The sequence below is a fragment of the Humulus lupulus genome, chromosome 3 (genome assembly GCF_963169125.1).
Source record: "Humulus lupulus chromosome 3, drHumLupu1.1, whole genome shotgun sequence".
Classification (NCBI taxonomy): Eukaryota; Viridiplantae; Streptophyta; class Magnoliopsida; order Rosales; family Cannabaceae; genus Humulus; species Humulus lupulus.
Window position 1 is genome coordinate 282,299,942 of NC_084795.1, and position 72,089 is coordinate 282,372,030.

Sequence of the window (72,089 nt, forward strand, 5' to 3'; positions counted from 1 at the left end):
ATGGAACCCAGGAATGTGCGGGTTGGATTGGCTGCAGATGGATTCAATCCCTTTGGTAATATGAGTCTTTCTTATAGTATGTGGCCGGTTGTGTTGACAACATATAACTTGCCACCATGGTTGTGCATGAGAGAAATTAATTTCATGTTGAGCTTATTAATTCCGGGACCTCATTCGCTAGGTAAAGATTTTGATGTTTTCTTAAGACCATTGATTGATGAGTTAAAAGAATTATGGGTGACCGGTGTACAGACTCGAGATGCAGTCGATGGTAGTTTCTTCACTCTTCGGGCAGCTTTGATGTGGACTATAAACGATTACCCAGCAAGGAGTAGCCTTTTTGGATGGACTGGCCAAGGTTATCATGCTTGCTCTACTTTCAATGTGGCAACACCATCTATTCATTTACAAAAGAAGGTTTCTTTTTATGGTCATAGACATTTTTTACCAGTCAAACATGCCATTAGAAGGGACAAGAAGACATATGGTATCGTTGAAAAAAGATTACCACCAAAGCCATTAACCATGCAAGAAATGTTCACACAAATGAGTTTTATACCCGATTCTCTTCCTGGTAAGCATGTCAGTTATGGCGGCCAAAAAAGAAAGCGTACAAAAGAGCAAGTAGGTTGGCAGAAAAAAAGTATATTTTTTGAGCTCCCATATTGGGCCAACATAATGTTGCGACACAATCTAGATGTTATGCATGTTGAGAAAAATGTGTGCGACAGTTTAGTAGGCACAATAGTTGGGCTGGAGAATAAGACCAAAGACACAGTTAGTGCTAGAGTAGACTTGGAGAAGATGAAGATGAGACCAAAGTTACAGCTGAGGAAGTTGAATGGTCAGATACAAAAGCCTGCGGCTAAATTCACTTTCACTGTTGAAGATCGCCAAAAGTTTTGTCGATTTCTTAAATCAGTGAAGTTTCCAGATGGTTTTGGATCTAACCTAAGGAAAAATGTGATTGATAATGACAATAAGATCACTGGTTTGAAATCGCATGATTGTCTTATCATTATGCAACGCCTTTTGCCAGTTGGTGTGCATGCATTCCTATAGAAATCGATGAGTACAACTATTATTGAGTTATGCACTTTCTTCAAGCTCATTTGTGCGAGAATTTTCAAAGTCTCAAATTTAGAAAAAGTCAAAACTTCAATTGTTGAGATTGTTTGCAAGTTAGAAAATATTTTCCCACCTGCTTTTTTCGATATCATGGTCCATCTACTAATACATTTACCGGAAGAAGCAATACTTGGAGGACCGGTTCACATGAGGTGGATGTATCCTTAACATAAGGGACCAAACTCCATTTGATTTTCATCCTTCACAAACTAGAGATGAAGAGATGTCTGAGATGAGAGAGCGTCTTCGACAGTTAGAGGAGCATGTCCGGACTCATTGTATCACCCCGGGATGTCAATGTGCCCCACCACCACCCGATGATCCCGATGTTGGAGCACCGACTCAGTAGGACTTATGTATGAATTTTATTACAATGGACTATTACATTATCATGTTTAAGACAACTCTTTATTTTGATTCAGCAAACATACTCTTATGTTTTTGTAATGACCTAACTACTCTAGACTTTTGGACCATTAACGAAAACTATACATAAACACTAATCCTTAATAAAACTTACAAGTGAAAAGACCATAACTTTATTTAAGAAACTTGTAAAAATAAAAGTTAAACTTACATAAAATTCAAGTTAGGATATGGGATCCCATTGTTTTAAAATCAAAACATGACATAATTAAAAAGAGATTTACATAACAAAATGCGGAAAGATACATGTAAAAACCATAAGAAACAAAACTACATCCTCGAATCGAAACGCTCGGCTCTTGAATCAATTCCTCCTCAATACACATTCTCTAAGCTTCCAAGAACCTTCCCCGCCACTAAGACCTATTTTCATGCACATATAAACAAAGAGGAATGAGCCTAATGCCCAGCAAGGAAAATCTAACATATAGCCATATACATAAAAATTCACAGTGCAATATAAAAAAAAAACATACCATAACACATATATCACATACAAATTATAATGGCCATTATTACTTGAGGTCCCATAGACTAAACAAGTCATATGCCCATTAGATTAGTGGGGTTCTGCTAGCTAAGCAGGTCATATGCCCATAATCTATTTGGGGTCCTACTAGCTAAGCAGGTCATATGCCCATAATCTATTCGGGGCTTGTTAGTCATATGGGTCATATGCCCAAGTTTACAAACATACATATCATAACATATTTCATAACATAAAAACCATAAGATAACATACAAAACATATAGCACATAAATCCTATCCTATTTTCCTTACCAAAATAACCGGGATATGAGAACTGATTTGGGACCTTGGAACACTCCTAAAAACCATTTATAATAAGGTGAGTATATTGAAGAAAAGGGAAATAAAAGGAATGGGAGGACTATACCATTGAGAAAAATACTTACCAAAAACTTATGTGCAAGTTCTTAGATTTCCTAACCAAAATAAAGAATAGGTTAGAAGGCTGAGTAGAAGACTATGAGAACTTTAAAGAAAATAATACCGAAATGGACTAGAGCTTGGGATACCTTGAGTACTTCTATGATCAATCTAAACCTTGAACCGAATGTGAATAGAACCTTACTTCCCAAGTGTTTGGTAAGCTTATAGTGATCAAGTTTATAATTCACAACCCAAGTGTTTACACTCTCACAATAACCTAGCAACTTGCAGCCTCTGAACTTAACTTGATGAATGAATGAAAAATGCTTGGTGCTAGGTCCTATTTATAGAGTTCTAGGAATAAAAATCTTATTTTTGGCTTTGAATAAAAATAATAAATTTAATTGAAAATATTTGAATATCCTTTAGCCAAAGTCTTAGGAATTGTTCAAATTTTCAGAGAGATTTAATGATTCAAAGCTTGACTTTTAAAATAATAAAAACAAATAGAATCCTAACTTCACTACAAAAATCAGGGCCTATACTGAGAACAAATGTCCTCGGTATAAGCCCGAATGTCCTTGGTATATCTTCTACCGAGACAATGTCGTCGGTATAAAGTTATCGGTACAGCCGCGTCGGTAAAACAAAACTTATACCGACGACATTAAAAATGTTCTCGGTATAAGTTTTACCGAGGATAATGTCCTCGGTAGAAAGTGACAAATGTCCTCGGTACAACAAACCCCAATTTCTCATCGTACTGGTATATACCGACATCTTGGTGATATATACCGAGGACAATGTCCTCGGTATAGACTTGTCCCCAATTTTTTTTTTATATTTGTTATTCCCTTATTTATTTATTTTGAATTAAATATAAAAAAAATAGAATAAAATTAAAACACTTATATTAAAGATATAAATAAAAACATAAGAGTATATTCGCTAAATCAAAATAAAGACTTGTCTTAAACATGATAATGTAATAGTCAATTGTAATAAAATTCATACATAAGTCCTACTGAGTCGGTGCTCCAACATCGGGATCATCGGGTGGTGGTGGGGCAGATTGAGATCCCGGGGTGATACAATGAGTCCGGACATGCTCCTCTAATTGTCGAAGACGCTCTCTCATCTCAGACAACTCTTCATCTCTAGTTTGTGAAGGACGAAAATCAAATGGAGTTCGGTCCCTTATGTTAAGGATACGTCCATATCCTTTCTGGTGGCCCCGTCGTTTTCCGAAGACATTTTGTACCAAAGATATGTCTTCATCTTCAGGCGCACTCGAAACTGGTGTGGAACTCTCAGTATCAGTTGCCTGTGTCTGCTGTGTGTCGCGGTATGCACGCAATTCCTCCTGTGATACAATGTATAATGTAATTAAAATTTTGAAACAATTAAAAATTTGAAAAATGTTTAAAAAAACTTAACGTACCCAAGTATTTTTGGCTGTCTCTATCACCCACCCTGTGCCTGATTTATGGTGAGTATCCATCCAGCTATCCGGGATGGACTCAAGTTGTCCAGTCTCTAAATTGCGCTGTCACGTACATATATTTTTATAAAATTAATAATTAAATGTAAATAAGAAAAATAAACTAAAAAATAATTAATTAACTAAACTTTTTATAGCGTAAGGCTGGGATTGACTGAGAACCTCCATAGCTAAGCTCTTTCAGTTTCCTTCTATTTTCCTTGTTGACCACAGAACGTTTCTGCAAAAAGTTATCGTTAGTAATATATTTAATTAAGATAGTTAAGTTTAGCAAGAAATTAATACCGTAATTTCTGGGCGTCGGAAAAAATCTATTGCTTTTTGCTACTGCGTATCCGTGCAACCACCATAACGATTTTGTGGCCCATTAATCATTAAATGCTCTTTAATATCGTACTTCCAGTCAGAATACTTTTTAGCACACGAAGTATCAATGCCTCTCAAGATCCCAGGCATATGCCCTTCTCCATATCTAGTACGCCCAATATCAAACAAATCATCCTAATTTACAAACATTTATTAGTAAATATCATATATAACATAAAATGAGAATTAACATAAAAATACATAAACTACTTACTTCCAAATGTGCAAGTATTCTTTCTTTCGAGGCATTTGGTACTTTTGACCATTGAGGACAGTCCGGATCTGTGTATTGTCGAACAAGTAATCCGAGCTCTCTTGAGAAATTTGAGCTGTACTCTCCGATCTCTTTATATGTTCTCCCCCGCACATCCCACTCGAGAGGGAGAGGACGCCCCAACTGTTCCCTCTTTTCCCGCGTGTTCAATCCCTTATGGTGTCCACGTTTACTTGGAGGCGCTATTGTATGCAAATTCAATATTTTAAAATTAATATGGATTAATTGTTAAATTTTAAGGAGTATATCAATGTGTAAAGTATTACCTCGTTCACAATCAGCTGGGATATCTGACGGTCCACGTGGAGGATCGCATCCTTCACCATCACCCCCGTGAGATTGAGCAATAACATCAGCCATATCTGTCAAATTAATCGATATTAAAATTACATTTATCAGTTAAAAATGACAATATAAAATTATTTATTGTTAAAAATAATTACTTCAACATATTATAAAATTACCACTTAATTATCACTATAATAATCTTCACTATCATCATCGGTTTCTATGTGTTCATCTTCCTCTTCATCATCTTCATATTCAACCTCCTCCTCCTCCTCCTCCTCCTCCACTTCCTCTTCCTCCTCCTCCTCTTCTTCTTCCATTTCCTCCTCCCTCTCCTCCTCAATTGCAACATTATCTATCTCAACAAATTGTAATGGAGCCCCCGTATGTTCAAAGCTGATTTGTGGCAACGGTCCAAGATCAACGAATAATTGGAAATTAGAGGAACTAGTGTCGTGCATAACATCTACTTCTACATCCTCCGCTTGTTCTTCAACTACTTCTACACACCCAGGGTACGACGCAACACGAGTTGAAGAACCGTTTGCTAAAGAGATTAATTCTTCATCTACTTCCAAGGATCCTGTTTGTCGAAGATGATAAATCTTATTATAAAACCAATTAGGAAATTCCTCTCTATGTAATTGGTCTAGGTTTTCAACACCTCTAGTCTGTAGAATTTCCCTATGCTCTCTGCAAAAAACAAAAACAACTAATTTAAGAGCTACTAATAAGTGTTATAATAAACATGCAATGAAATGATGAACTACTTTAATTACTTACCGAAGATATGGCAAGATCAAATTGCAGTTATTTAGAATATACCAATCTGCTATTTTCTTCACTTCATCTTCCAAAATTGTCAATGATTTCTTACCAATTGGACGACCCTGAGATCGAAAGACCGACATCTTTTTAAGTGATGGACCAACATCTACATTTCGGTCTGGACGATTGAACTTTGTCTCAACACCTTTCAAGTACATGGAGCAAAATGTTAATGCCTCATGAACCACATATCCTTCTGCTATTGACCCCTCTGGACATGCTTTGTTACAGACATAATTCTTCAATTTTTTCATATACCTTTCAAAAGGATACATCCACCTCATGTGAACCGGTCCTCCAAGTATTGCTTCTTCCGGTAAATGTATTAGTAGATGGACCATGATATCGAAAAAAGCAGGTGGGAAAATATTCTCTAACTTGCAAACAATCTCAACAATTGAAGTTTGGAATTTTTCTAAATCTGAGACTTTTAGAGTTCTCGCACAAATGAGCTTGAAGAAAGTGCATAACTCAATAATAGTTGTACTCATTGATTTCTCTAGGAATGCATGCACACCAACTGGCAAAAGGCGTTGCATAATGATGTGACAATCATGCGATTTCAAACCAGTTATCTTATTGTCATTATCAATCACATTTTTCCTTAGGTTAGATCCAAAACCATCTGGAAACTTCACTGATTTAAGAAATCGACAAAACTTTTGGCGATCTTCAACAGTGAAAGTGAATTTGGCCGCAGGCTTTTGTATCCGACCATTCAACTTCCTCAGCTGTAACTCTGGTCTCATTTTCATCTTCTCCAAGTCTACTCTGGCACTAACTGTGTCTTTGGTCTTATTCTCCAGCCCAACTATTGTGCCTACTAAACTGTCGCACACATTTTTCTCAACATGCATAACATCTAGATTGTGTCGCAACATTATGTTGGCCCAATATGGGAGCTCAAAAAATATACTTTTTTTCCGCCAACCAACTTGCTCTTTTGTACGCTTTCTTTTTTGGCCGCCATAACTGACATGCTTACCAGGAAGAGAATCAGGTATAAAACTCATTTGTGTGAACATTTCTTGCATGGTTAATGGCTTTGGTGGTAATCTTTTTTCAACGACACCATATGTCTTCTTGTCCCTTCTAATGGCATTTTTGATTGGTAAAAAATGTCTATGACCATAAAAAGCAACCTTCTTTTGTAAACGAATAGATGGTGTTGCCACATTGCAAGTAGAGCAAGCATGATAACCTTGAGCAGTCCATCCAGAAAGGCTACTCCTTGCTGGGTAATCGTTTATAGTCCACATCAAAGCTGCCCGAAGAGTGAAGAAACTGCCATCGACTGCATCTCGAGTCTGTACACCAGTCACCCATAATTCTTTTAACTCATCAATCAATGGTCTTAAGAAAACATCAAAATCTTTTCCTGGCGAATGAGGTCCCGGAATTAATAAACTCAACATGAAATTAGTTTCTCTCATGCACAACCATGGTGGCAAGTTATATGTCGTCAACACTACTGGCCACATACTATAAGACAGACTCATATTACCAAAGGGATTGAATCCATCTGCAGCCAATCCAAGCCGCACATTCCTGGGTTCCATTGCAAATGTTGGATTATTTCGGTCAAAGTCCTTCCAAGCTTTCCCATCAGCAGGATGACGCAATACACCATCTTCTTTTATACGTTGCTCGTGATGCCATCTCATATGTTGAGCAATGTGCCTCGATGCATATTTTCGCATTAACCTAGGGGTTAAAGGAAAATAACGCATCACTTTATGAGGCACTTTCTTTCCCTTGGTGTTCTTGTCCACCCATCGATCCTCTCCACAAACAGGACATTTGCTTTTTCCAGCATGTTCTTTCCAAAACAGTGTGCAATCATGCTTGCAGACATGGATTGACTCGTAGCCCAATCCAAGTTTCCGCAACAACCTTTTCGCTGCATAGTGCGATTTTGGAAGCTTATTTGGGGCTGGAAATGCATCATGTAACAACTCCAGCATTCCATCAAATATTTTGTTGGGAATTTTTCCCAACACTTTGAAATGCATTAACTTCACTAGGAAATTCAATGAAGTGTAATTTTGACACCCGGGGAATAATGGAGCCTCGATCTCAGCAAACAAATCGTTATAATGTTGCCCACTCCTGTAGTCAGCTGTAGGTATCTCTTGACCGCGCTCATTCTCCGCTTGTTCGTCATTGTCATTTTGCATAAGATCAGTGAGAACATCCATCATTTCATCTTCATCATTTTGATCTATCCGAGCTCTCATTGGTATTATTTCATCCTCTCCATGCCAATGCCAATTGGTATATTTCCGTAGAAAACCATTTACAAAAAGATGATTTTCTAATACATCAATCGTCTGAAATTCAACGTTGACACACCTCCTACACGGACATTTCACCAATCCCCTTGAGTCAACGCACTGCCGGGCTCTCTGGAGAAAATCCATCACACCAGCCTCATACTCATCGGATAATCGATCTGTCAAATTAATCCAACTCTTGTCGATCGACATTGTATGAATGTAGCACTGCACGGAACACTAATCATCAAACTTACAATCAATTTATGTGTGTCCTAATTCAGAGAGAGGCAAATGTAAGAGTCTTCAATGACTCACCCTCTCTAAACGGGTCTAAGGCTTCTTGTGATGAACACTAAAAAAATATAATATTATCACTAGGTGATAATAACACTATTATATCTTTGGTAATAATTTCTTATTACCAAAGAAAGCAAATATAATTAAATATGTTTTTTTAATGTCTTATGCTTTTTGAAGTTAATTATGTTGTTTTATGATATCTAACTATAATATATTTCAGTGTAAATATTATTAAAATTATTTAAATTTGACATATTAATTTAGTATTTATTAAATTACATATTTTACTTATGCTTTATTGAATAGTTTGATTAATTTAAACAAAATTTCTAAAATTTGTTTAAAATTTATTTTACTACTTTAGGATTAATTTTTATTTTTATTAAAATTTAGTTGCATAATGTTAATGTTAATTTTTTTTAATCTTAATTTTAAAATATATTATTTATATACAAAAATAAATTATTCAAAAATTGAAATAAAAATTAAAAAAAATACAGAAAAATTAAAAACAACTAACAAATATTATTAAAAACATATTTTTTTAATTTTAATTTTAATAATGATTAAAACTAACAAATATTAAATTTAATTTTTTTAATTTTAATTTTAATTTTAATAATGGTTTTCTAATAATATATTTGTTAATTTTATTTAATCAGAACTAACACATATTATTTTTTTACATATTAATTTAGTATTTATTAAATTACATATTTTACTTATGCTTTATTGAATAGTTTGATTAATTTAAACAAAATTTCTAAGATTTGTTTAAAATTTATTTATTTACTTTAGGATTTAATTATTACTTAAATTATTTAATTAATGTTTATTTTTATTAAAATTTAGTTGCATAATGTTAATGTTAATTTTTTTAATCTTAATTTTAAAATATATTATTTTACTTATCAATTCACTATTTATTAAATTAGAAATTTTATTGAGTACTTCTACTAATATTCACAATATCTCTAAATTTTACAATTCTAAAAAATATTAAATATGTTTACTAATATGTTTAATACACATAAAATTCACCAAAACAACATAGAATTTATTTAAAAAAAAATACTAATCAATCATATAACAATTTTCCAATTCCTAATATCATTTTTACTAATACATATTTTGAAAACCTAAAAATAAATACATTCTATCTAATATAATAATTTCATATTTTTATTAAAATTAATATTATATTATTTATATAAAAAAACATAAATTATTCAAAAATTGAAAAAAAATTAAAAAAATACAGAAAAATTAAAAAAAACTTACCAATGCCTTCAATATCTTGCTAGCAATCTCTTTAGTCCAACAAAAACCGAATACCCAACCTTCAAACAAAAATTACAAAATATCATTATACAATTTCATAAATATATATATATAAAATGAATAAATCGTTAGAATTACTTTAAGATTTATTACTTATTTAAATAAAATTTCAGGATTAATGTTTATTTTTATTAAAATTTGGTTGCATAATATTATTGTTAATTTGATTTAATCATGATTAAAAATATATTATACAACTTATCAATTCACTATTTCTTAAATTATAACTATTATTGAGTATTTTTAATTCTAAAAAAAATTGGGCAGCATAACGGCTGTATTTTCATATATCCCAAAATTTAAAAACCTGCAAATAATACATAAAAAAATATCCAGTCGCAGAACATACACAAAGCAATACAAATACATTGTAAATAAATGACTATATAATTTATAATTATTACTCTAAATTTTATTAATTATTCAATTTTCTATTTAAAATATCATAATTCTACTAAAAATTAACAACAAAAACAAAGCATCAATATTCATCAACACTAAGAATAAAAAAATTAACAACAACAACAAAATTCAAATTAAATAAACAAAACTCACTCTAATAATCAAAATTTATTAACCAAATCTAATAATCTAAAACTAAAATTATTTAACCCAATCTAAAAAACAAATAATCAAATATTAAATTTTCATAGAAACATATATTTATAACTAAAAGTCAAATTATATACCTAAAAAATAAATTATTAAATTAATAAATTTTCATACTAATAAATTAATTATTTATCATATGATTAAACTAACTAAATCTTAAAACTATATATGTATTTTACAAAAATACTACACAATATATTATTTCCTCTAAATTAGATATCACTAAATTTTTAACTAATTTTCATCACAAATTATTATTTTTACCTATTTTAATTACATAATCAGAAATTATATATATAATATAACAAATAACAATATATTAACAATATTAAACAAATTATAAATAAAACCCTAAATATATTTATGCAAAAAATATAAATAAAACCAAAAAATTACAAAGAAAATGTGAAATACCTCTAAAACCACTGGTATACAATGCAAAACCTGAAAAAAATACCACAAAAATCTCATTATAAAAATCCAAAACTGAAATTTTTTTTATAAATTTATACAAAAAAAGAAACTGAAATATTTGTAAATAACTACCTCAATAGACCTTATATCCACTTAAATCGTCTTTGGAAGGTAAACTTTGACAAAAACCAAAGTTTGTGGGGGCCGAAATCCAGGAAAATAGAAATGGGGGGCGGAGAAAACGGTTTTGGGTTTTTTTCCGTTTCAGAGAAATGAGCTCTCTGTTTGGGGAAGATGAAGATTATAAAGACCCTATACCGAGAACATGTTCTCGGTATAGGGTCCTCGGTACACAAACTAAAATGAAATAACTGCGTAAAAAATGCGGGAGTCTGAATTATCTATACCGAGTACACGTTCTTGGTAAAGACCTCGGTAAAGACCCTATACCGAGAATATGTTCTCGGTATAAGGTCCTCGGTACACAAACTAAAATGAAAAAAACCGCGTAAAGGAGGCGGGTGTCTAAAAGATCTATACCGAGAACTTGTACTCGGTAAGATGTTCTCGGTATAGAACGTTTTTTTTGTAGTGCTTATAACTCCCTAAATCTCGTAATTCTAAACCCCCATTCAGTAAAATCAACATATCTGGATCTGTAGAACTCCGATTTGGACTCTCTTTATACCGTTAGAAAGATAATTAAATTATCTACAACTTTTAAGAAATAATATTTTTCGAAATTCCTAATATAACTGGGTCAAAAATAGGTCGGAAGTTACAGTACCCTAAAGTTACGAAAAATCTATTTAATTATCTAAATATCAACCTAATCCACAAATAAATAAAATTGTGATAAATGTCATGCTCCTATCAGATTTTGATGAAGACTAAGTCTTATATTTCTCTTATTTTATCATTAAAATAATAATTTCTTAATAATCATACATATGATAAGTGTTACTATCTTATTGGGTCTATCTAAACCTTATAATATAATAAATATCACCATCAATATCAGTCATATTAATCAAACCTTATGTTAAAATTAATATTCTTAAACTATAGGTTAAACTTAGAAAATCTACAAGTGTTACTATGAGTGTCCAATTAAATCCCGATCTGAACCAAAATCCACAGTTATAAACATACTACAACTAATACTAGCTATTACTACTACTACTACTACTACTACTACTACTACTACTACTACTACTACTACTGCTGCTGCTACTACTACTACTACTACTATCTAACTAGCTAAGTAAATTATGGGACTTTACAGTTTTTATTTATATGTTTAATATAAGTGTTTTAATTTTATTCTATTGTTTTATATTTAATTCAAATTAAATAAATAAATAAATAAGTGAATAAAAATTACAAATATAAAAAAAAAAAAAATTGGTTTAGTCTATACCGAGGACATTGTCCTCGGTATATCCCATTAAGATGACAAATTTGGGTTGGTTGTGCCGAGGACATTTTTCACTCTATACCGATGACATTGTCCTCGGTACAACCTATTCCGAGAACATGTTGATTGTCGTCGGTAGAAGTTTACCTCTACCGACGCGGCTGTACCGAGGACTTACTGCCGACGACATGTTCTCGGTAGAAGCTCTCCCGAGAACATTTAGGTTTATACCGATGACATTTGTTCTCGGTATAGGCCTTGTTTTTTGTAGTGTGAATAAGTCACAAAATCATAGTCTAAAATAATTCTAAGATTTTATGTGGATTCTAAACACATAAAATCATATACTTAAACTCTTTGAACAAGATGTTCTTCTTAGATTTATTTCACATCTAAGTCCCCACACTATGGTCTAAAGCGATCAACTCACACTTCATTAATTAAAATAATATTCACCAAATATTATTTTAATTATTATTCCTACTCTTAATAAAAAAATTTTTCACAGAACAATGTTTACATAAAACACAATAAATAAAATAAAAAAAAATCCGGGTTATTACATTTTATGAGGGAGAAATTCTCTATTATCATGTTTATGTATAGGTGGGAATGTGATTCCCTATGTAATGCCAGCAGCAGCATCCTCTAGGGCCCAAAAGAAGGAAAGTGAAAGAAAGAAAATACATAACATATTGCACGTTTATTTTAATGCATATGAGGTAGTTATTCTGCTTACTGAGCCTTAGCTCATCAGATAATGTTTTGTATTGTAGGTAAGATACCCCAAATATAAATTGTTGATGAGTATACGTGGAGCCAACATGACTGTACATATGGGGCTGACCTGAAGGGAGTGGAGTTCTGCTATGCTATTGTATAAATAAACGAGAAACTTGATTTTATATTTATATTTCATAAAAAGTATTTTGTGAACTTTATAATTTACATAAAGCTTTTCAATTTATCGGTTGGATACATATCTAATTCTACGTTAAGGTATAGTAACGACACAAAAATTACTTATAAAAGTATTAAGATTTGTATGTAAAATAAAGTTTTTTTTTAGTTGTGGGTATTGTATGGTTTGAAGTTATGAACATTAATTTATGAATTAATAAAGTTTTTTGTAAATTCAGAATTTCAGTATTGTCGTATTTAGGTTAAACTTTGTTTTTACACTATATAAATGTATGTTAAGAAAGGAGGTCGTTACATATTGTGATTGGTTTGAAGAGTTTTGGTTGGGTTTAGATTGAGAAAAATGCAGGGGAGCTGGGTTCGCGAGGTCAAGTCGCAACCGAGTACATGTAAGTCGCGACTTGAGTGAACCCCAGGGCCTTCGTTGGGCTCTGCTTGGCAGGGGCGCCGCGGCCCTTTAGGGCAAATCGTGCCTCGCCACTCGGACAGGGGGCTCTCTGTCTTGGGGACGCGCCGCGACCCTCGGGGGTAGGTCGCGACCCGCCTGTCCTTTTTGAGCAAGTCTAGGTTTTAACTAGTTTTAAGCTTGAGTTTTCAAACTTTAAGGCTCGGGAACAAATTTACTAACCATTTTAGTAGGATTCGAGGTCCCAAGAGCTGAGTTTTAGTCCATAAACCTTTTATTACTCATTTTATTGATGGGATTTCATATTTGGTTATGATTAGGTGACCACTAAGGGCCTAAGGATAGGAACGTTCTCAAGGGTCATTCTTTATATATTTTACGCTCGAACCTGAGGTAAGAAAACTGCACCCAGTATGTGACATACATGATTATTGACGAGGCATGTTGAATGCTCTATATATGGACATTGGTTGCATTGTAAATGCCTAAAAGCATTGTTTACTTGTGAATGACACTGACTTATTAGTCAGAAATGGCAATGGTGTTTAGTACTAGTCGTGAAGCTCTGACTGATTAGTCATCATCGGCAATGGTACTGAGCGCTAGTCGTATGAAATTGACTTATGAGTCAAAAGCGACATTAGCGTATTAAGCACAAGCCGAAATGATTATATCTAATCAACACTAGCATTAAATGCTTGACTGACCTATTGGTCGAAGAAAACTAAAACGCTTGGCTAGTCTATGACTAGTTACTCAGAGTCAGGGCTAAAATGCTCAGGTTACTTGATGGTCACATGGCTTAGGGCGCAGGACCCCAGAGAGACTTATTAGTCATCTATTCAGAGTGCAGGACCCCAGAATGACTTACTAGTCATCTATTTATGGCGCAAGTCCCCATAATGACTTAATAGTCAACAATTCAGGACGCACGAGCCCAGAACGATTACATGATCATTTATTATTATTCGTATACATGCAGTAATAAATTTTCTTGTTGAGCCTTGGCTCACGAGTGCTATATGGTGCAGGTAAAGGGAAAAAAAAGCTTACCCAGCTTTGAGTGGAGAGCTTAGGTGACGATGTGTACATATGCGATTGCTTGACCACCACGACCAAGGTGTTTCTCAGGGGAAACTAGGGTTTAACCCTATTTTTCCCCCTTAGGTTGGCGGATTGTAACTTTTGAACTGTAATGACCTTTTTGGATTGTAAACAACTTTGTAAACACTTTTATGGGATCCCATGTACACTTTAATGTTTTAAATAAAATATGTCCATTCCTTTTGACCGAGATTTTTCATCCTGGCCCATTAATAACACTTAGATGCACGTTTATGGCCTAATGACGCGTTCAGTGAGTTAAGCACTATTTAAAGTACACAGTGTGATGGACTTGGCTAACCAGGGCTACTACAAGAAAAAATGCTTTTAATAACACCGAAAATGTGTTATCAAAACATACCATAACACTTTTTGATGTGTTAAGACTGACTATGTTATCGTAGGTCAGGGTACTTTACATAACACTTTATCATTGTTATACAGATGTGTTATTATACTGCCAACTATAATACAATTTCTGTGTTATTTTAATAAATAGATAAGTGTTTAATTATGTTATTTATAGTCGATTATATAACACATTTCAATACTTATAAATTTGTGTTATACTACACTTTAGTATAACACATTTTTTGTGTTATATAATGAAGTTTGCATAACATAATTCTTTGCATAAAAAGTGTTATTGTAATAGATATTATAACACAATTTTCGTATTATAACACTAATTTATTCCATTATATTTTAATTTTTTTTATATAATTAAAATTAACTTTATAATATATACTAGCATCATCAAATGAACTTGATTTTCAAATAACAAAAAGTAAAAACATTCAACATTGTATTAACAATCCACAAATTAGTTTAAAACATTCAACACTGTCATCAACAACAAAATGTTCTTTAAGTATTCAAGGAGTCTTAAATATTCAACATAGTGAAAAGTTACTACTTTCAACACCAATAGTTTCTTTCTGCATCATCGCCACGAACTCATTATAATCTATGCGCCCATCCTGCACGGAGAAAAAAAACGTGGGAGAAACAGTAAGGTCTTGGAGATAAAACAAATAGAAGTGATAGCCATATCGAATTCAACCATGAATCGCAGAAAACAAATGCAAGTCTTGAAAGAATGCAGGTTTCATTTTAGTAGACAATAAGATGTTTAAGCCAAATTCACACTAGCAGTAGCAATTCAAGAAAAAGTAAATTCAACCACAGAAACAAGATCTTCAATTCTAATGAGTCCATCTTGATATTTGCAAAACAAAACAACTAATGGCTCAAAATAAAATTTGAATGATTATATGCCCTATGCAAGGAAAACAACTCTTTAAATCTCTGAATTTTAATTTACAGCCATTCAATTGGTGCAATAACAGAATAATCATCAAAGAAATACTCACATTATCCTGATCAACTTCTTGCATCATTTCTTCTAGCCGGACATCCTCTACACCAAACTCCTCGCAAGCATGTTGAAGCTCGTCTTGAGTAATGTAGCCACTTCCATCTTTATCGAAGTAGGAAAATGCCGCGAACAAATGATCTTCTCTCTCAATTTTGTTTAAATGCAAAGTGGCTGCTACAAACTCTCCATAATCAATTGTTCCACTGTTATCTACATCTGCCTGCAAATCAGTAAATAAGTTAAACTAAGAATATCTAATGTATTATTCTCCAAACAATTTATGAATTAGTTCTCTATCATATCCTTGAGTGATCACCATAATTGAAGAAGAGAATAACATATTAAAAGGTGAGTAATCTCATTGCTTATGATGAAAGAATAATATTTCAATTTCAATTTCAATGATTTCATGCTAAGATTTGTCACCAAATGTGAAATATCTTTTGAAGTAATTTAGAAATAGAACAAGAGTAAAGCAAATTGTCACATATAAGGATTTTTTATATATAAAAAAAACATATATAATCAAGATTGAACAAATTTTCAACCTCTTAGTGCTTGGTTTAAAGTTGAAACCATACAAAGCCCAGAGACCATTATAAGGAAAAAGGAACTAAAAAGGTACCCCATAGTCCATACAAGTGTATATCTGATCTTAAAAATCTATGCCATGATATACAAGCATATCGATCCAAACTACAGGGAAAATCTTTTTTAGTCCTAGATTTAAATCTTTTCATTTTGATCCTAATTTTTTTAAAAGTGTTCCCAATTGTCCTTATTAACATTAATTCTAAAATATAAAATGACGCTTTTAAAAGGCTTAGAGATCAATACTAAATATTAAGTTCTGTATGAAATTACAGCTGTGCCCTTAAATTAAATCTAACAACATGTGTGTTCAGGGGCTAAAGTGGAAAAGTTTTAAAGACAAAAACAATATATTCACATTTAGGGTACCAAAAGGAGAGCTTCTCAATAGTTTAGGTATTTAGAATCATCTTTTAATATATACTTAGCTCTGGGAGAAGCACAGTTTTTTCAGCCTCTTCATTTGGAATCTTAAGAAAAAGAACAAGGATATCCCAGACATTATGATTCTATGTACAATTTTGGTTTACTCATAAATTCAGTTCCACGATATGATCAATACACATTTAATCAATCTAGTAAAATTTTGCCTGAATTATTAGTTATTACCATAGTTATAAAATTCTATATTCCAAAAAAAAAGTACATCATACACTTATTTTAAAAAAATGTCTCTTACTATCTTCTGAATCTTATAGTCAGTTTTTTAAATGCACAGTTTGAAATTCAATATGTATTGCGATCTTGTTTGAATTAGATTACTTTCTCTGATCAAACTTTTGTTGCCTTTTTTTTACTCATAGATCTAACCAAAACAATTAATTGATCAAATTGATTCATTTAATAAACATTTGATTACTACATTGATTGATCTATTTAAGTTTTAATTTTTGAATAATTTAAAATATATTAAAATAATTTATAGCCTATCCTTTGTGTTTGATAGTTTGTCTTTGTTGGTTGTCTTAGGTTTTCTTATTCTAAACTAGAGATTTTACACTAATGTTTCTCTAGCAATTTGAGGATAAACAGAAAAAATAAAGAAAGAAAAAAGAAAGCAGAAGAAATATGAGAGGATAAACGTTGCTAATTAATATTTATTTGTTTTTGGTGTTCTTTTGGCCTTGTTCTCTTGTCGCTTGCTACATGATTTGTTGCATGAAAATTTTGTTTGTTCATTTTTTTTTATAAGAAAAACAAGAGCCTTAGGTATGTTCCTGTATGATTTGTTGCACGGAAATTCTGTTTGTCCGGTATCTACCTGTTTATTAATAGACTATTGAATTGTGTTTGAACATAGCTTACTTTATTATGAGGAATGATTCTTTGAGAAGGCATAAATTTATATAAAAAAAACATGAGCTTTAAGTTTGTTCTTGTCCCCTCATGAAAGCGTGTAAATTCACTATTAACGCATTTAACACAGTTTTTACTAGCTTTTGGGCCAGTCAAATGTCTTACTCTTTCTTCTATAAAGTCTTAAAAAAGTAAGAAAACTATAAAAGGAAGAAATTATAATATCTGTGTGCTTTCAATAGTCACTAGCCTTTTTTATGTCTAAGTCATACATCAATACATGTGGTATTCATTTAGACCTTTTTACCATTGTCTTACTACTATTTTAGTCTCCCTAGTATGAATTAAAGGAGATTTTGAAAACTTTGTTTCTGATTCAAACTATCTGTTTTTCTTTCTCTCTCTTACAGGAGTATGAATTAAATACCCTCTTTACCCTTGAAGTGTTCATCTCATGTGTTGAGTGAGAAAATTTATTATGGTTTTCACATATATATTATTGTATTGTTTTATATACATATTATAGTCTAAATAATTATTTTGTTACAGTTCTTTTCTGTTTTATTTTCATAGTCTATTATGTGTTTTGCTTATTTATAGCTTAATTTATAATATATTACGTTTATCATACCTTTTACTTTTTATTTATAACTCAATGTATTTTATACAAGTATTATTCAAAACTTATTAATAATTTAGATATTGAGCTTTTGTCTAGCTTAAAAGTAATATAGTTCTTATTGATAAATTTGTTTAGCTTTTTCTAGCTTAGAAGTAATAAAACGCTTATAAATTTATTAAAGTAATCATTCTTATGGGAATAGTCTACTAGTACTTTTAGCTTTATATGTCAACAATTGATTATTAACAAAAATAAAATTAATATGCCAACCACTAAGTAAAATTAAAAGCTTACCTAACCATCTATCAATACCAAGTAAAAAAATTCAAACAACACACAATAAGTTTTCATCCTTATATCGCCGCAACACACAAACACATTTTCCAGAACCTACTTCTCTAAGACACACAAATTTTCAACCTTCCGTTATCACTGCAGCACACAATTTTAATCTCAGAACCTACTTCTCTATGGATGAATATTTAAGATATTCAAACTCCTCTAATATTTATATGATATTAATAAAAGAGTTAAAAGAACAAACTTCCGTACCTCTTGCTATTAATAATCAAGTTAATTAAATTTGCTCCTTGCAATTCGATCCACAACCAAAGGAATATAATCAATACCTAAAAGATTAATACAAATTAAAATTAAATGATAAAATAAAACCATAAAATTCATGAAATCATAAACTATATTCATTAATGGTACAAACTTAACATAAAGAAACATATTCCAACTCAAATGTCCAAAAAAATCATCATTTTCATAATAATCATCATTTCCGCTCATTCAATCTTAAATTCAGCTACTAAAAAATTAAAATAAATAATATTTCAGCAACTTAAAAACAATATGTAACAAAAAATATATATATACCTCAACCATAACATATGAATACCTCAACATAGTGCCGAATGTTGCTAGAAGCATGTATGTGCCCTGTGTTGAAATATGATTGAGCATATTCTTCAATGCTCTCTACCCTGCAAAGCATTGTTCGGGATATTTTAGGAAAACTCCTGATAATAGATTTTTTAAGTAAAGTTCATACTTTGAAAACAAATATCGGCAAGATCAAAAAAATTAGTCTAGCCCCAATCCAATGTGAGTTAATATACAACATATAGTTAGCAAGTGACAAGGCAGCAGACCTTCCACGAAAGCAATAATAACTAATGAGTTGGGTCCCATTCAATTTCATAAGATACTTTTGGAACATAAACTTTCTCAGAGAAACTGAAATTTTGGACGTGTCCAGTTTGAAAAAAAAAAGTTGGTTGTGATTAGAAAAATTACCTGTAAACATAGTTCACCATGATTCCCTCACTTTGACGTAGGCCTTTTTCTGAACGATCAGCCATCCAATTTATTCTTTCAATCATCCAATTAGAAAAAAGTTGGTCTATATGCTTTTGTGGACATATATATATATATAGCTCAAATATTAACTACTTAATAGCAAGTTGCCTCCCCTGAATCTGCATCAATTGTCATTGTTACCATATATTCTGATGCATTCAAAATCAAGAAAATGACCAGAAAGAAATAAGAGAAAATTAAAGATGTTGAAAACAATGTTTAAAAATACTCATGTAAACATATCGAAAAAAAAGACATACAAAACTTAACGACCTGGTCATTAGAAAAAAGGACAAATATGAATAAATAACATATACAAGCAATTTTTCTTCAGGAAACACATATACCACTTATGCAGACACATGACCATGACCAGTTAGAAAAAAAAATGGATACGTAAGCAATAACACAAAGAAAAGGAATATAATTACTCCTAGAGAAAAAATAGACAAACTGTAAATCTTTCTAAAGCAATCACTAATGGATACTCAATTTCATTATGACTCATTTTCGACGTATCTACCAGTTCCTATATTACCTACATGTTTCTTAGCTGGATGGACCTTCACAAATCAACATTCTTTTTAAGAGAATCATAAGCAGCAAGCACAGACTACTAACTTGTTTAGAGTTCCCCATTTGTTCAGATCCACAAATGCATGCAAATATATAGAGATTCACCCCCTAAAAAAGAAAAGAGTAAACAGTTGCATGAAAAAACAAAATAAAAGATACATAGTACAATTAATCATTTACACACACATAAGCATCACAGAAGAACAATAATATATATAGAACAATGAAAATTATATAAAATGAACCTCCATCTTTTGGAGCATGTCCTTTAACGTTTCACGCCTTCGCCTCCTTGCATTATCATCTCCATCTCCTCCTTCTTAAGCAACAAGCTTATCACTCTCACCCACAAGTTCCCCATCACACATTTCACAGTGAAAATATTCGTCCATCATAGAAATTAACCGCCAGGCATCCAATGCAGTATACTTACAAATTTGACACCAAAAAATTATTGGATAAATTTAAATTCTACTCATGTAAATGATTATATCAGACATTTGAACCAACTATTTTAAAACAAAAACAAAGTTCAAATCCTTCTATTGCAATTGGGGCATATATATTCCTAAACTGTGTTCTTGTCTTCCAATTCATCTTTCAGTTTTTTCTTCATACGATGCAGTCTGTACCTAACCACATCATATATCTGAAACAATTTTTGCTTTAGGCCTTTTCCAAAATATGAAAGGCGATATTTGAACAACTATTAGTAAGCTGGAAAAACAAGTTGACAAGCAAAAATGTGTTAAACAAAAAACAGTCACTATTCCCACACCAATCATAACAAAACACTCAACATGCTATCAAAATTTAATGATCCAACTGTATCTTCAAAACCATTGATGTTTATTCAGACACGAATGCATAAAGAAAAAACACCTATGCATAGTCTAGACCACAAACATTATACCATACCAACCTTTGAAAAAGAACCATAGAGCTCGATAAGCACCAAATTTCTTAACAATGATTCAAAGTAGGTCAGGGAGGGTTCACGGAAAGAAAAAAAAAAAGCCCAGGAAAAAAAAATCAACAAAAGCCAATTGAGATCAACAAGAACCCAGAAAAGCAAAAATGAAGTTATAAAACAAAAACGATAATAGAACAAGTAACAGTAATGAATGGACAACAAAAAACAAAGTAGAAAACTTAAGAATCAAAAAACCAAAAGGGGTTTGGGAAATTTTAAGAGATGAGCAGGTAAAGTAAAACATATATATATTTAGAGAGAGAGAGAGAGAGGGAGGGAGGGAGCGGAGATGGGGGTTGAATCGGGTGATGGTCTAGGTCTGGTGGTGAGGACGTGTTTGGGAGGGCAGGTATTGCGAAAGAGAGAAAAAAGTTTAACCAGAAAGAAAATTGTATTACGAATCTGAAAATTGATTTTTACATACATTTACAGTAGTGTATCAAGCACTTATTTATACAGAAAAATCAGAAGGAGAGCTAAACCGACTAAGGCTAAAAGATAGTTATCCTAACTAATCGGATAACAAAACAGAATAATAAAATAGATAACAATTATGTTATTCTGTTGTATAAAATCTGTTACCCCCCCCCCCCCCCCCTTCAAGGTGGACTGTATATGTCATATACAGATATCTTGGCTATGTGAGAAGTAAGAGTAGTGGAAGGTAATGGCTTGGTGAAAGCATCAGCAAGCTGTAAGGTACTATTAACAAGTATTAGGTGGATAGTTGATTGTTTAATCTTGTCTCGGATAAAATGACAGTCTAGCTCAATATGTTTTGTTCGTTCGTGGAAGGTAGGATTGTTGGCGATATGAATGGCGAACTGGTTGTCGCAGTAAATGAAAGCTGGAGTGTCTTGTGGAATGTGGAAATCAGCTAGTAAATATTGGAGCCAGGTGATTTCACTACTAGTAGCAGCCAAGGCCCGGTACTCTGCTTCAGCAGAGCTCTTGGAAATGGTGGGTTGTTTTTTTGTGCGCCATGAAATGAGGCAGTCGCCCAAGAAGATGCAAAATCCAGTGGTCGAGCGCCGAGTAATGGGGCATGAAGCCCAGTCCGAATATGAAAAACCCCGAAGGTGCAAAGAAGATTTGGCTGAGTATAGAAGCCCTTGCCCGGGGCTACCCTTGAGATATCGAAGCAGATGATGTACAACCTGCAGATGAGGAGTGCGGGGATGAGACATGAACTGGCTGAGATTGTTTACTGCATATGTGATGTCTGGCCGTGATAATGTGAGGTAGAGTAAGCGGCCAATTAGTTGTTGGTATGAGGAAGGGTCTTCAAGAAGGGTTCCTTGTTCATCATCCAACTTGATTCGAGGGTCCATAGGGGTCTTCGCAGGCTTGCTTCCTGTGTACCCTGTATCATCGAGAAGTTGTAGAATGTATTTGCGTTGGGACAGAAAAAGTCCTTCTTGTGCTTGAGCGATTTCAAATCCCAAAATATATTTCAGTGGCCCGAGTGCTTTAAGTTTGAAATGAGTGTGCAAAGAGTCTTGTAGTTGGTGTAGAAGAGGCAGGTTGGGGCCGGTGATGATGATGTCGTCGACATACACGAGGAGAGCAATGAAAGTATTGTTTGATCCTTTGGTAAACAAAGTATAATTTGCTTGAGATTGAGTGAAGCCTTCGTGAATGAGAGCATCTGATAATTTCTGATACCATTTTCTAGAGGATTTCTTTAATCCGTAGATGGATTTGTGTAGCCTGCACACCATAGTTGTATCTGCACAAATAGAAGGAGGTAGAGTTAGACCCTGAGGAATTGTCATGTAAACCTCCTCGTGGAGATCTCCATTGAGGAAGGTTTTGTTAATGTCAAGTTGAAGAGTATGTCATTGTTTAATGGAAAAAATATCAAGAAGGAGTTTGAATGTGACCATCTTGGACATAGGAGAAAAGGTATCAAAAAAATATAAGCCTTCTTGTTGTGTGTAGCCTTGAGCAACAAGGCGTGCTTTATATCATTCGATGGAGCCGTCACTATTATGTTTGATCTTGTATACCCATCGGCAGCCAATGGCTCTCTTATTTGGAGGGAGTTTCACTATGGTCCATGTGCGGTTGGCAAGGAGAGCTTGGAGTTCAATTTGCATATCTTGATTCCATGCTTGGTGCAGTATGGCTTGATTGAAATTTCGAGGTTTAGAATGAGCTGTTACTGCACAAATAAAAGCTTTGTGAGCAGCTGAGAGATTAGTATAAGACATAAATTTGTGAAGAGGATAAGGTGTAGAATATTGGTCTTGAATGGCAGAATTGCATTCATAGTCTCGTAGATAACTCGGTGGTTTGATAGTTCTGGTGGTCCTTCGCAGAGCAGCTAGTGCTACAATGGGACTTGCTGGTGTTGTGACTACTTGTTCTGGTGTAGTATCTGATCCAGCAGCATCAGCATAGGGATGTGAATCCTGCAAATTTATATTGCTACTAGTAGAACTTGGAACATTTAAAGGATAGTCAGTAACATGAGTATGAGTAACATTAGATGAGGGAAGCACCATACTAGAGAAAGGATTGACAGTAGTGTTATCAATATTTAATTTGTGAAAAGGATATATTTGCTCATGAAAGACAACATTCCTTTAAACAAAAAATTGTTTGGTATTAAGATCATAGAGCATATACCCTTTAATGCCTTGAGGATACCCCATAAAAACACAAGTGCGAGCTCTTGATTCAAATTTGATTCTGTGAGCTGTAAGAGTTGAAGCAAAAACAAGACATCCAAAATTTCTCAAATGTTCATAATTAGTTGGAGTACCAAATAAAAGTTTATAGGGTGTTTTGTTGCCTAAAATTGGGGTAGGAGTTCTGTTAATGAGAAAGGCAGCTGTCATTATGCATTCGATCTAGAATATAATGGGTAATTTGGCTTGAAAAATAGAGCTCTTGCAACATTTAAGAGATGCTGATGTTTCCTTTCAGCAACGACATTTTGTTCAGGAGTTTCTACACAAGTAAATTCATGCATAATGCCAAGTTTAGAGAACAAATCTTTGAAACTCAATTTAGGTGCATTGTCAGATCTAAAACATGTGAAAATGCAATTGAATTGTGTTTGAACATAGGAAATAAATTGGGGCATAATAGTTAGAACATCAGATTTTTGCTTTAATAAGAAAATCCAAGTAAATCGAGAGTGATCATCTACTAAGGTGAGGAAATACTTGTAATTAGAATGTGAAGGAATGTGGTAAGGCCCCCAAATATCACAATGAATCAAATCAAATTTATGAGTAGCAAAATTATTGTTATTAGAAAAAGGCAACTTCCTTTGTTTTGCCATAGGACAGATATAGCAAGGAGTTTTTTTATGTAGAGAATCATTATTACAGTGAAGTTTATCACTAAGTATAGCTAATCTTTTCTGAGATAAGTGTCCGAGTTTGGAGTGCCATAAGTCTGCAGAAACAGCAAAAACACGAGCAGGTGGTGAGAGGTCCAGCATGTACAGACCATTGTTGGTCTTACCTTTGCCAATCACCTTCTTGCTGAGTTTGTCTTGTATAAAAAAATGATTAGTTTAGAAATCAACAGAGATGGAATAATTATTGGTTAGACAACTTACTGAGATGATATTGTATTTAAAGTTTGGTACATACAGTACATCAGTGAGTAATAATTGATCCGAGACAGCTATAGACCCACTTTGGTGAACAAGCAAAGTGTCATTATTAGGTAGAATAAGCCTAGTTTCTAGCAAAGAACATATGAATTGAAATAACTTGATATTATTGCATATGTGTCTAGTTGCGCCTGAATCTATAATCCAAGATTCATTGGAAGGAGGCAGAGAATTGTGAGACAAAATTATACCTGTGGTGCCTCCAAAGGTGCTAGGATCCGAGATAGTCATACCAGGTTGTTGAGTAGCCAAAAAATTCAAGAGTTGTTGATATTGGACAGTAGTAAGTTGAGGAAGGAGAGTGTGAGACTCATCAGAGTTGGTGCTTGTATCGTTGCTGGTGTGGAATTGATTTGCAGTAGCTTCTTTGGGTTTATTTGTCTTGAAACTAGGTGGATAGCCATGGATTTTGTAACATCGTTCCACTGTATGGCCATGTATGTTACAATGTGTACAAAAGGGTCTGTTCCGTTTGGGAGGATTGGTTCTAGGACCTTGGGAATCTTGCTGTTTGTTTGAAGCTTTGTCTCCCCGAAAAGCGAATGCCATATTCTGATTGGGATCGGCTCCAGTAGAGGTATTTCCCTTTTGGTTTTCTTCTTGAGTGACCAGGTGGAATACCCTATTCGCTTCAGGCAAAGGATCCATTAGAAGAATGCTGCCACGAACTTGAGAAAAATGATCCGAGAGTCCCATAAGAAAGGACATTATGTACTCCATGTGATGGTGTTCTTGAAGTTTCTTGACACCACCACAAGTACACCCATTGCAGGTGCAATTGGGTCTATAGTTGGACAATTCTTCCCAAATAGTTTTGAGCCTAGTAAAATACATGTTCACCGTTTGATTATCTTTCCTTAGATTCATCAATCCCTTTTTGAGATTGTAAATGTGTGGGCCATTCCTCTGATGAAAACGGACCCTGTGATCAATCCATTTTGCTGCAACTGTTTCATCATAAAGAATGCTAGAGGAAATTTCTTTAGACACAGAGTTTAAAATCCAAGAAATCACAATATTATTGTTCCTAATCCAAGCATTATACATATTATCAGTAGGCAAGGGTTTAGGGATAGAACCGTCTAAGAAACCAAGTTTGTTCTTTACCGAAATCGCTAGTTGCATAGCACGACTCCAAGAAACGTAATTGTCCTGATCTTTGAGAAGCTGAGAAACCAGGATGTTCCCTGGATTGTCTCCATGGGGAAGATAGTAAGGATCAGTCGGATCTTCAGGAGGATTTCTTGAAGTAGTCATCTGTAGAGTTTGATTGTTTTGAATAACAAGAATCTGTGGGGTAGCAGCGATGGCAGGGTTCGCAGCTCCGACATCCGTCTGAGTAGATTGATTATCATTCGACATTCTCGATCAAGAACAGGATTAACTACTTTGATTGAGAGGAATACAAAGCATCAACAGCTTGAAGAAAAAAAAACAGAGAAGAGAAATACAGGCACCACCTTCGCTGGAGAAGAAGCACGGCAAGCAAGGAAGGAGAGGATCATGATCGATTAAGGGAAAGCAAACCTTCCCGCTCTGATACCATATTGTGGAAGAGAGAAAAAAGTTTAACCAGAAAGAAAATTGTATTACGAATCTAAAAATTGATTTTTACATACATTTACAGTAGTGTATCAAGCACTTATTTATACAGAAAAATCAGAAGGAGAGCTAAACCGACTAAGGCTAAAAGATAGCTATCCTAACTAATCGGATAACAAAACAGAATAATAAAACAAATAACAATTCTGTTATTCTGTTGTATAAAATCTGTTAGCAGGATCTCTTAAACGTTGGCTGTAGAGAGGACCTCGTCGACCTCCCTGCCACACGCCCAAAGCCGCGAGCCCCCATCATCCCGCCGCACACCTGCAACAAACAGAGAAAGTGCGAACGAGAGAGTGTATACGTGAAAGAAAGAGTGAGCGACAGAGAAAGAGAAAGAGAGCCACCTCGAGCTGTCGAAGGGTTACGACTTCCCGTGAAGATGGTGGTGGCATTGCCTTCCCGTGGCTGAGCGTGATGGTGGCGCTACCTTCCTGCCACGCATTGGAGGGAAGAGAAGTGGAAATTGGCTAACCCTAAAGCGTTAAAATGGCCTTTCTTTTTCTTTTTTTTTTTGATGAGAGCTGATGAGAATATTTTGTGTTTGTTTTTGTTTTGTTTTTCTTTTCCCTCCATTTTAACTTTACCCAGCCATTACTTTTTGTTTCCCTCCATTTTAACTTTATAGTTTTCTAACTTTTTAGTTTACCTATTATAACTTTTCCAATTAGCTTATAATAATGTGTTATAGAAATAGGTATTTGGTGTAGTGGGCATTACAACTTGGCATTAGAGCGTGCCAAGGTTTAGGGTTCCTGTAAACTGGCTGGGCATGTACACTCACCACTGAAGACAAGCTTGACTCATGGTTTGGTAACTATTTATGTGGTTATGTGTTTAACTACTTAAATAGAATATAAATGCTTTATCTGCCTGCATAAGATACACTATTAGGGCTGGCCCTTGACTACTACATGACGAGCAAGAATGTGCTTATTAGCACTGATGATATTTCCAGAACATGCTTATTACCATCGTTAACTATTAACTGTTAAGTGCTAAATGTTAAGTGTTATGATCATGAATCGACATGCATGTTAGCATGATTGTGGAACAAGGATGGATTCTCTTTGATCTTGGACCGTGAGGCGGCAAGAGATTTAGTTATCACTACCTAACTGTCCGCATTGATTATTGCAGCAAGGTATAGGTTGAAAGTATGTTTCCAAGGCAGATAAAATCATCAGCTAGCCAGGAAGATCAGGGCCAGAATGACAGAGTCAGGAAAATGACTAAAGTCAGATCCCTCAACCAGCTCCTTAAAATTGGCAGCAAGAAGTTATTAATTTGAGCCAAAGAAGTTCGAAAGGAAAAGGCAAAACAGTAGTCATTAATCTGAGCCAAAGAAGTTACTTTAAGGTCGTGATAATTTCAAACTAAATTTTTACAATTTTTAATCCATGAAACAAGAAATCTTAAATTTTTCTTTGAGACTTTTCCTTCTCTTTCATTATTTTTACCCTTTTTTTAAGGCGATAATTAATGTAATATACTAATATCATAGAACAGCAAATTTAGGTAGAAATTCCCGAAAGCTAATTAATTTATGTGTGGAAAACCAGATTTAAGATGGTTTTACCAAACGTATATAGTCTTAGGCTTGCTAATATTCAATATGATGTATAAATATATATATATATATATAAATGTAGTACAAACAAGAAATGAGATAAACTAATGTGTATTTTGGATGAAGCAAAACAAAAAATTTGGAATGGTAAATGGCGATAGCATATACTTTTTCTTGTATTGAGTTATTTGTTCTTCTTAATTGGACGTTACAACTAATAATAAGCCACATATAAATTAATATACCACTATATATAAAATAAAGCAAATAATAAACTGGGTTTCTCACATTAAGAAAAATAAGTTATATATCAGTTACCATGTCATGCCTCTCTTATTAACTTCGTGCCTTTGATCATCACAGAACAGCTAGCGGTGGTGGTTTGTCAATATTCCAATTATACAAAAAAGTTGACCAGATATTAAATTATGAGTTATATGCATGAGAATCAATTTATGTATATATAAAATACACCTAAATGAATAACTAGTTGTATAAGGTATCATCATCGAAAAATATCTTATAGCATCAAAAAATTGTCTTTTATATATAAGTGGTTCAGATGAAAAACTAAAAATTACACACAACTCAAATTATCACACATTGAAATTTTTTAAATATACCTATCAAAATCAACCGATTATAATTTGAGTTTTTTTTTTCAATAATAAAAAAACAAGGGTTGACTGTTGCAAAATTATAAATAAATTGTTATGAACTTCTGTTTAAGTTATTCAATTCAATTTTATTAAATACAAATACAGGCAATCGTGTCCCAGATCATCCTTGAATGAATAAATAAATATGAAATTAACTACATACAACGTACGATAATATGTTGAGAATATTAGTTAAACAATCCATTCAAAACTGTTGTCCATATTAAAAATTGAAAAAAAAAAATGCAAATCCTTGTGAGAAGAATTTGAAATTCAATTTTTTATGATTACCAGCTTAATTATTCAATGTAATTAATTAATTACTGAACTGTTACATAAATGTTTAAACAGATACAGAGACTGTTTGAACATAAACCAGAGATGTTTAAACAGTTTATCACCAAAAGATAAAAACGAACATAAGGTAAAGAACACACGAAATTATACGTGGTATCAGCAATCTTTGCAGATTGCTACTAGTCCACAGGGCCACGCCCAGAGAATGAAATTTATTAGAAAAATATCTAAACGATTACAAAACCAAATTGACTTATATAAATAAAGTCTCCCTCTTGAATTTGTCGCAACTCATGTAATCTAAACTCTTAATCAAATTTCTGAAGTGCTAAGATTTTGAACTCCTTCAGATCATAACACTTGCACTTTTCCTCCCAAAAAGTGACTTACGAACAATACTTCTCCCGAAGCTTGATGAACAATGTCCAAGTGTGCTCAACCTGCACAATTAACACAAAGAAAACAATACAGAAGTACACTGTAATAAACCACTAAGAACTTGCTGGACTCAAGTTCTTCACATAATAAAAAGTCTCTCTAAAACTTGAAAATATTTGGAAAATAATACACCAAGAGAGATGATAAAAAACCAACGACTTAAGGATGATTATATACACTTTATAATCCCTTTAGGTGGAGGAAAGCAAATCAGAAACCAATCAGTCAATAAATGGAAAATCTTCCCAAACAGGAAAGTCAGAATATGTTCAAATAGACTGGCAATCTCTTCAAATAGATTCATTGAACCTGGACAGTTTTTAAACCCAATTTCCTTAAATAAATAAGGAAACAAAATATACATTATCTGTGCAAGCTGTACACGGTTTCTAGACAAACAAATCGGATCAAGAAATAAAAATAAATACCAATAATTTCCATATAAACAAAATTCAAGAAAAGATATTCTTTTATACGAAATTATATATTTATTCCATTAACATAAATAGACTAATTTGATTTTAGAAAACATTTCTCAACAAAACAAGAAACTACCCATTTCGAAAATACCACACAATATATTTCAAAAATGCATTCCATAATTAATTTTGTCAATTGTATCAAATATGCCAATAAAGGATTTTACAATCTCCCCCTTTGGAAATTTGATAGACAAAATTAATTCAAAAACCTACAACACAAATGTTAGTTACAAGTAAAGAGAAAAAACTCCGCCTGCAAACATGCATTAACTTATACAAAACATATAAAGAAACTAGACTTAACTCCCCCTCAAAATAAGAAGGTCCAGAGTTAAAAAAAAAAAAAACAAAGTAGGTTTTTGGAAGTATTTACTCTCCCCCTTTGTGTCTTTCAAAGAAGCCAAAGAACCATAAAACAAAAACAAAAGAGAGGATCAATGTTCTTAGGACAAAGGACATAAATAAGGAAAACTAAACAACTGGATCCTTGGACAGAGTTTGAACAGCATCCAACACAGAACGTTGCAGTCCTTCCATCGACATCACTCGAGCAGTCAAAGAATCAACAGAGGCTCGAACAGCAGCTAGTTCCGTAGCAACAAGTCCGGAATCTGCAGGAACAGAGGAGGATGCATGTTGAATGTCATCTGAGGCAAACTTCAGAGATTGGGGCTTGCCTGTCTTGGTTGATGGAGCATCAGTGGCTTTAGTAGGTGGAGCAGAGGCCTTGTAGGAAGCAGCAGTAGTGGGAGCCACCAAGTCTTCTTAATCACGTTGGAGATCTTTTTTCTGCATACTCAAAACTTTATAAATAACTTGAGGAAAAGGAAGATTCAAGTTTTTCCTATTACCTTTTCGAAATCCCATGATTTGATCATGGATGACCATAGCCAAGTTTATACTAATTCCGGTCCCCACTTTGTACAAAAACGAGGCCATGTCAAATGAGATAGTTGCGGTGTGAGAAGTTGGTTTCCAATTAGTTGTGGCAAACTTATGGAGGACAGCATAAGTGTAGGTGAGATTAGAGACCGAGATGACTGTATTAGATGGCCATACCATTTTTTGCCCTACTAATTCAGTGATAACCGCATCCTTGTCAAGAGTGGCAAGATCATCATCATCCTCGTCATCAAGAGGAAGATGCAAAACATGGGCAATGTCTTGAGGAGAAAAAGAGAACCAATGGCCCCTAACAAACACTTTACAATACAGAGGAGATTTAGGTTCAAGAATTTCATTAGTAAGATTGGCATAGAATTCCTTGACTATTCTATCCAAAAAACCAGTAAATTTAACCAAAGAACCTGTCCATTTTCGATCTTGAAGCATTATTAGCACACCATAAGGCCGATGATCACTCAAGACATAATTTCTCTCAATGATAAATTTCCTTTGAGCATAGAGAACCATATCACGAGCATTGTCATTATAACAAAACGTTGAAGAATAAGGTTTGAAATTTACACCTGGACGTTTTGGAGAGGGTGTAGAATTAGAAATGGGTCTCTTGCCTTTAGCCTTGGATGACAAGGGAGATGCAACTGGCTATGTGTCAGATTCGACTTCTTGTTTAGAGGGGACAATGTCTTCTTGCTCTGGTTCATCAGACTCAACCTCTGATTCTGCATTGTCAAGAATAGTGTAATCAGATAAGGTGGTATCATGGGTTGCTTCAGACTCAGATTTTCCTTCCTCAGGGTCAGATTCGGAGGAAGACGGAGAAGGGGGATGAGCCTTCAATCTTTTCTTGGCAGCAGTCAATGGGGGAAGAAGACGAGTCCAACCCCAATTTTCTTTTTGGAGCCAGAGAATTTTTCTTGGACTAGCTTGGCTTCAATGGTAGCTTAAGTAACCCAGCAGCAGCACCTTTGGAAGAAGATGAAACAGATTTTGATTTTTCCCTAGCCGTCAGAGACGATTCAATCGGAAGAGGAGATAGGTTCTTGGCTCGAGAGGGCCCCACCACTTCAGATGGTGGTGCAACATCGACAATATCAGCTGTGATATCTAGAAACACCATGGGGTGTTCATTAGAGAGGGAGAACACCTTCTTACGCGCCTTGGACTTGCAAGTTTTCCCAACAGATGTAGCAGGTGCTAGAACAAATGGAGGAGGCGATGGAGAGGGCACCTTTCTGGATTGAGAAGCAGGGGTCTTCTTAGAGGAAGCTCCACGAGTTTTCACCATTGTTCCTTCTTTGAAAAACAGCAAACACTTACAAAAAAAAATGAGAAAAAAAAATAAGAAGATGAATAGGTGGCTTAGAGGGATCGTGGGTGAGAAGAAAATAGGTAGTGACAAGCTTTTTAAGGACAAAACTTACCCAATTAGGACACCCACGACAAGAAGAGGTTTCCCCTTTTTTTTTAAAAAAAATTGTTTTAATTATTAAAAAATAAAAGGAAACAAACCTTAAGACACACGATCAAGATAACAAACTTACCCCTTTTTTTATATTTTATTTTATAAAAGGAAATAGAATAAAAAGAGAATGCCATTACTAAAAAGGTAACCAAACAAAAAACCCCACACGATCTTCTTATTGACCTTTTTCCTTTTTTTTTTTAAAAAAATTCTAAACACCGTACAAAACAATAAAGATACAAATCATGGTATTCCAAATTGAGAAAGAGGAAAAAATAAAATCCTTGGAAATAAAGAATATATTAAATCACACAAAATAAATGCATAATTTTCACATAATTGCCACAAAGATTCAGTCCACAATGAATTTCCTTGTCAATCAATTTCTTTTTTATATATAACAAGGCACAAAAATAAAACCCAACCAAAAAAGAAAAGAAAAAAAAATGTGCTTTGATCAATGAGTGTCATCCTTGAAAAAAATATATAATCAATCAACTGAAAATAAGTGTTAGTGTATAACAAAGATAATAACACTTGTGAAAATGAAAAATTAGAAAGAGTATTCGAGAGAAATTAAGCACAAATCAGTCACAAGCACATATTCTTAAGTGAATCAATCAACATGTATGAGACTTACACACACATTTTTTATTATAAATTGTGTACTATTTTTCTTGCATAGTTTCAAGCATAAGTGTGTGACAGTGTATGCAAGGGAACATTGCCCAATGACAAATAAGTCTTTTTTGAAATTGTAAATAATTGTAACCTATGAAGACGCTGTCACACTACACCAGTGGTAGCCCTTTTCTATGGTAGCGTATCCTCTTCATAACTCTGAATTACAAAGTTCCAACTTACTCAAAAGACGGCTTTCACACACTGATTTAGGTAGCTCTATTCATTCACAGGAGCTTGAAACAATGCTACACAAAAGGAAGCTCAACCATTAAACATTGATTGATTTACTCGAATATGCCTAGGACGAATTGATTAAATTTCTCTCAAGAATATACAACCAAAGGCTCATAAACACAAGTCAGATTATCTAGCTTGACACACAACAAAATTTTTCCAATTAATTGACAATTTTCTTAAACTTAAACAACACACAATTGATCAAGAGTGACAACACAATAACAAGAAAATTTAAAGAGAACAAACCCCCAAAGATTTTCGGAGGAAATCAAAGCGAACCGCATCAAGTGCTTTAGTGAAAATATCACCAATCTGTTTATGTGTTTCAATATATTCCAAGACAAGAACTTTATTTTCAACTAATTCTCTTATGAAATGATGATAAATATCAATATGTTTAGTACAAGAATGTTGCACAAGATTTTTTGAAATATTAATTGCACTTGTATTATCACAAAAAATAGTTAAAATGTCAAGATCAAACCCATAATCCATCATCATTTGCTTCATCCACAAAACTTGTGCACAACAACTTCCTACTGCAATGTATTCAGCCTCGGCTATTGAAAGAGAAATAGAATTCTGTTTCTTGCTGTGCCAAGAGACTAGATTATTTCCTAAGTAAAAACATCCTCCACTAGTGATTTTTCTGTCATTAGTGTTACCTGCCCAATCAGCATCACTAAAACACACTAGATTAGGGTTAGTTTCTTTTGAAAACCAAATACTATAATCAACAGTCCTATGAACATATCGAATGATTCTTTTGACAGCTGCAACATGAGACTCCATGGGATTTCCTTGGTACCTGGCACACACACCAACACTATAACTCAAATCGGGTCTACTAGCAGTGAGATAAAGGAGACTACCAATCATACTCCTATACAGTGTAGGATCAACTTTGACACCATTTTCATCTTTGGATAACTTCACAGTCGTTCCCATTGGTGTTTTGGCAATCTTTGAACTTTCAAGTCCAAACTTTCTGACCAAGTTCTTAGCATATTTGCTTTGAGAAACAAATGTGCCTTCATCTAACTACTTGACTTGCAAACCTGAGAAATAAGTCAATTCTCCCACCATGCTCATTTCAAATTCCTCTTTCATTTGTTTCACAAATACCTGCACCTCATTGTCAGAAGTAGAACCAAACACGATATCATCAACATAAATCTGAGCAATAATTATGTTAGATTTAATATTTTTGATAAATAAAGTTTTATCTACTCCACCCCTTTTGTATCCATGAGAAACAAGAAATTGAGTGAGTCTCTCATACCAAGCCCGAGGGGCTTGCTTCAAACCATAAAGAGCTTTCTCCAATTTGTAAACATGATCAGGAGCATGGGGATCTTCAAACCCTTTGGGTTGTTCAACATATACCTCTTCATTCAAGATCCCATTGAGAAATGCGGATTTGACATCCATTTGGAACAACCTGAAACCAATCAAACAAGCAATAGACAATAATAATCTAATTGATTCAAGTCTTATAGCAGGTGCAAATGTTTCATCAAAGTCTATTCCTTCCACTTGTGTGTACCCTTGTGCCACTAATCTTGCTTTATTTCGCACAATTGTACCAAATTCATCAGATTTATTCTTGAAAATCTATTTTGTACCAATAATATTGGTATGCAACGGTCTTGGCTCAAGAATCCACACTTTGTTTCTAAAAAGTTGTTCCAATTCCTTCTGCATAGCTTTAATCCAATTTTCATCAGTTAAAACTTCTTTCACACTTTTAGGCTCATATAAAAAAGGAAACAAACAAATTGAACAACATTACTAAACCTTCTTCTTGTTACCATACTGTCTTTTGGATTTCCAAGTATTAAATCTGCTGGTTGATTTAATTTAACTCTGGTTGATGACTCATTTTGGACTTCATCCAAAATTATATCTGGAAATTTCTTTTCTGTCTGTCCAGAATCAGTTTCATCAGATTCGTGATCTGTTGGAACAGATGGACCAGACGTTGCAACAGTAGTATCACTAACACAAGCTTCTTCGTGTTTTTCAGTAGGTTTATCAATAAACCTATCAATTTCTTCCTCATTAGAAAACTCAGAAAAATCCCTGGCATCATCAATAACAACGTTAGCAGACTCTATTACAGTTTGGGTTCTCATGTTGTACACACGATAAGCCCTACTATTAGTGGAGTATCCAATAAAAACACATTCATCACTCTTAGCATCAAATTTACCAAGATTTTCTCTATCTCTCAAAATTTAACAAACACATCCAAAAACATGAAAGTAAGCCACACTTGGTTTCTTACCTTTCCAAATTTCATAAGATGTGTTTAGAAGTACCTGGACGGAGAAAAACACGATTTATGATATAGAAAGCAGTGTTAATTGCTTGTGCCCATAACCGTTTGGTCAATTTTTTGCTATTTAGCATCACTCTAGCCATTTCTTGAAGAGTGCGGTTTTTCCTTTCTACAACTCCATTCTGTTGAGGAGTTTTGGGAGCTGAAAACTTATGAGAAATACCTGCAGACTTACAAAAATCATCATAGACAGAATTCTCAAACTCTTTACCATGATCACTTCTTATACGAACAATTTTTCCAATGTTGCAATCTTTTTCAACTTTTAATTTCAAGCAAAGAGTTTTAAATGCATCAAAAGTATCAGATTTTTCTTTCAAGAAATCCACCCAAGTATATTTAGAAAAATCATCCACACAAACAAAAATATACCTTTTCCCATTTAAACTTTCAATTTGAATTGGACTCATAAGATCCATGTGAAGCAATTCTAAAACTTTCGAAGTGTTTACGTCAGAAACACTTTTATGTGTAATTTTTAATTGCTTACCAAGTTGACAACTCTTGCACTTACCGTCAGATTCTTTACCTAGCTTAGGTAAACCACGAACAATCCCTGCATGTGACAATTTTTTCAAAGTTTTGAAATTTATGTGACCAAGTTTAGCATGCCACACATCACTATTATTACTAATAATAGATTGACACATAGTAGACGGCAGAAGAGTGTAGCAATTGTTATTAGATCTAAAACCTTCAAGAACATTCTCACCATCCTTGTTTACAACATAAAGACAGTTTTCTTTGATTTTTTAGAACTTGAAGCACTAAGTCCCACATGACTTCTTTGACCTGCATTCTGTATTTTCTCAAAAATAATTGATCCGGGGTTAAGCATTCTTACATTTTTCTCAGGAGTATCCAAATCTTTAGACAACTTATTAATTTCAACATTTTTTTTAATTGTTTCTTTTTCAAATTTTTCATTTAAGTCAGTAAGTTGTTTAATTTCAAAGGATAAATCTTTATTTTTGCTTACCAATGACCGATTCTCATAATACACTTTCACCCATGAACCATACATCTTTTTGTAAGATTCACTCAAAGACTCATCATTTAATTCTGATTCATCACTATCCGTATTTTCTTCATCTTTTGAAACATTATTCAAGCAAACAATTTTCTCATTTTCAGATTTAGAAACAGGCAAAATAGAAGTGAGAGCGACATTACCTTTGTAATGACCCACTAATCTAGACTCTTGGACCATTATCGAACTATACATACAAATTCTTACTAAAACATACATTTGCGAAAATACCATAATTTATTATAAACTTGTAGAAACAAAGGTTACTTTCATAAAAACAAGTAGGATATGGGTACCCATTGTCTTTAAAACAAAAACAACTTAAAGTAAAAAGGGTTACATAGAAAATGCGGAAATTACATCTAAAACCATAAAAAAGTAAAATGAGACTACATCCTCGAATCAAATAACGCTCGGCCCCTTGACTCCATTCACCATCGATACACATTCTCTAAGCGTCACGAATCTTACCGCCTCTAAAGCTTATTTCCTGCACATAAAACAGAAAGGAATAAGCCTAATGCCCAGCAAGGAAAAATCTAACACATAGTCATACACATAAATTTCATAATAAACGTAAAGACATATCATAACACATAATACACTTATTATAATGGCCATTATTACTTGGGGTCCCATAGACTAAACAAGCTTATGCCCATGAGATTAGTGGGGTCCTACCAACTAAATAGGCATATGCCCACAATCTTTTTGGGGTCTTGTTAGTCAAATAGGGCATAAGCCCAAGCCTACAAAAAACACATTTATAACATATTCATAACATATCATATCATAACACATAAGATAACATAAACATAAACATATAGATTCTAGTCTATTTTCCTTACCAAAGTTACCGGGATATGTGGACTGAGTTGGGAATTTTTGGAACACTCCTAAAACCATAAGAAAGAGTGAGTCTAAAGAAGAAAGGAGATGAAATGAAAGGGATGGAAAGACTAAACCATTAAAAGTCACACTTACCAAACTTATGTGCTTCAAGAACTTAGATCCCCTAACCAAAATGAAGATTAAGGTTAGAGATTGAGTAGAAGACTATGAGGAAGAAAATAACATAATACAGAAATGAACTAGAGTTTTGGTTACCTCAAAGACTTGAAAGACCAATCTACACCTCAACCGAAATACTATAGAACCTCACTTCCCAAAGTGTTTGATAAGCTTATGATGTTTAAGCTTATGATTTTCCCAAACCAGGTGTTTACACTCTCACACTCACTTAACACTAGCAGCTTCTGAACTTAGAGCAAAAGGTGAATAATGCCTGGGTACTAGGTCCTATTTATAGAGTTTGGGAATGAAAGTATCTTGATTTTACTTGAATAAAAATAATGGCTTTTTAGGTGAAAATCATTTGAATAATCGTTCAGCAGAGGCTGAAGACTCGTTCAAAAGATGCTGGACTGTTGAAGGAGTTTGAATGGCTGAAAGGAAAAGAATTCAAAAGTGTTTGAAAACATGCTGGTGGAGGCGATATATCGCCCCCTGTAGGCGATATATCGCCTGGGCCAGTATGCCCGAGGCGACCGTGCATCGTTTCGTGTTTTCCGTATCTACGTGCTGCGATATATCGCCCCCTATAGCTGCGATATATCGGCACACGCTGAATAATTAAACACGAAATTACAAATTTTTAGCTAAGTTTGAATGGAGTAAACAGCCTTGACTAAGCCCTCAACGTATTCAAAGCTGCTGACTGACCCTATAACATTCAAACTTTACTCCTTATTAAATTTAATCCTCAAAAATACTTAATCCTTAATCACCATTCATAACATGTGCTTAAAATCCTATTGGTTGATGTCTAAACCTTATAATATAATAAATATAATCCTTAATATCAGTCACATTAATCAAACCTTAGGTTATACTTAATATTCTTAAACTATAGATTAAACTTAGAAAATCTATAAGTACTACTATGAGTGTCCAAATAATTCCCGGTCTGAACCAAAAATCCACAGTTACAAAGATAATACTATACATACTATAATACTACTAAATAACTAGCTAAGTAAAGTTCTTGGACTCTACAATTCTCCCCTACTAAAAAGAATTTCGTCCTCGAAATTTACTTACCAAATAACTCCGGATACCGGCTCTGCATGTCCTCCTCCAACTCCCACGTTGCCTCGCGTCAGAACTATTGCTCCATAGGACTTTGACTATAGGAAAGCTCTTGGACCGTAACTGCTTCATCCCCCTATCTAGGATGCTAATCGGTCGTTCCTCATAACTTAAGTCTTTCTGGAGCGCTATCGTATCGTACTTGAGGACGTGAGATGGGTCTGACACATATTTGCGTAACATCGAGATGTGGAAGACGTTGTGACTATCGGCTAGTGCTGGCGGTAGGGCTAGTCTATACACAACTGTTCCCACTTCGTCCAATATCTAAAAGGACCTATGAATCAGGGACTAAGCTTGCCTTTCTTTCCGAACCGCTTGACACTTTTCATAGGAGATATCTTGATCTCCAACTTGGAATTCCACATCGCGTCGCTTGGTATCCGCATATCTTTTCTGACGGCTTTGAGCAGCCAACACACGCTGTCTAATAAGCGTTACTGCTTCTTGAGCTTGTCTAACAGCTTCGGGCCTTAGAAGCTGCCTTTCTCCTACCCCGTCCCAGTGCAACGGTGATCGGTACCTTCTTCCATATAGCAACTCATAAGGTGCCATTCCGATCGTTGACTGGTAGCTATTGTTGTACGAGAATTCGATCAGTGGTAAGTACTTGTTCCACGATCCTCCGAAATCAAGTATACACGCGCGTAGCATATCCTCTAAGATCTGAATCATACGCTCAGACTGCCCATCTGTCTGAGGATGGAAAGCTGTACTAAGGCTTAACTTAGTACCCATAGCTCGCTGTAAGTTTCTCCAAAATCTTGACGTAAATACTGATCCTCTATCTGACACTATCGTCTTGGGGATTCCATGCAATCGTACAATCTCTTGGATGTAGATGTCTGCATATTGGTCTGCCGTGCATGAAGTCTTAACAGGCAGAAAATAAGCCGACTTGGTTAGTCTATCTATGACTATCCAAGCGGAATCATGCTGCTTGTTCATCTTTGGCAGACCCATCACGAAGTCCATGGCTATATTGTCCCACTTCCACTCCGGTATGCTAAGCGGTTGCAATAATCCTGCAGGCCGCTGATGCTTCGCTTTCACTTGTTGGCATACCAGACACTTAAATACATACTCCGCTATCTCCTTCTTCATCCCTGGCCACCAATAGACTGCCTTGATGTCATGAGTCATCTTGGTAGACCCTGGATGAACTGAGTACGGGATATTGTGCGCTTCTTCTAGGATCGTCTTCTTAATACTTTGATCGTCTGGCACGCATACCTGATCCTTATATCTCAATAAACCTTGACTGGATATTGAGAAATCTGTAGTCTTGCCTTCTCTGACTGCATCCATGTGTGCTGCTAGTGTGTCGTCATGTCCTTGTCCAATTCGTATATCCTCTAACAAATTTGATTGGATAGACAGGTTAGCCAGCTTGTCTACAACCACTTCTATTCTGGCACTGATAAGCTCCTGCTGTAGCGGCTTTTCTATTCCGGATAAGACTGCTAAGTTCCCATAAATTTTCCGGCTAAGTGCATCGGCAACTACATTTGCTTTCCCTGGGTGGTATAGGATTTCGCAGTCGTAATCCTTGACTAACTCTAACCACCTGCGCTGCCTCATGTTGAGCTCCTTCTGCGTAAATAAGTATTTTAAACTCTTGTGGTCCGTATAAATCTCGCACCGTTCTCCGTAAAGATAATGGCGCCAGATTTTTAACGTAAAGACCACCGCTGCCAACTCCATATCATGAGTTGGATAGCGTTGCTCATACTCCTTCAACTGACGTGAGGCATAGGCTATCACCTTGTCGTTTTGCATCAACACGCATCCCAATCCTAGCTTTGATGCATCGCATTAGACAACGAACTTATCGTCGGGTGTCGGTATACTAAGTACTGGTGTTGAGCAAAGCTTATCTTTAAGCAACTGGAAACTTTCTTCCCACTTATCGTTCCAGTTAAACTTTTGTTTCTTCCGGGTCAGGTTAGTGAGTGGAGTGGCTATCTTAGAAAAAAAAAGCCCTTGACAAACTTCCTATGATAACCTACTAGCCCTAAGAAGCTTCTTTGGTCTTGGCCAATCCATCACGGCCTCTACCTTTGATAGATCTACTGGAACTCCATCTTTCGATATACTGTGCTCGAGGAACGCCACTTGCGAAAGCCAAAACTCGCATTTCTTGAACTTTGCGTAGAGTTGATGCTCCTTCAATCGCGTCGAAATCATCCTCAAATGTTCCTCATGCCCTACTTCATCCTTGGAGTATACTAAGATATCGTCGATGAATACAACGACGAGTTTATCTGAGTAATCCTTGAAGACCCTATTCATTAAGTCCATAAACGCGGCTGGTGCGTTAGTAAGACCAAAAGACATAACCAAGAACTCGTAATGTCCACAACGAGTCCTAAAGGCTGTCTTAGGAATATCTTCTCCCTTTACCTTGAGCTGATGATACCCGGACCGTAAATCGATCTTAGAAAATACAGTCGCGCCTCGGAGTTGATCAAACAAATCATCAATCCGAGGTAGTGGGTATTTGTTCTTAATTGTTACTTTATTCAGCTCACGGTAGTCTATGCTCATGCGCATACTTCCGTCCTTCTTCTTCACGAATAGTACCGGAGCTCCCCATGGTGAATGGCTTGGCCTAATGAAACCCAAGTCTAGGAGTTCTTGTAGCTGTGTCTTTAACTCCTTGAGTTCCGTAGGTGCCATCCGGTATGGTGCCTTAGAGATAGGCTCGGTGCCTGGTACTAATTTTATCGTGAAGTCTATCTCTCGAGTTGGCGGCAATCCTGGCAAGTCATCGGGAAATACCTCTGGAAATTCTTGTATAACTCGAACATCTCCAACCTTAAGTGATGTCTCCTTCTCCACATTCGTGATGCTGGCTAAGAATGCTTGACATCCTTTCTCCATCGTTCTCTGAGCTTTAAGGGATGACACTAACGGGGTGCGTAGTCCTGAAGCTTGTCCCATGAAGCATCGTCTCTGGCCGTCAGGAGTCTCGAACATCACCTTCTTGCGTTTGCTGTCGATCGTTGCGCCATGCCGTGCTAGCCAATCCATGCGTAGTATTATGTCGAAGTCCTTGATCACTAGCTCTATCAGGTCTCCTTCTAGTTCTATGTCCTCAATCTTGATCGGTACGCCTCGTACTATTCGTGATGATAGAACTACTTTGCCCGAAGGCAACTCGGTTACAAACCTAGTTCTAAATCTTTCACTAGGTTTGTCTAGTTTTTCTATCATTCCTAACGAGATATACGAGTATACTGCTACCAATCAAGCGATACTAGAACATATACTATTGAGGATAGGATCTGACCTGTAAATGCTTGTTACTAGCATGGGTTCCTCCTTGGGTCAAGGCAAAGACTTAGGTCTGGAACCATCGTTTAATCCTTCTTCTCCTCACTAACATTCATCTGAATCTTTTCTACTTCTATTGCCGTTTCTAGAACATTGGCATAGGTAGTGGTTCCCAGGTTTGCTAACTTAACCCCTAATTCCATCTTTGGTCTAAGTCCTCTGACGAACTTGGTCAACCTCGTAAAGTCGGTTGGGACCAACTCTGGTGCAAACTTGACTAATCTGTTGAACTGACGAGCATATTCTTCTACCATTAGCGATGACTGCCGAGGTGTAATACTTCTTGTGGAACGGCTCCACAAATCTTGTCCATATCATGGTGGTGACATTGTTAGTCTGGTGAACTAAGTCCCACCATATTTTGGCCTTCTTGAGTAATGACGAGACGCAGGATATGCGGTCTGCATTACTGAGATTCATGTGCGTAAGAATTGGCTTCACATTCCTTAGCCACTCTTCTGCTTCAAAGGGGTCTATAGTCCCTTCGAAGTTTGGAGCGTGCTGTTTGCGGAACCTTTCATACACTAACTCCATATTCGGTACTAGATGTGGCGCGTAGTTCGTCACTGGCCATCCCCCATATGGACCAACTTGTTGGGGTGCTAGGGCCATTTGTTGTAGATGCTGTTGCGGTTGCAGCGGAGGCTGAGGCTGAGTCTGCGCCTGTTGACGTTGTTGCTGCAAGAGTTCCTCGACTTGTTGTCGCCGTCTAGCGATTTCCGCGGTGTTGTCAGCTGACGGTGTCGGCGCGTTGCGGCTAGTGGTAGCACGCACTCCTCTTCTGCGAACTGGAGGGGCTTCATTGGTTGCTGGGATGGCGTTGGAGGCATTTCCGTTGGTGCGTGCAAATCTTCGGAGCGACATCTTCACCAAAAGTTCTAACAATCGAGAACTTGTTAGAACTTACCCTAATAGGCTCTAAGGCAAAAACTTATTCTAAAACAAACATATCTCGGACCTATTTATTATGACTTCTTATGAAAAATTATATAGGTCTTTATTTATTATTAGAGTGGGTTTCTATACTTAGAAAAACAAGTCATCTTTATTTTCTAAGTGTGTTTCTAATCATCCTATATGACTTAATTCTCAGGCTCGAAACTTATCTTTGTTCCAAAGTTAACCATATTGAGGGAGGGCTGGGATCAGTAAAATCGTTCCCACTACTAAGGCCCCCTAACTCTCAATAAAGAAACTTGGTTCATTGATTTGTATCCACCCTCACTGAACTTAGTCACTATTTATTTTATTTATTACTTATTATGATTGCGAAAATAGAATCAAACTCATACATGATGATAAAATAACATGAAATTAATTTGGAAAAAAAATAATTTTCACTTATTACAATCATAAAATAAAGAAATAAACAAAACAAACAATGAAAAACTAGCTATTCTAAAAATCGGGATCTTCTACATCCGATCCTTCATCTAGCATATCATCATCTATCTCCTTATAATCATCATTGTCTTGAGCCTCAAAATTTCCTCGGGGAAGATTCAAGAAGATCCTATGTTGTTGCTCATTAGTGAATTGAAACTCTAAATCATAGGTGAACTTAAGTATGAGAGAATAATATCTTAGGGCTGCTTGTAAGTCATCATCATTATTTATATTCTCCCATATTTCTTCTAAAGTTAAAATTGCTGAAGGAAAATCTTTTAAAAGCCTAATTACTAGGACATATTGTTCTGCAGCTCTCATCATGATTTGCTTAGACTCTTGAAGGTGACCTATCTCTTTGTGGAACAAGATCAGTCTTCGAGTGATCTTTTCTAGTGCTCCTACGGTGTTCCTTGGCTCCCTTATTCTTTTTAAAGCCTTAATGGCTCGGATATCCTCATTGCTTAAAGCTCCGTTCATTCTTAACTGAAAACATAAACACTAAAGGTGTTAGCTATACACATAAGTAACATAACTAGTAACTTAAACATTTACTTGGCGGTCCGATTCGGAGCTTTGAGCGTGTGTATCGAGGAGAACTTCATGCGAAGGAACCGTTGCTCTGATACCAACTGTAATGACCCACTAATCTAGACTCTTGGACCATTATCGAACTATACATACAAATTCTTACTAAAACATACATTTGCGAAAATACCATAATTTATTATAAACTTGTAGAAACAAAGGTTACTTTCATAAAAATAAGTAGGATATGGGTACCCATTGTCTTTAAAACAAAAACAACTTAAAGTAAAAAGGGTTACATAGAAAATGCGGAAATTACATCTAAAACCATAAAAAAGTAAAATGAGACTACATCCTCGAATCGAATAACGCTCGGCCCCTTGACTCCATTCACCATCGATACACATTCTCTAAGCGTCACGAATCTTACCGCCTCTAAAGCTTATTTCCTGCACATAAAACAGAAAGGAATGAGCCTAATGCCCAGCAAGGAAAAATCTAACACATAGTCATACACATAAATTTCATAATAAACGTAAAGACATATCATAACACATAATACACTTATTATAATGGCCATTATTACTTGGGGTCCCATAGACTAAACAAGCTTATGCCCATGAGATTAGTGGGGTCCTACCAGCTAAATAGGCATATGCCCACAATCTTTTTGGGGTCTTGTTAGCCAAATAGGGCATAAGCCCAAGCCTACAAAAAACACATTTATAACATATTCATAACATATCATATCATAACACATAAGATAACATAAACATAAACATATAGATTCTAGTCTATTTTCCTTACCAAAGTTACCGGGATATGTGGACTGAGTTGGGACTTTTTGGAACACTCCTAAAACCATAAGAAAGAGTGAGTCTAAAGAAGAAAGGAGATGAAATGAAAGGGATGGAAAGACTAAACCATTAAAAGTCACACTTACCAAACTTATGTGCTTCAAGAACTTAGATCCCCTAACCAAAATGAAGATTAAGGTTAGAGATTGAGTAGAAGACTATGAGGAAGAAAATAACATAATACAGAAATGAACTAGAGTTTTGGTTACCTCAAAGACTTGAAAGACCAATCTACACCTCAACCGAAATACTATAGAACCTCACTTCCCAAAGTGTTTGATAAGCTTATGATGTTTAAGCTTATGATTTTCCCAAACCAGGTGTTTACACTCTCACACTCACTTAACACTAGCAGCTTCTGAACTTAGAGCAAAAGGTGAATAATGCCTGGGTACTAGGTCCTATTTATAGAGTTTGGGAATGAAAGTATCTTGATTTTACTTGAATAAAAATAATGGCTTTTTAGGTGAAAATCATTTGAATAATCGTTCAGCAGAGGCTGAAGACTCGTTCAAAAGATGCTGGACTGTTGAAGGAGTTTGAATGGCTGAAAGGAAAAGAATTCAAAAGTGTTTGAAAACATGCTGGTGGAGGCGATATATCGCCCCCTGTAGGCGATATATCGCCTGGGCCAGTATGCCCGAGGCGACCGTGCATCGTTTTGTGTTTTCCGTATCTACGTGCTGCGATATATCGCCCCCTATAGCTGCGATATATCGGCACACGCTGAATAATTAAACACGAAATTACACATTTTTAGCTAAGTGTGAATGGATTAAACAGCCTTGACTAAGCCCTCAACGTATTCAAAGCTGCTGACTGACCCTATAACATTCAAACTTTACTCCTTATTAAATTTAATCCTCAAAAATACTTAATCCTTAATCACCATTCATAACATGTGCTTAAAATCCTATTGGTTGATGTCTAAACCTTATAATATAATAAATATAATCCTTAATATCAGTCACATTAATCAAACCTTAGGTTATACTTAATATTCTTAAACTATAGATTAAACTTAGAAAATCTATAAGTACTACTATGAGTGTCCAAATAATTCCCGGTCTGAACCAAAAATCCACAGTTACAAAGATAATACTAAACATGCTATAATACTACTAAATAACTAGCTAAGTAAAGTTCTTGGACTCTACAACCTTCCTCATCTTCACTACTTTCAGAGTCATTTTCACTCCAAGTAGCAATCATATATTTTTTGTTCTTTTTCAAGGTGTTTGCACATTCAGACGGGATGTGACCAAATCCCTCACATTCCCTGCACTAAATACCTTTTTTATTAGTTTGAAAAGGTTTAAGAGAAGAAGGATTACCTTTTGGCATCTTTCCACTGAACTTCTTATTTCCTATCGTATTCATATATTTTCGAAAATTCTTTGCAAGAATTGCCATTTCATTATCACCATCTTCATCATCTGACACTTCTTTTTCAGTGTTTTTGAAAGCTATGGTTTTCTCTTTCTCTTTGGAAGTACTTGGCTTATCTTTTTGACGAATCTTTTGATTTAACTCAAAGGTACGAAGTGACCCCATCAATTCTTCGACCTTCATAGTACTGAAGTTTTTTGCCTCTTCCATAGCAGTGAGCTTAACATTGAACCTGTCAGGAAGAACTCGAACGATTTTTCTAACAAGAACATAATCATCAAGTTTCTCACCAAGTGCAAAATACTCATTAGAAATATCAGATAATCTCATAAAACTCAGATAGTGTTTTAGAATCAGACATCCTAAGGTCATCAAACCTAGTTTGTAACATAATAAATCTAGACCTTTTGACATCTACAATTCCTTCAAACTGAGTTTGAAGAATTGTCCAAGCATCTTTAGCCGAGACACATGTGGAAACAAGTTTTATAAAACTTTCTCCAACACCATTAAATATGGCGTGAAGAGCTTTATTATTATAACTGGATAATTTTTCTTCTTCTGTATCCCAAATAAGTTCAAATTTTACAATTGTGCTTCCATCTTCACCTTTTTCAATAGGAGGTGACCATCTAGACAAAATTGCTCTCCATGCTTTCTCATCTTGAGCTTTTATGAAAGCTCTCATCCTAACTTTCCAATATGGATAGTTTGAGTCATTAAGCAATGGAGGTCGAGACACCGAACTACCTTTTGCAAAGAAAGACATTTCACACAAAACAAATCAAATGGAAAATAACCACAACATCTCACTAAGAGTTTAGTGAACCGCTCTGATACCAATTGAAATTCTGTTTTTTATGATTACCAGCTTAATTATTCAATTTAATTAATTAATTACTGAACTATTACATAAATGTTTAAACAGACACAGAGACTGTTTGAACATAAACCAGATATGTTTAAACAGTTTATCACCAGAAGATAAAAACGAACATAAGGTAAAGAACACACGAAATTATACGTGGTATCAGCAATCTTTGCATATTGCTACTAGTCCACGGGGCCACGCCCAGAGAATGAAATTTATTAGAAGAATATTTAAACGATTACAAAACCAAATTGACTTATACAAATAAAGACTCCCTCTTGAATTTGTCGCAACTGTTGTAATCTAAACTCCTAATCAAATTTTTGAAGTGCTAAGATCTTGAACTCCTTCAAATCATAACACTTGCACTTTTCCTCCCGAAAAGTGACTTACGAACAAGACTTCTCCCGAAACTTGATGAACAATGTCCAAGTGTGTTCAACCTGCACAATTAACACAAAGAAAATAATACAGAAGTACACTGTAATAAACCACTAAGAACTTGCTGGACTCAAGTTCTTCACATAATAAAAAGTCTCTCTAAAACTTGAAAATATTTGGAAAATAATACACCAAGAAAGATGATAAAAAACCAACGACCTAAGTATGATTATATACACTTTAGAATCCCTTTAGGTGGAGGAAAACAAATTAGAAACCAATCAGCCAATAAATGGAAAATCTTCCCAAACAGGAAAGTCAGAATCTGTTCAAACAAACTAGCAATCCGTTCAAACAGATTCATTGAACCTGGACAGTTTTTAAACCCAGTTTCCTTAAATAAATAAGGAAACAAAATATACATTATCTCTACAAGCTGTACACGGTTTCTAGACAAACAAATCAGATCAAGAAATAAAAATAAATACCAATAATTTCCATATAAACAAAATTCAAGAAAATATATTCTTTTATAGGAAATTATATATTTATTCTATTAACATAAATAGACTAATTTGATTTTAGAAAATATTTCTCAACAAAACAGGAAACTACCCCTTTCGAAAATACCACATAATATATTTCGAAAATGTATTTCATTGTTAATTTTGTCAATTGTATCAAATATGCCAATAAAGGATTTTACAGAATTAAAAACAATTTAAACCAAATTTACAAAATAATATTACTCTTGGATTAAACATTTATATATACGTATTTTTTCCCACAAATTATATATATACACGTATTTTAGTTTATTACTATGTGCATGTATAAAATCCAGGGAAGAACGTAGAGTTTATAATAAAATATCTGCATATATATGGTTACTGTTAGGAAGATAGTACTTATCCAAAAGAAGAAAAAGAAACAAGAGCACTTTGCCAAACTAAATAAATATTGTGACAGAACATAAATGATCATATATATATATATACATATATATCATTTTTCTTTTTTGTCAGGTTTTGGCCGTGGTCCTCCTTTAAGTTATTTATTAGTGCTCTTGAATTGGTTTTCTGTTAAAAAACAAATAAAAATTTATGAACTACGTACTGACGTATAATCTAGTAGAGTTTGGTCCCCAACTCCTGGTTGAGTTAGACAGCGAATCTCAGTGGAAGACTTTGATAGTAATAATAAATTCAATCATTGGAAACGAAAAAAATAATATTAATATATAATTTCGGATGACAGATCTTTATGATAATTAAGATCGTCAACGAGGACAAAATTTTGATTTGTATATTAATTATCTTTATAATTTATATATAAAAATGATTTGAATTAATGACCTGGTCTTCATGTCTTGTCAAGCTGTACATGCATACTAGTCAAAAATTTATTATTGGTTAATTAAACTAATGACTAATTAGTTGGGGACAACTCTATTAAACTCGTGTGCTTTATATTTGAATTTAACAACATTAAGAAAAGATAACTAATTATTAACCAACATATTCTATAAGATCATACAGCCTTCTGCTTACAATTTTACATGTGTCAAAATATGATTAATATCATCAATATTAAGGGTAAATAATAATTTGGTAGCCTGAGTTTGATTGAAATACAAATTTGATACTTTATATTTTTAATAAAATTTATCTAGTACATGTAATTTGAAATTATACATATTTGATACATTATACTCAAATTTGATTAATAAAATTTTCTGAATAGGAGCAAACTACCATCAGTTATATATATGTAATTAAGTAATTCAATTTGAATATAAAACTCATATAACTAATGGCAGTTTTGTCTTATTGAGAAAATTTTATTAATTAAATTTGAGTCTAAAGTATCAAATATGTATGATTTCAAATTATATGATACCATATGAGAATTTTTTAAGACAAAAAAAATATAGTTGTAGATAATGAGAGCCAATATACATAACATTGTACTTGAAATATATAAATATAGCATTTTTTAAAAAAAAAAAAAGATGATTCTTTAATTTCAAATTTATGACTAAATGATTTGTTTTCTTCAATATTACGATTTACTTTTCAAAACAATTGATGTTTCAAACTTTTCAAGAAAAACAATTAATACACTCAATATTAACAATGGATACCAAGAAAAACTTTTTCAAATAACTATTGATGTTTTTTTTCCCAAAATATAGTATATGCAACCTGCTCACTTTTTGGACAGATGACCCAATCCAAAAATCCGGTTGTGAGTTTTGACCTATCGATTAATAATATCTATTAGTTAGTAACAATTAATACACTCAATATTAACAATGGATTTGTTCCATAACTATTAAAAAACAGAATTTTGTTTATTTATTTATTTATAAATCTGGAAATAATATACGAAAGTTGTTCAGTAAGATATTTTGTTTTCCATTTTTTAAAATTTTAGCAAAAACTTAAAAAAAATATGAAAACAACTTTCCTTTTAAAAAAAAATTAATCACTTTTTATTTCAAAATAGATAAATGCTTTTCCAACGGACTCCAAAGCGCGGTTGAGGGGCTTGCCATTACAGGTCGCCAGTGAAAAATAATTCATGCTCAAAATTTTCATTTAGCAAAATAGATGATCTAAGATAACTCTCGCACAACACACTACTACAAAAAATGTTTTTTAGGATTAACATTGCGAGTCCAAAAAAAAATTTTAGGACTCGCGGGGCGCGAGTCCTCTATTTGAGAGCCTTAAAAACTGAGGTTTTATAGAACTCGCAATGCGAGTCCTAAAAAATCTGGTTGAGTGCCTTTGATTAAGTTTTTAGGACTCGCGTTACAAGCCCTAAAAAATCAGATTGAGTGTCTTTAAGTAATTTTTTAGGACTCGCAAATTTGGTTGAGTGCTTTTAAGTAATTTTTTAGGACTCTCGTTGCGAGTCCTAAAATATCGAGTTGAGTGCCTTTAAGTAATTTTTTAAGACTCGCTTTGCATGCCCTTAAAAGTAATTTTTTTTTTTTTTTTAAAAATGCAGCTACAATTTTCATTTTGATTTAGAAAAAATATATCTCTTTGAGTGTCCAAAATGTATTATATATGTTAGATTTCTAAAATTTCAAAAGAAAATACAACAAAATAATTTTTTATTAATTACTCAAAAATACAATTTCAATATTTAGTCTACTCGGCTTAGAAAATCATATTACATGATAGTTTATACTACAATCAAATTCTATCATCACCAAATATTAAACAAGAAATGTATACAATGTTAGTGAAATATATTTTTTATTCTAAAAACTTCAACTGTCAATGTTGTCTAGTATTGCGCCAAAGAAATGCATCTCAGTATAGACCTGCACATTATAAAAAAGTTCTTTAATTAATAAAAAGTTTTTCCACTGGAAATAAAACGTTCTTAAAATGTTGACCACTAGAAATAAAAAAGCAAGAGAGGTCCGCACATAATTGATTAGTGTACATCTCTAGATCTACGGATAATGTATATCCAATTAATTTGGAGATCTATATAATAATTCAAACTTATAAATAAGTACACATGATCCAAAATGACATTTACTCTTTTTATAATAGAATACAATTTATATTAATTTGTTTATTTGTTAAGGTAGTAGATGTACAATGTTTTAGCAACTTTAGGTATTTTCCCGAAATTTTTTTTTGGGTATTTAAATGGTATATTCCATAAAACATTGAGTATTTTTAACGCAAAATCCCCAAACTTTTATAAAATATTAATAAATTAATAAAAAAATAATTTATTATGAATTAATAAATTTATAATAAAACATTTCTAAAATATTTAAAGGAAAAAATATTTATTATTAAAATAAAAATAAATGAATAATTTTTTTTTATAATAAAATAACATTTTTTAAAGGGATTCACGTTAATAAATAGTCAATATGAATTTTATGTTTTAAACTATGTCATTTTTTTTATTAATTACATAATTATTTTTTTAAATAAATAAAATATTAGGAGCAAAATGTGTCGTCGCTAATAGTTTCTATGTCGCTGCGGATAATCTGAGGAACCCCACGATAGGCGCCCAATTTTTTTAATAATCTCCAAACATATTAGCGGATAGTCACCGCAAATATTGAAAATGTCACTGAAAAATACCATCCCAATCGCATCAAACTTTTGCAGGGTGTTATTGGCAGCAACATGCTATTGTCGTCGCTAATAATCCAACTATTAACGGAAAGCTGTTGCCGCAGATAGCAGATAGTGTTAAGCGCACTCTTTGAGTGCCCTCCAAAAGAATTAAGGGTACATTATGTGTCCCTTGAATAATATTAACTTAAACAAGGTTTCAAGAAACATTTTGACAAAGCAGCAAAAACGCTTCAAGCGTGCGAGCCAGCCCAAGTAGACAACACCAGAAAATCAGTTAATTCAACCTACGGCCTTTGGCAAAACTTTCTAGTCTCCAACTCCTTCTCTTTCTCAGGTAAGAATCACTTCTTATTCCATTGTTTTTTTAAATGACTTCTTATTTAAGTGTTCTTTTGGTTCTTTTTCTCATTTTGGACTTTTTAGAATTTCTTGTTTTTAGTCTACTACTTGTCTCAGCATTTTCAGTCTAATGATTTGAAAAGTGTTATGAAAAATGTATGATAGATATTTTATGTATACTATAACAAAGTAAAAATGTTATGGAATAGTTTATTATAACACTATTGGTAACAACTAAAAAGTGTTATACAAAAGTCCAGAATTTTAATATGTACTACAATAGCATTTCGTAAAGTGTTATAAATTCTTGTAGATAAACTTTTTTAGTGTTATAAAAACTGATTTTTCATGTTTAGTTATAGAACTTTGTACACTATATAATACACATGTCATATCTAAATTTAGTGAGGTTAGTTTAGCTTGTGCAGTAGATATAATATCACATATATTGCAAACAACATTGAAATTTAAACACTTTGTATTATTTAAAAATATTTTAATATAACTGTTACATCCAAATTTCGATAATAGAAATTATGGTCTCGAAAGACAAGCTCGTAAAATGTAAGCTCGAAATAAGCAAGTGTGCCACGTCGTCAACATTTTTGGAGATTAGGTTTGGCAGTCTCGCTTGGCAATGAGATGACGACGATGGAATTGGTGAGCTCGGAACCACGTGCGGTCTCGAAGATGTTTTAAGGTTACAAGTCAAGCTCGAAGTTACAACTACAAGGGTTCAACACTTGTAAAAATTCCTGATTTGTTCTTATTGGTGATTGGGTTTCAGTCGGGAAGGTTCGAGCCTAAGCGTTGCGAGCTCGAAGGAGATAATCTCGGTAAAGTTACTTGCTAAGGACGAGGCTAATCAAAGTGACGAGCTCGTGATGTTGGTCGACCTCGAAAGTATGTAAGTTATATGCTCGAGATCGGTAATTGCGAGGTCAATAATCTAGTTTGAATATGGTTATTGTTTGAAAATCCCTATTTCTTGGGGATTTGTTATAATCAAATAATGGATCCCGATTATCATGGGATATTATGTAATTAATGCATTTATTTGTATTTATTTGAAATTTGAATTATAATTTCCCGAAATAAGAGGGAAGATATTTTGTAAACCAGTCTATATATAGATTGGAGAAATTCATTTGTAGAGACGCTGAAATTTGTACTTGGAATACTCTGCTAAAATTGATTTCTAAAAGCTTTGAGAGAATTCCACTATTCAATAATATTGACTTGTGGACTAGGCAGATTTTAGCTGCTGAACCATGTAAAATATCGTGTGTTTATTGATTTTTCTAAATCTGTGTTTAGTGGTCTTCTATTCTAAGTTGACGAAAAACGTCGTCAATAGTTTGGTGCATTCATTGAGAGCATTAAGCAAGACGTTAGACTGCTTAATTAGAAACCTCCTGAGTCATCAATGCCCACAACAAACAACCCTAGCACTAGTGGGCGACCATTGCCCCTAATACCAGATGAGAAAACTCCTCACACTGAAGACTACCCACGTTGACCTAGAAAGCAGCCCATGGCTAACCAGGGCCCTAAAGAAAGTGTGAGGCTAAACAACATTTGAACCCTTTAGTTTTAAAAATTAACTTTTAAAACTCGTGTTTTGTCAAAATGTTAAATATAGGATTGGATATATCGATTATTTGAATATTGTATTTTGGTCGATTACCTGTTTTGACCCTTTATTTTAACATTTGGACCATATATTTATTCAAAAGGTTAAAAATTATTTATAAAATTAAATTATATATAATTTATGTTTTTTGTAAGGGTTCACATCATTTTGAACCTTGTATTTTAGCTGATTACCCGTTAGGACTTTTATTTTTAAAAATTAACTTGTGGACATCAAGTTTTGTCAAAATGTTAAAAATAGGAATAGATAGATCGGTTATCTAAACACAATACTTTGGCCGATTACTCGTTTTAACTCTTTATTTTTAAAAATTAACCTTTGGACTATGTATTTATTCAAAGTGTTAAAAATTCTTTATAGAAAGTAAATTATATAAATATATATAATTTATGTTTTACTTAAGGGTTCACGCCATTTTGAACTTTGTATTTTAGCCAATTACCCGTTTGGACCATTTATTTTTTAAAATTAACTCGTGGACCTTGTGTTTACTCGTTTGGATAATTTATTGTTAAAAATTGACATTTGGATCTCGTATTTTGTCAACAGGTTATAAATAAAAATAGATAGATTATTTATTTATTTATTATTATATATAAATATAAATATTATAATTTGAATTTATACATTTTGTAATTCAACTATATATATTTAACGTAATTTTATATTTCTTTATATGATATATATACATAAACTAACAATTTTAGATATACAATTTATATATATACACATATATTCATATATATATAGAGAGAGAGAGTGAGAGAGAGATTGAATACCTTGAAACTTGAATTATTGATTATTGCTCACTTGACTAATTGAGAGCTAAATCATGAAGCTAAATAAATTCTCAAGCAAATTAATATGATGTTTATATGTATTGATATTTTTAATTGTTAAGATATTTTGGTTTTGAATTTGAAATTTTTTACGTTTTAACAGCTCTTTAAATAAAATTTTAATCAAATTAATATCATGTGTATATATATTGATGTGTATATTTATTGATATTTTTAATTGTTAATATATTTTTGTTTGGAATTTGAAATTTTACCTTTTTGTTTTTTATTTTTTTAAAAAGTTAGATATTTAAGTATTAATTAATACCTTTTTATGTTTTTTTTTATCTATAGATATATGCTATTTTTAAACTACATTTTTTAAAACACATATATCTAAAATAAAGCAATATTTACGTAAAATACATTACTTCATTAATTTATAAAATATATTTTTTTGAATGTATTAATTTATATATAGGCGTAGTTAGTAGTTACGTTTTTTTTATTACTATATTTTTTAAATGTGTAAAGGAGAAAATAAATAGAGTGCTTTGGAGCAATTTTAGTTTTTTAAACGATTAAAATATATAGAGTAAATAATAATATCTTGTAAAATTTTAGACTGCCACATTATCTCATTGAAGTTCTCCCTTATATAATATACAAGTAATGTTAGATATACACTCTAATTGCACACACTTTTTACACACTATGATGTATATTCAATTTTAGCCATAGATATTCTTAAGTGGGGACGCATCACTTTTGATTATGTGGTTGAGATTAAATACATATCATTGTGTGTAAAAATTGTGTGCAATTTATGTGTGTTCCAATCATTACTTATAATATATAGATATAGATTAACATAATAGAGTGTCTATGTTTTTTCCAAACTAACTATATATCACCACACCATATGATTTTTTATATACCGCTTCAAAAATTTTATTTTATTAGTATATTATGTAGTTTTTTTATTATTTTATTTTTTGTTAGTTTATTAGGTATTTAATTAAAAAAAATATCTTATTTAAATATTTAAAAAAATTAAGTTTAAATAATTAATAATAAAAATGAATAAAAAAATTACATTAAAGGAGAAAATAGAAAAAATAGTTATTAATAATAAAAATGAATTAAAAAATTAGATTAAAGGAGAAAATATAAAAAATAGTTTGGAGTAATTTTAGAGTGTCACATCATCTCCTTGAAGCTCTCCTTTATATATATACTAGAGATTTATCTATATTTAAATAATAATATCTTATAAATATCTCATTTAAATTTAAAAAATTACATTTATTATTATTATAATCTATATAAAATGAATAAAAAAAATTAGATTAAAGGAGAAAATAGATATAGTGGTTTGAAGAGTTTTTAGAGTGCCACATCATCTACTTGGTGCTCTCCTTTATATAAATATATATTAAAAAAATATCTTATTTAAATATTTAAAAAAATAAAGTTTAAATAATTAATAATAAAAATGGATAAACAAATTAGATTAAAGAAGAAAATAGAAAAAATAGTTTGGAGTAATTTTAGAGTACCACATCATCTCTTTGAAGCTATATTAAACAAATATCTTATTTAAATATTTAAAAAAAATAAAGTTTAAATAATTAATAATTAAAATGAATAAAAAAAATTAGATTAAATCAGAAAATAGAAAAAATAGTTTGGAGTAATTTTAGAGTGCCACGTCATCTTCTTGAAGCTCTCCTTTATATATATACTAGAAAACATAACCGCGCTTCGCGCAGTCTTTTGTAATTATTAAAAAATATACATATTTTAAAATACTTTTAGGAGAATGCTACGACACGGATTCTTTTTCACCCTACTCGTACAATATGTTCCTTATATGGACACATGAGGGCGTATTGAATACAATTTTTTTTTCATAATGGTGTCCATTGTATATCAAATCTCTTGCAAGTTTTTGAAAAATTCTGAATAATTAAAGTACCGAAAACAAAGTTCAAAAAATTTGTTGTACATGTGCATTTATTTATTTTAGGCGATTACCCGTTTGAACCTTTTATTTTTTAAAATTAACTTTTAGAACTCGTGTTTTGTTAAAAGGTTAAATATAGGATTGGATAGATCGATTATTTGAACATTGTATTTTGGCCGATTACCCGTTTTAACCCTTTATTTTTATAAATTAACATTTGGACCATATATTTATTCAAAAGGTTAAAAATTCTTTATAAAAATTAAATTATATATAATTTATGTTTTTTTGTAAGGGTTCACATCATTTTGAACATTGTATTTTAGCCGATTACTCGTTGAGGTCTTTATTTTTAAAAATTAATTTGTAGGCCTCAAGTTTTGTCAAGATGTTAAAAATAGGAATAGATAGATTGATTATCTGAACACTATACTTTGGCCGATTACTTATTTTTACTCTTTATTTTTAAAAGTTAACCTTTGGACTATGTATTTATTCAAAGTGTTAAAAATTCTTTAAAAAAAGTAAATTATATAAATATATATAATTTATGTTTTACTTAAGGGTTCACACCATTCTGAACTTTGTATTTTAGCCGATTACCCGTTTGGACTCTTTATTTTTTAAAATTAACTCGTGGACCTTATGTTTTATCAAAATGTTGATTACTCGTTTGGATAATCTTTTATATACCGCTTCAAAGATGTTATTTTATTAGTATATTATGTAGTATATATTTGTAGTTTTTTTTTTATTATTTTATTTTTTGCTAGTTGATTAGGTATTTAATTCAAAAATATCTTATTTAAATATGTAAAAAAATAACGTTTAATGTAGTTTTTGTTTTATTTTATTTTTTGTTAGTTTATTAGGTATTTAATTAAAAAAATATCTTATTTAAATATCTAAAAAACTAAAGTTTAAATAATTATTAATAAAAAAAATAAAAAATTAGATTAAAGGAGAAAATAGAAAAAATAGTTTGGAGTAATTTTAGAATGACACATCATCTCCTTATTAATAAAAATGAATAAAAAAATTAGATTAAAGGAGAAAATTGAAAAAATAGTTTGGAGTAATTTTAGAGTGCCACATCATCTCCTTGAAGCTCTCATTTATATATATATATAGATATATATAGATAGTTCTAAAAATATATGTTATTAAAATACTAGTGTAATAACGTTATTTTCCTAAATATTTTCAAAATATGATAGTCAAGTGAATCAATGCAAAAATTAAAGAAGATACAAGAATAAATGTTAAATATAGAACAATAACAACAAGAGGAATATCTATTTTATATTTTTAATTTTTGTGATGTGGCACTTCTTTCAACCACACACATATCTTCTATATAAAAAATGTGTAGATAATGAAAATTTTTTGTTTTAATGATTTGTTTTGTTAAACTTTAACAAAATATTCTAAATATTTAACGGAATATACTTTTAAAACTAACTAAAAATATATATTTATTAATTATATTAATATAAATTCAAATATTATAAAATAATATTTAATAGAAGACTACATATATAATAAGTATTTTAATATAAATTTAAATTCAAATGTTATAAAATATTATTATTGTAATAATATATAATGTAGGACTAGATATTTAATAATTATATTAATATAAATTTAAATGTTATAAAATATTATTATGATAATAATATATAATCCTAATTTTTTACTAATTATATTAATATGAATTCAGATATTATAGAATATTATAATTATAATAATATGTAATACAAGACTAGATATTAAATATTTATATTAATATAAATTTAAATATTATAAAATATCATTATAATATTATATAATACACAATCTTGATTTTTATTAAAAAAGTTATCATTTATATTTAAAAAGGGTATCATAATATATATAAAAAAATCATAAACAATATTTTGGTTTAATTTTTTATTTAATATGCTTATGTCATTTTTTGTGTATAATATTATTTATTTATTTGAAATTTATGTGACAATGATACAAATTTAATAAATATAATTAATAAATTCTGTAAATAAGCTAAGCAAACCTGCATTGCACGTATATTGTATCTAGTATATATAAAATATATCAATCAAAATTTTGAAATATTTGGTTAGAATAATATGTTTAAAATATATTTTAAGACTGAAAGAATAAAAAAAAAAGTTATTTTTTAAAATTAAAGACATATATCTGTAATAACAAATGCCACTTCCACATTATTTGAAAAAGTCAAGCTGTAGCGGCAAACATTTGGGCCAAGAGCACGCATAACGCAAGCAAAGTATCGTATCTCTCATATAGATCACACAATAATAAAGTTTTTGTGATCAAAGAGAAACATTATTGTAAAATATAGTTAATGCTCGAATACATGAATCAAACAAACCACACCCAAAGTACATATATATATATATATATATATGAACAAGTAGCCAGGACCACATTCAATCACCAAGTACTGTAGTAGTAGGTCTTCCCATTAATATGGTCACGGAGACATCTGAAATAATTAGAATAAAAAAAAATTAAAACAAATAACAAAGTAAATTACCACATAAAATACAAGGAAAAAAATTGAGTGTTTAGACCCCAACTAAAGTTACATGACGACACTACACATTTTTAAAAATAAATAAAAAATTATGTCCTATAAGAGTACTATAATAACCCAACTAAATCAAAACTCAAAATAAGTAAATTATTTACTTGGGCTAGTAATTGGACTTACACTTACAAAAGAACGATATATAGCCATGAAAATGTAGACAAACAATGATAAAAGTCTTAATAAGTAATTTTTTTTTCTCACTTTTAACTCCTTCAAGACACTTTTTTATGGACTTATGTTATCGTGATAGCTCAATACGTTCTTTAAATCGATAAGTAGTTTCTCTTTTTATTTTTCTCTGTTTTATTTTTTTATTTGTTTTGTAGCTCAATGACTTCCACAAGTGATAATCCACTCACTCTTGAATGTAATTTCTCAATCTAGAGTAATTGTTAGGTGGTTTGTCACAAACATAGCGAGAGATCTTACTCGCTGAAACCATGAATATATCGCTTTTTAGTTATGCTTATAATAAAAAGGTTTTGTTAGAGGACAGAGAGAGAGAGAGAGGGGGGAGAGATCGATCGAGGATGACTATGGTGATGAATTTTGAATTTGGAGGAGGAAAAACAAAATTCCTTAGAGTTTCTTGATGATGTAGTGGATTGGCTTAAGGGATGTTAAAAAAACATACAAAATGAGAAAAAACTCTTTGATATAGCCACAAGTATATAATCATTTCCTACTTGTGTGATGATTTCACTATTTATCTTGTAGATAAAGAAATAATTCAAGCCAAAATTTGGAACAAGTGTGATAATTTGTGTTTTTCTTTTTTTTTTTTTTAAAAAAATCCTTCATAACCAAGATCTTCTTGAGGGAAAGAATATATATTAACACCATAAAGACTATTATAATTTAGACTATCTCTTAAGAATGAATATATAGAGCTTGAAAATTCTAGAGAAACTAAGGGCATGATTGGTATAGTATTCAAGAATGATTTTATGTTTTCAAAAATTAAAAGATGTGGGACCTACAAATAAAACTTGATTGGTTAAATGTTTTTGGAAACTAATTCCAAAAACTACTTCAATTTTAATGAAGGATTTTGAAAACGAAAATTTATTGTTTTCAATATAATCTTACTATTTTAAAAAATATTTTTTTTCTTGTTAATTTTCTTTTATTTTTCTTATAGTCTTGATTTTTTTTTCTTTTGTCATTTTTACAAGTTAATCTACTTTTTAAAATTTTTATCTATATAAATTTAGTAAAATAATTAATTATAAAATCATATAATAGAATATAATTTAATTCTAATTTACAATATATTTGCTAAAAAAAATCATTGATCAAATAAAAATTACAACAAATAAATAAAAAAATATTTTCACTTCAATTATTATTATACCAAAAATAAAAAATATATATTACATATTCAATTTTTAGATTTTCTACTAAAAAATTATTCAATTTTATAAAACTCAAAAATAGTTAACGGACAATACATTCAATCACATTTTCATAAACATATTTTCAGATACTAAATCTAGATTCTTTTTTCAAAATCATACTTTGTCAAAATACAATTTTTAAATCACTAATCAATCATGCCCTAAAAAAATATAACTTTAATATAAAAAAAATCAAAGTTAATGATAATGCAATATTGTTATGAATTTAATTAATGCACTATTATTAAATTTTACTTTCAGCTAAATCAATCACGTATTCAGTTTCTGTTATATTTTCAAATTTAATCCCAATCACAGATTCAGTTTTTCAAAACTCAAAAACAGTTTACTGACATTGAACCAATCACATTTTCAGAAACATGTTTTCAGTCACTAAATTCAGATTTTCATTTCAGAATCCCACTTTTCAAAAATACAGTTTTCTAATCGCGAACCAATCAGACCCTAAAATGCTCAGTGATAAGGACCATGCTTTCACTACAAGAAAAAGTTGTTTCAGTGGCGACGCACGTTCGCCGCTAATAATGGGGATAGTAGCAGTGACAGAGCTTTGTCGCTGCTAACAAATGTCATGAATAAAATTTGATTTTGGGAATTTATCAGTGGCGACAGTGTCACCACTGATTGAGAATAGGTACGCCGCTGATAATCACGACAATTAATATTTTATTATTAGCAGCGACCAGTCACTGCTAATGTTGGTTGAAATTTTTGAGCAAAAAATGGGCGGTTAACCTTCTTGACACTATTAAATTTATGGTTGGAAACGGTGCTGTTTTCTATTTGCGGCGACTATTAGCATCGAAAAGTGTCGCCGCCGCTAATAGTGGCCTTGATATCTCAAACCAACCTTCGTCTCTCTCCCTATTATCTGCGAAACCCAACTGAGAAACAAAAACCACCCCAATCGCCTCAGCCCCAAATGACCCAGATCCACGCCTCATTGAACCCCACCCCACCCCCTCCGCTATGGTGGAGGGGGCATCGGTGGGGGTATGGTGGCGTCGGGGATGAGAGATGGTTCATGTACCCTAGTGGTCGGCACCTCTTCCCGACCACCATCATACCCATGAACCACCGCCACCTGGTACCCCCACCAATGCCCCTTCCACCGTATCCACCACCACCATTTCCCCTATCCCAATGCTCCTCTCCCCGACCACCATCGTACCCATGAACCATCTCTCATCCCCGACGCCACCATACCCCCACCGATGCCCCCTCCACCGTATCCACCACCTCCACCACCGTATCCTCCATTTCCCCTATCCACCACCACCTCCACTGTACCCCACCACCACCCAAATCCCTAAGAAAATCCCAATCTGACGCTCCTTCTCCATTTGTCCTATTCACCACCACCTCTGCCACCGCAACCACCACATCACCACCATACCCACTCAGGTTTGTTTTTTTTTTCTTTCTATTTTTTATTTCAGATTTATGTATATGTGTATATATGTACATATATGTGTATATGTGTGTATACATTTTAGATTTTTCGATTTACTAACTTTGATTTTGTTGGTGAACGGAGAAAATGAAAGTTCTCTATTGGAAACGTTTTCAAGTTTTTAGCTCTAATATATACCAATATTTGTTTTTATGTCAAATTTCTATCTTTGTTCTGCATTTTAGTATGATATATATGTATATGATTGTATTTTTATGTGTATATGTATTAGTTTTATTAGATTTTTTTAGTTATGTATTAATTTGGGTGTAGTATTTGTATTTGAAATTGGGGAATTTTGAAATATTACTTGTAGGTAGATTTAATATGTGAACTTGAAATATAAGTATGACTTTGGTTAGTAATATGCCTTTGAAATATTAGTGTTTTAATTTCGTTAATGATATGTTTATTGTGTATGGTGAGAAGTTTAGTCTTTTAATATGTATATTGTGAAATGTTCTGGGAATTTCTGAGTGTTATTTGCAGGGTTTAATATATTGGGATAGATTAGAATATAGTCGTTATGCTGCCCAAATTTTGGTAGAGTAAGGATAAATCATCATTATAGTAATTGATAAAAAAATACAAAAACAATGGGGATCAGGGGTCGGGGGTTCGAATGTCGGGGTCGTGAGTCAGGGATCGGGGGTCATGGTCAGAGGTAAGAATAGGGTGGGTGGTTGGGGTTAGGAGGTCAGGATCGAGATTAGGAACAGGGTCAGGTTCGTGGGTCAGAGATCAGGGGTCAGAATAGTGTGGGTTGTTCGGTTTGGGGTTAGGGGTCAGGGTTGTTGTTAGGAGGTTAGGATTGGGGTTGGGGTGTTGGGATCGGGGTCCGAGGGTCGGGGGGTTGGGATCGGGATCGGGGGTCAGGGTTGGGGTTAGGAGGTCATGACTATCATGTTATCATTCAACGTTTACTTGCACGTTGGTGTTTGGAAGTTTCTCCCCAAAATCCATAGCAAACACCATAATGGAATTTTTCAATTTCTTCAAACAATTATGCTCAATGAAAATTAACGTAAATGATAAGGAGAAGGCAAAAAATGACATGATTATAATTTTATGCAAGTTGGAGGTGATTTTCCCTCCAGTATTCTTTGACATAATGATCCATCTTATTTTGCACTTGCCTAACTAAGCTATTATGGGAGGTCCTATCTTTATGAGATGGATGTATCATTTCGAAAAGTACATGAAAAATTGAAAAACTATGTGAGGAATAAAGCTCGTTTGCAAGGGTCCATAACAGAAGGATACGTTGTGGAATCAAAATTTAATATGCCTGATCGGAACGAAGATGCACCTTATGTGGATCAACATCTCACAGTGTTTTAATCTCAGTGTCGTCCACTTAGTAAGGGAACTCCTGTGTCACTCGACGAGATGACTTGGAACACAGTTGAGTGGCTCATTATGGAGAACTCTCCTGAAACTAAGGAGTATTTAGAGTATGTTTATTAAACTTTAATATTCTCAATCTTCAAATTCGAATATGTTTCGTCTTCAAAATCATTAATGTATGTTAATACATAGGGAATACCTTCTTGAGGTATAAGAAAGAGACCCAGATGCTAAAGATAAGTTGTTATAGAAGAAAGAGTCTCGTTCGTGGTTTCAGAAGAAGGTAATTTCTACTTAGCAAGGTATTTACTTCTAATTTTTTAAATCTAGTAGTTAAAATTTCTCATTTTAGTATTATTTTTTTCGTGGTTTAGATATAGGACTTGCACCAGCTTGGGTCATTATATTACATGGATGATTATGCTAGCTTTAGCCTCTGGGTCTGATTATTAGCCTACTCATATGAAGCATGTATAGTGAACGAGGTTTAATTTCTCACATACAATTGAGATCAAAATCTCACCACACAGAATAGTGGAGTGTCTGTTGCTGGGACATAAGGTTTTAACTATTACAGACAACTTGAAGGAATAGTAGAGTTGTCTTTTTCTAATGCCTATTCGGTTGTGTTGTTTCGATGTAAATGGTTCAACATAGATCTAAAAAAGAAGAAAACATTTACTGAAATTAACATTACTAGTATCAATGTCCTCGGTGAGTGGTATAGAGATGAACCGTTTATAATTTCTAGTTAAGCGAAACATGTTTTCTATATCGATGATCTCGTTAGGGGACGAGATTGGAAAATAGTTCAAGAAGTGAATCATCGCCAAGTTTGGGGACATTGATGTTGTGCATGACACTAATTCAAGTAATTTTGTATTGACTGTCGATCTTGGAGAATTGGTTGTGCAACAATCTGATCAACTAGTAACACATGTTGAAACCCCTCGGCAGCCTTCCTCATTTATCAAGGGTGATGAATATTTTATTTATGACGACGAAGGTGATATGTTGGAAGACTTAGAAGAAGCAGATGAGGAGTATGAATTTCTTATCGACCTTAGTGATGATAATGTCGAGCTTTTGTCCCCAGTAGATGTAGACTTAATCAATGATGATAGTGATTATTCTACTTAGATGTTTGTATTTTTGTTTGTAAAACTTTATATTAAGAAATAATATACATGTGTTTTAGTACATTGATTTCAATAATTTAAATATAAGTCTGAATGTTTAAACTAACCAAAAAAATTGTTATAATTAGTATAAAAATGTCATTAGATGTGGCGCGAGAGCACGGTGGAGATGCTGGTGATGACCCTCCCCCGGATCCTAGTAGGATCTCCATTTCATGCGAGTCAGGTAATTTTTTAATTCTATCTATCTTACTCGCTAATGTTTTTTATTTGTTAATAGATTAATATTTCTAAATATTTTTCTTTATTCAAACAAATACAGCGGCCCACCAAAGAAAAAGGTCGTGCATGAACACTGGAAAAGATCTAGAGGTCAGACGTAGAAAAGCTGGTCATCCATTGGAGCTAACATTTGATCCACACTCGTACAAGGTTGTGGGTACCAAGCATGCAACTTTTGTTTGCCTCATGGGCACCCAGGTCTCACAGAGAATTCCCGAATATTACGATACATGGGAAGCAGTGCCTAACAAATTCAAAGACTTAGTCAAAAAAGAAAATTAAGGTAAGTAATTTATTTTAGTTGTTACTAATGAAATGTTTCTTTTAAGGGGATTCATTTATTTAATCAATTATTAATATGTTTTCTTTTCAATGTAATGGTATTATAAATAGATGGTCGATCGGATTACAAACGGTGTATAGAGGGTATCGAGAAAGAGATGAAAGATCGATACTGCGATAGGAAAACAAAAAGACACTGCCATTTTTCATCGCATTATAATGGACCTGAGGATTGGGAGAAAATACTTAAAAACCCATATCAAAATATTTGCAAGGATGAGTGGAAGAATATTTGTGAGTTATTCACCAGTCTTCGTTAGATGGAGTACTAAATAAGAATAAGGAAAACAGAGAGCAAGTATGCAACAACATAGGGTTCAAAATCATTGGCGAGCCGCCTTCATGAGAAAGTAAGGAAAAATATTAACACAATTAATTTAAATAAAATTATAAGTTATCTAACCATATGTTCATATTTTTTTAGACGAACCCGGACCTTTTTGAGGATCGGAAGGATTATCACTTGAAGAAAGAGACAATGCATTTTGTGAACGAAGCTGCTCAAGAAGATTATCTAAGTTTACCTAATTATATTTGTGTTAATCTTAGAATTCTATTTTATTAATCCTATTAACACTTTCTTTAAAATAGGAAAAATTGAAGGCTGATTTTATAGAACAAAGTCAGCATACATCTGCTACTGCATCGAACGAGGATGATTCTTCCTCAGTTGACTAGGTCCAGGTCCTAGAAAAAGTATTGGGACGGAGGCGCGGTCACGAGCGAGGATTAGGCCGAAAATTGAGGGGGACAGAGCCATCCTAGTTAGCCCTCTCAAAACAACCAATCTCAGGCGCCTCCTCAACAATCACCTGGTGGATAGTGATTTAGTGGACGATAAAGAAATTGAGTGAGCAAGTCAATTTCATGTATCAATTTCTTCCCAGTGGACCAAATGTGCAGTTTCAGCCTCCACTGAATTCTTCTTCTCAACCCTCAGCCTCGTCCGACACGTCTGCAACTTCATCTTCTCATCAACCCCCAGTCCATCTATTCCTGTACGGAGTACCGCCACCACCCTCAACCCAACCCATGGGACCGCCTTACATGTTTGGAGCAGTACCATCACAACCTCCCCCAAATTATCCTTATATGTATGGTGCATCGTTGATGCAGCCTCATCCATATCCTTACTACCAGTTTGGAGCAGGATCGTCAACCTTACCTCCACACTATCCATGGTCACAACCATCGCATTTGTTGTAGCCACCACAGAGTAATTATGGATGTTTTATGATAGTTTAATTTTTAATTATTTCTATTTCATAATTAAAAAATATTTTTCATAATTTTTTCAAAAGAAAATATATATTAGGGGCGACACAGTTCGTCCCTAATATTCACGATGTCATCGCAACTGTTTTCGTGGCACAAGCCACATTGACACAAATCTGTGGCGACTTTTTAACTATTACTGTTGATAGGGTGTCACCGCTGATAGTGTCTTTCAGTGGCGAGCTGACATGTCGCCGTTGATAAAGGATTTTAGGCACGACTTATCAGCGACTACCTATGTGCGGCAACAGGCGTCGCCCTGATACACCTTTTTCTTGTAGTGTCTAATTGTCCTTAACTCATTGCTAGGTAGAATCATTTAGCGAGGTGAAGAATACTTCAAGTATGGTAAAATGGAGTTACCCTTTGATAAGATCCCTTCTCAAACTTATAAAGTTATTATGCTCATATTCGAACTCAAACTAGGAATAATAATAGCAATTTTAGAAAGAATGAGAAATAACAAAAATTGAAAGAGATCGCTTTTACAAGTGCTACCGGTTCAAGATTATGTTTTAATTGTGAAAAACCTAATCATCTCAAGAAGTAATAATATGATATGCAAGGTTAAGGAAGATCAAGAAAAAAGGGACATTGATCAAGTAAATTGTGGAGAAGCACAAGTGTTGGAAAATCTTGGAGATTGTGGAGAAACTATAGTACAGGTAACAAAGGTACTTCATACACAAGATTGGATCGTAGAGACTTTAGGTGTGCTTACATGTTATACAACAAGGAATGGCTTGGGAATTTTCAACTAATATATGGTGGAAACGTGATTGTGGAGAATAATTAAACAAGTGCAATAGTAGGGATTGGCATGGTAAGCATAAGAATGTAAGAGAATGTATGATGCCATGGTAGATGTTGAATATAGAACCATTTGGTCTTGTTTGGATGGTAGGATTGGATTAGATTAAAAATATAGAAAAATGAATGAGTTGGGGAAATGCAAGGAGATGGGGATTATTGAATATGATAAAAGTATCTCAAATTTTTCTATGGGATTAAGTTATCCCAAACTAGAGGGATTATTTAGGTTGTTAGATTAATTTTTTCAACATCCTCTCTAATTTGATAATAAAATAATATTATATATGAATATAATACAATGCAAAATCTCAATTTCCAAACGTTACCTTATTTAAATATAATGCTTCGGCGGTATCCAAGAGGTTCCCTCAAATATAGATAGTGTGGATTTCGATGATATTCTCACTAGTGGATATGGACAAAACAAATAGATTCATGTTGTCTTTGGCTGCCCAATATGATTTAAAACTAGGGCAAATGGGTGTCAAAACAACTTTCTTGGAAGATATATTGGTAGAAAGGATATTCTTGGAATAATCATAAGATCATTTTGAAGTTTGAAAAAAAAAAAGTAATTAAAGACATGGTTTGTTTAGAAAAGAAGTCCATCTATTGTCTTAAGCAATCCCCTTGCCAATGATATAAAAGGTTTGACACTTTCATATTTCAACAAAATCTTCAAAAAAGTTTCATGACACATTTGTATTTTAAAGGCTCCAATGTTTTGAAAGCAAAATCACGATATGTTGTGATGATATGTTACCAATAAGAACGGAAATAAAGAAGATATAATTGAGGAAATGAAGAGGGTGTTAAAATCTAAATTACTCCATGGGATTCATTTTTATAATGGTTTGAAATCTCATAAAGCCATATAATTCGGTGATAACATATTTATGGTAAATGGTCGTAATTAATTTTTTTTCAAAAACAATAAATATGGGAGTTATTCAACAAATTATATGAAGATTATAGTTATTATATATCATTGATATACACTTAAAAGTTTTTTTTTTTGCCACCAAATTTATGAATATTATAATAGGTCACTCACTATGGATGATATAAAATAGATATATACCTTCAAAATTTTAAGAAAAAAAGATAAAAGAAAACAATCAAAAAGATTTTTGTTTTATATATATATTTACTTATTACTAGTGTCTTTTGTACATATTTATAAATTACTATTCATAATTTAAATATATTTTTTAATAATATCTCTGTCCTCTTTCCTCATTATTATTTCATATTTTAAATGAATAAAAAAGATTAACAAATATAATACATATATAATACAATAAAAATAAAGAAACTAGTATATGGTGTAATAATGAAAATATTAGATGTAAATAATAGCAAAAGAAAAAAAGTAGAATTTTGGTGATATATTTCAAAAAATATAGAGAAGCTATTGAGAGTGCTATGTGACATGAGAGTTTCAAGAAAGACTATATAAGAGTATGTTTGGTTAGGTTAATGAATTGAAAATGTTACAATTTTCATACATGTCATTCGACTCTTTTGTTTATATAATTGCAAATTATAATACTTGAATGTCATTCGAAATGGAATAAATTTTTGTGGAAGGGCTATTCCAACAAACAGAAATGTTCATTCCAATGCATGATAAAAAAATTACTTATATTTATATATTATATATCTTATTCCACTTCATCATTTCATATTCTTACTTCAATTCCCATACCTCCCAACCAAATGTAATCAAGGTTCAGCTTGTCATTACTGCATAACATGCCTTTAAATTGAGGGTTGTTGTGTCTCGGTTGTTGGTTTTCACAACTTGTTATTTAATTTAGCTACTTAATTTTAATTAGTTCAAAGGCTCTTGTCCGATAATTGAATATAGTTGATGAGGAAGGTAAGTAATTAGTTCCAAAACTAACACATTTAGTCATTCCATGAAGGTACGTACGTAATTTTGTTTTCGTCCTCGTGTTTTGAGACAAAAAAAATTTCTATATATGTGTGTGTGATAGTTCTGTTTTATTTTCTCTTATCTTTGCATTGCAATGTAAACATATTATAAGGTTCCAATACGTAGGGATTAATAAAAATAATGTATTTAAAATTATTCATATATATGGGTGTCTAAGATTTCTTTTTTTAAAATCTAAATTGTTCTTTAATAATTAATTGTATTGCGGTATATATATATATATAACAATTCTCTTACAAGGGTTTCACTTTAAGCCCTACCGGTGGGGCTCTCAGTGTTCTCGACTTGTGAACAATTTTCGGTACGATTTTTTTATGACCGTGTATATTGTAGCTATTTAGAGTATTAGCGTGATTTTTAGAAAATTCTGAATAGTTTACAGTACCGAAAACTAGGTTCAAACATGTTGCACGCGTGACTAATTTTTTTTATGCACGTGGAAAATATGTTTGAACCTAGTTTTTGGTACTGTAAACTATTCGGAATTTTCTAAAAATTTGCAACATGCTTCAAACAATTACAATATACACAGTCATAATAAATTACGCCGAAAACTGTTCATGAGTTGAGAACAGTGAAGTGCCTCACCGATAGGGCTTAAAGTGAAGCCTTTGTACGAGAATTGTCATATATATATATATATATATATATCCATTAGAAGTGACAAAGCATAATTCATTAAAGTGTTGACTTTAAATAAAAAAGAAGCTAGCTAGTACCTACACATCTACATTAGTATATTTCAAATATAATTATAACAAGTATGTATATGGAATCTATAACAACTACTTTGGAGAAGGCAGTGCTACCTTGGGTACATGTATATATATGTATGACCAATCCAAACAGAGGAAAAAATAATGGAAAATCATGAATTAATTAAGAGTTAATCATCAATAAACTAGACAAGGTCCATTGGAGCTTGATTTTACCAAGTTTATAGCGAAAGGCTTGTATGTTGATAGATATCATATATATAATAAATTGTTTATTGTATTCATCACCATTATATTTAATTTTCAAGAATGTATTTACTTATTTACTTTACATTGTTTACTTATAAGTACACGTGGCATGTTTTCCCTATTTTAATTTTACAGCTTTTGTAAAATATATGTTGAAACGTTCCAAGACTAACTAATTTAATTATATCGAATGAAGCACAATTGTTTTAATTGTGAGGACATATTATATCGTAATTAGTCTAGTATACGTCTCTCTATATATAAAATATTGATTCAGTTCATATATAATTTAACAGAAGTTAATAAGGAGCTCAAACTTTGTGTAAAGTTTTTTACGTCACCGTTGTAAGAAAATTAGGGTTTTGTTGGGATTCAAACGTTGCAATATATTATAATATATCGTAATTTATTTATAATGTAAACCAAGATTTTTCAATAAATTTGATCGATGAATAAGTTTGTTTATAAGTCGAATTTTAATTTGCTTTTTTTTTTTTGGAAAGGATTTTAATTTGCCTTAGCTAGTTATATATCTAACTTGCGGGTGCTTTTCTATTTTTCTAATGTAGCAACAAATAAGTACTTAAGAATTTATTTTTGTTTGATTTCAAAAGAAAAATGATCGGTTTTCTTTTTTGTCAAAAAAAAAAAAAGATTTTTTAATTATAGGAACAAATATTTTACCACTACGGACAGAGAACAAATATTGCACAAAATTCTTGGATAAATTTTGATAAATAATAAGAGATAATTTATCAATATTTCCGATTTTTGTTCAAACGGGACTAGCTAGTTAAATAATTTTAAATATTGATATGAATATGAGAAAAGAGTAAAGAAAAATATTTTCTTAAAATTTTACAGTAGATTTGTCTTTTTGAATATATTCATAATTTATATTGATTAAAACTATTACTATATTTATTTTGTTTTCTTAAAAAAAATAGTTTTTTTTATCATAATTTTGGTTTGTATCCACACAAAAGAAAAAAAGAAACCTTCTGAATTTTTTTTTCTATCCTAAAATCCAAAATCCATTTTTTTTTGTTGATAAAAATGAACATATATAAATACATAATTACCCCCTTTCAATAAATATATATATATAATTACCTTAATTATTGTAGTAGTAGTAGGAGTGATCACGTTTCAGGGCTTCCTTCAACACTCCGTTCTGCAGTACAAGAGTTTTCCTATTGTGATCCCGCAATGTTCCACCAGGGCCAAGTTCATCTTTCACGTTAAATGGATGAATTTTAACGAACCTTTCTTTACCATCGATAAGCACTCTGAGTGGTTTGTCTGGAAAATATAATGGAATTTAGTAATATTTGATGAATTCATGATCATGTTACTCAAACTTAAACTTTAATAACTTTCCATGTCGATCAAAACATAAACGAAAGAAATGGATCGAAACATATCCATTTATTTTCTCAAAAGTAAAATAGAGAGAAAAAAAAAGGCAAAATAGTCATGAAGATCAGCTAAAGAAATATTTCCTCACCACCAAAAGTTACAATTTTAAATCCATAAAACAAGAAAAATGTTACCATATATATTCAATATGCATATATAAATATAAAGATATATAGATGTAGTTAGTGATTTGTTGATGCTGTTTTTGTTCATGGAGTGGCCATGAAATGTTAGCAAGAAAAGTGTATAAAAGCATCTTTCATGAAGTGATGATGATAGAGATTTGTTATCAAACCACTTGGTCCAGGCGTCGGACATTTTTTGCCTTGGAAAGCATCAGTATGACGTTCTGCAGTTTTCTTTTGACGATCAGGTCCAACAGTATCTCGCGGCCCAGGCCCTTTGGAAAAGGCACCATTGTTGCCACCCATTATTTTTTGGTATACTTCTTCTTGGACAGTATCTCATTTAAAGATTGTATAATATATATATGGTTACTTTAATATTAACAATTCGATTAAGATTAAGAAGTTACTTTAATTGATATTTCTAAAAATAAATTTTGATTTTTTCAAATTTTTGAAAGGATTATCTGATGAAAAACGTGTATTTATTCTGAAAATATAATATTGTAAACTTTTCATTTTTCAAATACATGTTAATTTTT

General features: G+C 32.7%; 3 protein-coding genes across 3 annotated transcripts; all 3 read right to left on the reverse strand.

Annotated features, from left to right (window-relative positions):
- Positions 1–4,271: 4,271 nt before the first annotated feature.
- LOC133825815 (uncharacterized) lies at positions 4,272–7,812 on the reverse strand. The gene is made up of 4 exons (XM_062258709.1): positions 7,482–7,812; positions 4,854–4,901; positions 4,528–4,769; positions 4,272–4,448 (listed from the first exon to the last, which is right to left on the reverse strand). Exons 1-4 carry the CDS (start codon positions 7,501–7,503, stop codon positions 4,272–4,274), a joined length of 489 nt encoding a protein of 162 aa, XP_062114693.1. The 5' UTR covers positions 7,504–7,812.
- Positions 7,813–21,894: 14,082 nt separating this feature from the next.
- LOC133825816 (uncharacterized mitochondrial protein AtMg00810-like) lies at positions 21,895–23,070 on the reverse strand. The gene has a single exon (XM_062258710.1). It carries the CDS (start codon positions 23,068–23,070, stop codon positions 21,895–21,897), a length of 1,176 nt encoding a protein of 391 aa, XP_062114694.1.
- A 7,378-nt stretch (positions 23,071–30,448) lies between these two features.
- LOC133825817 (uncharacterized) lies at positions 30,449–31,390 on the reverse strand. Its single transcript, XM_062258712.1, has 2 exons — positions 30,829–31,390; positions 30,449–30,741 (listed from the first exon to the last, which is right to left on the reverse strand). The coding sequence occupies exons 1-2, from the start codon at positions 31,388–31,390 to the stop codon at positions 30,449–30,451; spliced, it is 855 nt and encodes a 284-aa protein (XP_062114696.1).
- Between the last annotated feature and the right edge of the window lie 40,699 nt (positions 31,391–72,089).

Excerpts from the sequence above, each read along its gene's own strand:
- LOC133825815 (XM_062258709.1), bottom strand. The coding sequence starts at position 7,503 with ATGTCCTGTTTGTGGAGAGGAT. Across the intron at positions 4,902-7,481 it reads GTCCTGTTTGTGGAGAGGAT|GCGATCCTCCACGTGGACCG; the intron begins CGATGGGTGGAC and ends ATGGTGAAGGAT. Across the intron at positions 4,770-4,853 it reads CCCAGCTGATTGTGAACGAG|CGCCTCCAAGTAAACGTGGA; the intron begins GTAATACTTTAC and ends TGCATACAATAG.
- LOC133825816 (XM_062258710.1), bottom strand. The coding sequence starts at position 23,070 with ATGACAATTCCTCAGGGTCTAACTCTACCTCCTTCTATTTGTGCAGAT.
- LOC133825817 (XM_062258712.1), bottom strand. The coding sequence starts at position 31,390 with ATGGTTCTCTATGCTCAAAGGAAATTTATCATTGAGAGAAATTATGTC. Across the intron at positions 30,742-30,828 it reads AATCATGGGATTTCGAAAAG|AAGACTTGGTGGCTCCCACT; the intron begins GTAATAGGAAAA and ends AACGTGATTAAG.